Here is a 72089-nt window from a genome sequence, read left to right on the forward strand (position 1 = left end):
GAGCCTCTCGGTGTCAGAGAGGAAGAAAGGAGGCCTGTCTCATTTCTGCCAGGCTGCCCTGAGTGTCAGCGTAATATCTTAAAACAACAGATGCAGAAAGCAGTACTGCAGCCAATTACCCTGCTGTTGGCATTTGTGCTACACACACTCAAATGCGCGCGCACACACTCACATGCCAGAAAACATCTTTTGAGAAGAATGAAAGAGCGGGATTGTTATGCGTGCTGTCAGTGTGTGTTGTCAGACTGTTAAATTTAATGAGTACACAGCATTTGAATGGCCTATCAGGAGCTGTTTGGAAGGACTATGACAGCGTTGTCCAGGGCCTCAGATCTTTCAAGGAGGAATCTTGGATTTTCAGCAAACAACAGTGATTTGCAAACACAACATGACTGCAAATCAAAGTAGACCTTACTGTTAAACAACGGCAGAGTAAAGAACGACCTACCGGGCTACACAGATGGCAGAGATCAGTTACACGCCATAAAAACAAGCACGATTAATGGCCAGCAGGTCAAAAGGTAAATTAACTGAAGGGGCGCATCTTTAAAAAAATGACGACAAAACGGAAAACTCACAGCCTTAACTAATACGACTTCTGTCTTTTGAATAAACAAAGAGGTTGAGTCTAGCTTTAGCTCATTTAAAGAACAATTCTACCGTACATCTCTGAGGACAAAATCTGCCTTATCTAAACCACAAAACATGCAGGCAGCTTCTCTATTAAAAAATATCACTAATTAAAAACCTTTTTCACATCACCAGTGACTTTATCGCTGCATGTCACCAGATGCTGTGGTGCTTAACCACAACAAGACGTTGCTAGTTTTTGTTGCCCTACTAATTGTTCTGAATGTCATTACCAGCACGTCATTCCATGTCAACATTAAAGGGCTAGTTCACCCAAAAAGGAAACTTCTGTCATTTACTCTCCCACAGAGTGCTTCAAATCAATTTTAATGTCTTTGTTCTGCTAAACACAAAGGAAGATATTTGGCAGAATGTCAGTTACCAAACAGATCTCATTCCCCATTTACTACCATGGTAGGGATATTAATACTCCGATACAAAAATATAATAGAATAGTCGCTTTGGATAAAAGCGTCTGCCAATACATAAATGTAAATAAATAAATGGGAGTCAGTGGGGGATGGGATCTTTTGGTTAATGACATTCTTCCAAATATCTTCTTTTGTGTAGCAGAACAAAGAGATGTATATAGGTTTGGAATGGAGTAAATGATGACAGAATTTTCATTTTTGGGTGAACTATCCCTTTAAATATTAAAGCTAATAAAAGGACTAGCCTACGTGTTTTTCTTTCCTCCATCTCGAAGAAAAATCATTCATATTCAAAACATTCGTTTCTCTGAAACTGTCAGGAAAAATGCTAACAAACATTCAAGCCTGTGTTGAGCTTCACGCCGGGTCAGTCAACTATCTGACACGAATCAAGTCTGGGATCAAGAGGAACAGAATGTGTCAGTGTGATGGAGCATTATGTAAATGCAGCCTCTCCCTGCCTAAATATTGACAAATCAGCTCAGAGAGAAGAGAACAGCAGCATCCACATGGGATCTCCCCTCCAGTCGCCTGACTGACACTTCATAGGAAATGTCTTCCATTTACAACCCATTATTTACTGCTCTCCCCATGATTGCTTCACACTGGCCCTGGCAGCAGCTGCCCCAAATTGCCCTCTTGGGTGGATTCGGAGCACACTCTTGCTCGAAAGATGGATTCACCCGATGCCAAAGAGACTAACTGGATTACTTCTGTTGTCAGCGTTTTTCCGATTGCCGCCTCTATTCCAAGAAAATCTAAGATTGCACGAGACAGTTTGACTGATGTGGATATTTCAGCAAGGTGCAACTGTACACAGCGGGCAACATTTCACTCGACAATGAGCAGTAATCTTCCGCATTAAACCGCACTAATGAAGGAGATGTAGTGATGTGACTGTTGAGCTATTCGTCCATGAGAACCCTCTCAGCTGTTGAAAGCCAATGGCTGAGGCACTGCACTGCAGTAAATCTTCATCACTATTATGGTGAAATATGAAAATGACAGGCAATCTGACTGCAAGGTGTTCGACAAACAAGATTCAAAAGGCGGGACTGAGCGGAATTGAGTGCCGCTTTGCGACGAGAAGGATGTGCTGCGCTTTAACCTGTATTCAAAAGCTGAGCCAGGCCTGTACGGATGGCGAATACAATAGCCCCGTCGCCTTTAGGGTTGAAAAATGAGCACAGCTGTGAGTCAGTGTGACACTGATTTTGTTCAACAGTTTACATAGCTGCTCTGTGATACCCTTGAGAGTACTCTCATGCCCTTTAGCCAGCAGAGAATGATTACTAATAGCTTTCTCCTACACTGTTAAGACTCCCACACTCTTTCTTTTTGTTGCGTTAGGCTCAAAGTGAAATAACAAGATCAGCAGAGAATAGCGAAATGAGTGATTTTATTCTCCTCTGAATCTTTGACTAAGAAGGCTCAATGTTATTCACGCAATTCAGCTTTCACATTTTGCCCAAACTTCTTTAACTACATTTACATTTATGCATTTGTCAGACTCAATAAACAAAAAACACGTATTATTTTATGTTGTGAATGTGTTACGCTAACTACGTTATTATATCAGTACACGTTTGTGAACTGGACTGGTCACGCTGTAGGCACTATTTGTTCTTGCGTGCACCCAGCAAACACAATGTAATAGAAATGTTGTTATTGTTTTATTTCACGGTACCAAGGCCTTTTAACTCATCACATTCAATTCAGACCACAAGCACAGATAAATTGTGATTTATATAGCAGGGTAGCGTCGCCTGTGAATACCTGTGCAGAAAACACTAATATGCCACTTTTAGAAGCTATAAACAGGAACCTGCGGTCGTGTGGTCAATACATTTGTCATTAAAAGGCAGCGTGCAGGTTTTGTTAAATGATATCACACAAGCCTTGGGCGTCAGTTATTCCTGGAAGAGCAAAACGACCAAGTGTGATAATCCTAGCCTGGTTGCTTCACTTTCAACTCGCTTTCTTTCAGCCTGCTAGATAAGCACATAACCCAGTTCCCAGTTAAGGACCAACCATAAAACTAAATGAATGAATTACAAACAAGGCCTCAATTTCATATACACCATGAAAACGAAAAGTGACACTACAAACAACGATAGAGAAAAAAAGCCATGCATACTAACAAGTCCCAGAAAAATGAAAAACGGCCGTACACATTAAATCGCAGTAGCAAAATAAAGCAATTTGCTTAAGTACTGTACTGTAGTGGTGTATTATCCAACCTTGTACATACTCGATGAATGAAATTACTCATTGTTTCATGACAGGAAGGAGAAAAATTACTACAAAAATACTTTTAAATACTTCTTCCTCCTCCAATCACAAGCTGTTAGGGTCGCCATTTGGTCTTAGTGCTACACAGTGGCAGGTGGCTGTACAATTCAGCCTGTGTTTACTGCATGTTGAATAGACAAGAAAACAATGACATGATTATGACCTTTTTCAGTACCACTTCCAATTAAGTGAGCAGTGCTTTAAGTATCACAACTGACTCTAGTGAAAACATCTTATGATGTTTATTTAAAACAGCTGAGACAAATATTTATAACCGTTCCACACTTAACCTACTAAGCAATCGAAAATGGTTTCATCGGTCCAAAGTTAACTTCTGTTCTGTGTTTCTTAATCGGTCTAGCTACTGGCTATAATATAAGTATTATTTTTTTATTAATTTATACTAATATTACTTTAAATTAATATTTTATTTTTTTAAAATATATAAAATAAAGAATTTGTTGAATTTGATTGTCGTTTATTTTATTAGGTAAACAAACAATTTGTGGAATGGATCGTGTAACTTTGTGGAATTTAAGTTTAGCAAAGTAACGGCTCGTCTGGTATCCTAAAAATATTACTGGCTAGACATCATTTTAACTTACTAGCAAATGTATTAACTTTTTTTGCCTGTTTTCAGAAATAAACAGGGACTCTATTCTTTGTGAATGTGTACCGGAAGTTAAGAATGGGCCACAAAAGCGTGCATGCGCAGCATCTTTTGTTTATGTTGTTGCTTTGAAACAGTCTATAGCCTTTGCAAAGAATGATTTTAGATCTCAAACATCATGTCCATGGGGACAATGGGCATGATGACATAACAACTTGGCCTTGCATTTGAATAATTAGCTGGTTTATTGATTCCAGAATGTAAGCAGAAGATTAATTCATCCAACATACTGAGGCTACATTGACAACGCAAACGTGTGCTATCGTATCCCTAGAAAATCTTACTACGGATTTGTTATTACTACATATTACTCATTAACAACACCATTAAAGCAGAAACTGTGTTTGTATGCAACCAATCAAAATAAAAACCCCAACATAAGGGAAGCGTGTTGTAATTGTCAACCACCTGTTATTATTATATAGAAAAAGTGTAATTAACATCCAGTTTGTTCTACACTTACAAAAACTCATCCGAACCTTTTTAAAACCCTGCCGTGAAAACTGTGGACTGATCTTTCACATCACACCCTTTGACAAGCCAGACACAGAGCAAACACAGTGAGTAAACACAGGCACCTGACCTCACGGGGCATATTTGATAATAAAACTATGTGGTCTAGCAACCACTCCTGATTAAAACACACGACAGGCAAGACTGATTCTTTTGGTCAACCTCGGGTTTTTCAATGAAAGCTTTCGACCATTTTCAGCAGACCACTTTAATGATGCTCGGTGCAATTAAAACCTGCACACGAGATGAGGTGCGCGCGCACACGCTGCCAACAAAGCTTGTGACTCGGATGCAAGACATCACATAACACGAGACAAACTATCAAGTTCAATTCTCTCCAATAACACTTCGCGTCTGGACCTGATCCACTGTCATCGCCTGACTGACTGGCGCGCTGTTATAACAACAATACGTGAATGGTTTAAATAGGCATGTATCTATCGGGCGCTGTGGTCGTTGGCACACACGGATTATGAGAATGATGGTGATGATGATGATGATGGTGTTAGCCTGCTAGCTAATATCTCCCCGTGTTAATAAACCACAACACTCCCTCAACAGCAGCAGTGATTAACACACTCGGCTAATTACACGAGCCACAAACAAATACGATCATCTCCCGTGAACAGAGACGGTCAAAGGCGGAACTTACCTGGAGTCCTTCTCTACAACATCAGAGATTTTGTGTTTTGAGAGCTTGTAACTGAGCAGCAGCGGCGATTAGCGAATGACAGTCAAGTGCCGCTTCAAGTGTTTTGGAGTCGTTTTACAAACCTAATGCACCGATATTAATGATATGCCTGTCAGTCATCAATATTTATGGTGGTGAGGAGTGTTGGTAACGGGTCAGTGTTGGGACACAGTGTTGTCTCTCTCTCTCTCTCTCTCTCTCACACACACACACTCTCTCTCTCTCTCTCTCTCTCTCTCTCTCTCTCTTTCTCTCTTCAGTAAGAACCCCCCCTCGCGCAAAAGTCGCTCTTCCTGAGAGGAGAATAGCGTGCGCGTGAAGACGCTCGGCCCACTTTCTAGTGTCGCGAGTCGCGATTGGCTGCACGCGAGCAAAGAGAGCCATGCCAGCCAATCCAGAGCGCTCATTTTGTGATTTAAAACGCAAGCGTATATGCAAATTATGTGTGTGTGTGTTGGCGTGAGAAACACGCGTTGTTCTCGCACAATCAAACATGATTTTGTTTTTATGAACGGGAAATGTTTATCTTCCACCATATAATTTTCACAATATTTAAAGTTAGGTTTTTCATAAACAAAGAAATCTTTAAGTGCCCTTCTTATGATCGACGCGACCTTTAATCCAATGATATAAAGATGTAAAGATTGAAGAATCTGCCGTCGAAAAACCTTTATTCGTCGACCACTCATCTTAAATCTCAAGGGGGTATGTGGATGTATTCCACGCGGTCTTAAAGGGACCGCATTATGTTCGAAACGCTCAAGCAGAATATTTCTCTCCAGTGTGCATATAAGCACACCGAGTGTGTGGCACCCTGCTGTGGAAATGATTGGTTTATATCGTTGTCTACCGAACTTTGTGTTTCACCCTTCCCTGAAAGGATGCTTCAGTCAGTCCCAAAGGATTTATTCAACAGTGAGTCATTGAACACGACCGCTGAGCCTTGAATGCTCTACTTAACCTTATGCTGTTCTGTCATGGATGTAATCAAAACACAAAAACATCATCATATCGTTTTACGTCCAACATTTTTTTTTTCACAGTCAGTAACAGTGTATATTTTTTGACAGTACAGTGCTTCATTACATTTAATAACATTGTAATTGACATTATTAAAGGGTTAGTGGAATACTGTAAATGGCAACTGTTTAGCATTTTAATAGACTGTAAGTGAGAATGTGTAGCATGTTTTGCATTAGATATGTAAAGGGTAAATTACCTGGATCCTTAATTTTGCACATAAATAACTACCTTGGAATGATGTAGTCCTTGAGCTAAATAACATAAATATTAAGTTTATGTGTTGAAAAATGTATAGTTTTAATAAAACAAATGCTTGCACGAGCATTCATTTTTTTATTAGAATATTTCAGAGGATGCAGATTTTCGGATGTTTTGCATATGCTGCATTGTCCAACAAAGCAAGAAAGACAGCAGATTAATGATAAATGGACGCGCTGTGGCATCACAGTGCTGAAGGAAAAAAACACAGGCTGAAGTCTAACTCTTTTGTGTTACGGTGTAATGATAACAGCTGGCTGTTTTCTACTCTCATGATAAAGGTATCAAGAGGCTCACTCCAAGATATTGTGTGGGAAACGGATGGCTTGTTATTCTATTGTGACATTGTTGCAGATGACAGACTGAATGAACAATAAAATGGGGGAAGGAAGAGAATTTTTGACCCCTGGTGTTTTGATTGGAGGAGAAGAAGAACGTGGTGATTGATTTCAGCACGAGAGGGTGGAAAAAGAAAAGTGGATTCAGGAGATGTCTGTAATCAGAAAGACAAAGCCAAACGTGCAAGTGCAGTTAAGAGACAGGTTCCTGTGTAGGAAAAGAAACGGCACACCTCCTTTTCTTTTGTAAGTTAAAATTATGAATGCTCGATGGCTTCTCTTGATACTGAATACCAGACCTCCCTCATTCCTGCCAGTACAAGGCAGATGGCTTGAATCTCATTTCCACTGCTGGACTACCTTGTCTTGGCGGCTCATCTAAGGCTTTGCTATTAGTAATCCCTTACATACTGTCAAGATATAACATACATTACAGGTTGATTTTATTCTGGCAAATGTCCTCATGCTTTTAAAATAAAAGAACCGAGGGAACTGAATGAAGGCATTTGTGCGATGTGTGGAATAATGAGGAGCTGGATTACAGGAGACAATAAAGCAGAGTGATTTGATTGTTATCATATTGTGGGCGGATTCATGCTCCCAGTGGGACATAGATGGCACATGAACACAAGGAGGAATAACCACACGTGCTATGCAGATGAGAATTATTCAATTAATATGCAGTAATCAGATAAGCAGTAACAATCATAATGCATTCAAATACTAAGACAGAATGTTCTTTCATCACGCCAGAGCTTGAAGTCTTTTTGTGTAGTCAAAATAGAACAGTAACAAACCTTTCAGTCGCAAATGTTTTTAATTTGCATTGTGATTTTTTTTTTACATATGCACTTAATGCTAAATCAGAATATTTTTTTATTTTCTTGGTTTTACAACATTATTTGTTTGTCAAGCAACATGCTTTTTATAAATAAAGGTTGCTTTAAGTACTCTTGCAAAATACTTCTTGTGATCAGTTATCTGTTGGTAACAAATGAGTTCACTTTTTTGCAACAGTATTCATCTTAATATCTCAAATTGTTGTGATAAATAGATACATGCTGATTCAACAGTATTTCATTTGTGACACAAAAGACTCCTTGGCATCCGAGTAATGATGTGCAGGATTATGCAGTACTGTAAAAGAACAGCAGAGGGCGCTGTGCCACAACACATCTCGCTAAACTATTTCAATCATACATTAAAAGACAGGAACTTTCCATAAATATAATTATAACATGTACATATACTTATAGAAAAAAACTCAGAACAAAACTCATCACCCGTGGAAAAAGGACAGGGCCAGTCTCAGAGGACAGCTGCTCAAATCTATAAAATCTATTTAGGCGTACAGACACGTTGTCAATACGACCACTGGGTGGCACAAAAGATAAGCGTATTCTTAATTTGCCTCATAATCTATTCACAATAACATTGTTAATTCAACAACCCACATCATACTAATAAAAATATATAGGCCTATTCAACAACCCACAACATACTAATATAAATATAAATGTTATATTAGCAATATATATTATATATATATATATATATATATATATATATATATATTAGCAATATATATATATATATATATATATATATATATATATATATATATATATATTAGCAAAAGTATATTATATATATTAACAACGTTAGCAATATATATTAGCAATAATTAACATTTAATTAACTATATTTAGTAAGATTTCACAAAATACAACATTTATTTAAAAAAAAAGATTTACTTATTAAATCTTATTTAATATTTACTTTCATGCTAAATCTTTAGCTGCTTAGAGAGGTAGGCCTATTAGATGTGCACTCTTAAGTAAATCACATTACTAGGAAGCGCTTCAGCATGGATAGAGTCTTCACTGAATATTTGAATATACTGACTGCTAGAATACAAAATTCAATATTTACAATCTTAGAAACTTTATTACTGTAATTTTTCACCAGTAAATATTGATTCACTATTAAATGTCCGGAATGATGTATAAAGTTAAATACAAAGTAATTTAGAGTGTGCTTTCAATCATAAACATTAAAAGAACACACTTAAAGAGTCGTTTGTTTAAAAGTTAATGTTTGGGTTATATTTCCAGGACACAAAAAATAAAACATAATAATATACGATTTAATGTTAAGCTAATGGCAGATATTCTTCTGTGCTCATTGCTCCTAGTTTTTATACACAATTCATGCTTATTCTGAGGTCTTGTTTTATTGGGTGAATCACTGTTTACTTCATGGCATGACATTTAGAAAAAAAATTCAATACAAAATGACATGAGTAAATACCTTTATAACTCTACAGTAAGTGCCTAGGGTTTTTAACCTCAACTTTAGACTTCAGACTAAATAAAACTTCAATTTATCATAAATATGTATATACACACATATGTATTTGCGAATAATGATCAAAACATTGCAAATCTCACGTGCATCCCCATCCTTGTATGAAGAAACAACAGCTTATAAAACTTTTATTTTATGTAGTTGTATGTTTTATGTAAAAAAAAATCAATATAATATAAAAAAGTTCAGTGACACTTTCATTTAAATAGGGATCATTTATTTGTTGTTATGCCACGCATACAGAACTAATACTTCTCAAAAGCAATACAATGCACATAGTGCTGCACACAGCACCACAGTGAACAACGTACAGTAGCTCTGCGCTAAAATACTCAGTGGAGCACCAGAATCACTACAACTCACAAGCAGCTAAACAAAGATCTCAGAGACAGAGCACATAGACACAATTAAAGAACTGATGTTATTTGGATTACAAAGCATAGATGGGATTGCGGGAAGGATTATCACAGAGAGCAGTGTTCAGTGTCATATACTACAGAGCTGGACCTTTGAATTCACTGAGTTTTCAACTGGTCTCCATTCTACAGGAGTTGACTTTACGTGGCGTTATATGTGGGAGACCAAGCATGATTAGCACACTAAGACCAATGAAAGGTGCTGCTTCAGATGGGCCTCCTGAAGTTCTTGCCAGCGAAGCGAGCCTTATCACCGAGCTCCTCTTCAATCCTGCGAGGAAAAGCAATAACCAGTTCAATCCAGGAATTTGATTTTGCTCAAAAAGACGACAATATGTATTGACTGGCACTATTAATGACATATTGACCATTCAGAAAGAAGTATTTTAGAAAAACATAGTAATGACTAAGAAAATTTAACTAGAGTGGTATATGCTCGTTTATATAAATGTACTGAAGGTAAGCTTACCTCAGCAGCTGATTGTACTTAGCCAGACGCTCGGATCGGCAGGGAGCACCAGTCTTGATCTAAAGAGAAAAGAAAAAACAACATACTGTGTTATTCCTTAAATTATAAAATAAAAAAGGTAAGACAGCGCTTGATGTATCTTTTACCTGGCCGGTGCAGAGTCCAACTACCAGGTCAGCAATGAAAGTGTCCTCTGTTTCTCCAGAACGATGACTGACCATCACACCCCAGCCATTGGACTGAGCCATCTTACATCTAAACAAAATCAAGCACATAACTCAAGATAAGCAAACATTTCTCTTTTATTTAGATGTATAAAGTACTTACAAACATGCATGCTTAGCTCTAGACATCAGAAATACTCACGCCTCCAGGGACTCGCTGACAGTTCCGATTTGGTTGACCTTGAGCAGCAGGCAGTTGCAGGCCTTATCAGACACGGCTTTAGCAATGCGCTTGGGGTTGGTAACTGTGAGGTCATCACCCACCACCTGGATGTTGGTGTCCGCAGTGAAGTTGCTCCAGGCCTCCCAGTCATCCTGGTCAAATGGATCCTCGATGGAGACCACTTAAAAAAACATAGAAGCATTATTGACTATGCATTAGACATAGATTTAGGATATTACATTTCTAATCATAAAGCAATAAAGTGATTGTTTATTAAATTGTATTTTTTTTTATTTATATACACTGTATCCATTAAGTATAAATGGAACAGCTGCCTAGCCTCAAGAGGGTCAAATTATTACTGCCATTGCTTTGCCAGCTTCCCCTACAGCGTCATTCACTGCTTTTTAAAGAAATCTTAGTCTTTTTGAAGACATCCAAAATAAACCACTAAGAAATATTCTGGATTTGTCTTCATTCTAATGTATTGTCCGCATAGCTGCTCTCACAGGACAGTCAGGTATCAGATACGTACACGCAGCAGCACTAAAGATCAATGAGGGCAACTGACCGGGATAATCCTTGCAGAAGCTCTTGTAGAGATCAGCCAGCTGATCGGGGCTGATATAACGGCTGGGGTCATCAGGTGACTTGAAGTCCAGGTCGTACTTGCCGGCCTTGTAGAACTCTGAGGCAGCCACATCCATGCCAATCACGATCTTATCAGTGTAGCCAGCTTTGCTAATGGCGTTCTTCAGGAGCTCAAGAGCTGCAAAACATATATTAATTTAGCCTACAATATCGTCAAAAAAACATTTTCTTTAACCAACACCATTATTGTGTTAATGCAGGAAAAACTGTATGTCTTACTTGATTGATATTTAAAATAGTTTTAAGGGATCATAGTGCAAGACAGCAACTTTGCAAATCTTTTATTGTTTTAACTTTGGCAAAGTATTCACGTTAACTGGCCATATACTGTACACCGGTAAGCATTTAAAACAAACCATGAATATTTCTAGGCAAAATTACAGTTTAAGGAAATAATTCACATTTATTTAGACAATCTTTGGTACATTTGTCATGGTTTTACGCATTAGCTTATACATATGCTTTTAACCTAAAGCAGTGATGGGCTGGTTGTATGAATCCTTTTAAGATCCTCGTGTGGATTACTGCAGAATATTTTATAGACCAATAAATTAAAACTAAAACGGCAAATACAAGGGTAAAGAAGAGGACAAATATTTAGATGTCCACAGAGGGATAATCCAACATGTAAGGAACTGTAAACCGTGCTTTTGACTAAAACAGATGTTTGGACAGCGTCTCATGCTCAGAGCCCATGAGCATTCCCAGAATTCCACACAGGCTGGGCCACAGCTGCATTTCTTCACTGGGTCCCAATCAATTTCATTTTAAACAAAGGCCCAAGATCAGTTGTTTGGAAAAAAAATTATTTAATATACTGGATAATAGCCAAGATACCAGTTCTCTGCCAGAAAACTCTGATGCCTTCAGTTATCTAATCTGTTTTAAGGCATATGAAAATTTTGAATTTGTTGTAAATGTCATTTATCTGATCTAACTGTAATTCTCCAGGCATGGTTTCATAACCTTTTATGACGGTGTTGAAGATCTATATGGATGTATGGATATTCCTGTGTCATTCTCCACTTGATTCTGGATAGTTTTTTCCTGTTGTTTCTAAAACTCACGACTGTCTCACCTTCTTTGTTCTCAAGGATGTTAGGGGCGAAGCCACCTTCATCGCCCACATTGGTGGCATCCTGCCCATACTTCTGCTTGATAACATTCTTCAAGCTGTGATACACTTCAGCACCAATGCGCATGGCCTCTTTGAAGTTGCTGGCGCCAATGGGAAGGATCATGAACTCCTGCATGGCCAACTTGTTACCAGCATGAGAGCCACCGTTGATAACATTGAAGGCCTTTGAAAACAGACAATCTATTTATAGTGTGCCAGAGTTTGAATTCAATAATGCTTTTTCTGCTGTGCTTCATCTAAAACAAACAATTAGACACAACATACCCTACTAGAATTATTTAGCATTTCTTGTACTTATTTAGGAAAAAAAAATTTAGGTGTGCAGTCTACACTCCTGCTTGTCACAATAGAAAAAGAGTGTTGTTCAATAATATTATTCAAATGACTTTAAAAAGATCGTACAGGTACTGGGAGAATGACTTCAGGGTTGCCAGCGAGGTCTGCAATGTGGCGGTAGAGGGGGACGCCCTTCTCTGCAGCACCAGCCTTGCACACAGCCAGGGAAACGCCCAAGATGGCATTGGCACCAAACTTTGCTGTGGATTCAAGCAGGCTCATTCATTAAAACAATGTCTGTACAAACCAGTTTGTCTGCAATGAATTGAAGTATATAATATGCTTACATTTGTTTTCTGTGCCATCCATATCAAGCATAAGCTTGTCGATCTTCTCCTGCTCCACGACTGACACGCTCTGTTAAGCACAACAGATTTATTACTGAAAATCAATCATTTGTCAGACTGGATGAAACTCATTCACATATATTAAGCACAAAACAAATGCAACATTACAGCATACACAGGATTGTGAGATTAGAAGGGGCTTTATCTCCTGCCTTTAGAAATAAGTAAAAACTAATATGCTTTTTTCCTCAAACATTAGTGAATAGAATTAATCAAATCACAGCGACACACTACAATCTGACTTACCACTTCTGATCTGACGCTCATAAACTAAAAATCCTCATTATATTACAAATATTACCATTGCGTAGAAACAATACACATTCTCACGTTAGTCAAAAAACAGATATTCCTACCTGGCTAACCAGAGCAGGTGCAATTGTTTTATTGATATGCTCAACAGCTTTTGAGACACCTGCAGGGAACAAGCAAACCATCACTGACCCAGGCCGAGGAGGAGAAGAGCATGCAGAGCAGACATAACTAGATGATCACAGAAGCAGGCAAAATATAGTTTTATCAATGAGAACTCCAGGAAAACATCTGTGATCATCTACAGATACCTGCCATGGTTAGTCGCCAAAACAAACCCAAGGGCTCATGCTTCTGTGCTGTATCGAAATGGTTAAGCTCCTCATCTCAGTTAATAAACACACTAAATTACCTGATTACACAAAGCAGGGGCCAAGAACTCATTTACATATTTAACAGCTCTTTTCACCCCTGACAGAGGAGAAAAGAATCAGATAGAAACAGGAAAAAAAGAAAAGATGAGAAAAACACTAAATAAATAAGTGAATTAGAAAATTATTTTAAAAGAAGGACGAAATTAATCGTTTTTGAAAAACATAGCATATTTGGAGTTTTTGTTTTTTATTAAAAGATAATGAGGATAACTGAAATATACATGACATTATGTATGTGTATATTATTAAACAAACATAATTACACTTTGCACGTATACAATTAAATGATGCCTGAATTTCATACTTTTAAAAAGCACTTAAAAAGGGCAAAGAAATAGTAACACGCATATACATTCTTAAATAAGCAGGTATTTGAATACTACAAATAACTGGAATGTTTGAAATACAAACCTTTTCCCAGATAACGTGTTTTGTCATTGTCGCGGAGTTCAAGGGCTTCATAGATGCCAGTAGAAGCACCACTGGGCACTGCAGCTCTGAAGAGACCTGTTGAGCAATTATCATGATTAACCATTCAAACCACATCTTACAAAAAATCCTGCATGTTTCGCTTCAAACGAATAAGTAGCCACAATTCCCTACTCGAATCACTGATGTAAAAGATGCACAATTTCCTGTGGTGATGCACCAGACTAAGCAAAAGCCAAAAAAAGGACACTACCTGTGTGCTACACGTTCCAACTGTATCAAATCTGCACTGAGCAAATTCGATGCCAGAGCCTGCAGATACAATTGGATTCAAAGCTTAAGCAGAGTCTCTTCAACTGTTGCTTTACAAGTCTTGAATTCAAAAGCGTATATTCTGAATGCACAAAAAGGGACACATTTGTGTTAATATACTCACATCCATCTACTCTTATTCGACTGGCAAATATTTTGATATGACATCGAACTCAAATTTATGAGCTATTAATGTTACTTAAGGTTATGCTTAGGGAATGAATCCCCAGCTCCCATTTCACTGTTTAACCAAAAAGCTCAATTGAGCTGTACTCAAATAAACACAGACACATCTGGGTGACTTGTCACCATTTGTTTTCCAGTCAGAGGCCAAAGGGAATAGTACAGGAATGCTAGCAGAGGGTTAATGTACACTACAAGCACTGATTTCTATAAAATGTTTGTGTGCCAGCTCCCTCCCTCGGTTTAATTCTTTCTGGCAAGAAATGATTTTCACATTTTTGTTCTCTTGCCAGAAGCAATCTTTTAAAACGGTCATTCATTTCAACTTCATTCAAATTCTGGCCTTGTGTTAGAGGCCAAACTATCAGCTTGTTTGCAGACTAGAGCGCAGGGAATTACAAAAGCAAAATCATGGTTTTCACGTTCCTTTAATTTGCTGGACATTATGCATTTAAAAAAAATTATAGAAACATTGGCAAGAGGTCCATGTATAAACTTCCCTGTTTCTGTGCATACTCTAGCAATGCTATCCATGTGGTATACATTACGCTGCCTATTTATAAGCCCCTTCCACCTGATACGTCAACTCCAGGCTACTGGACACCAACATGAGGGCCTGAACAGGCAGAGCTTAGACGCTCACCCATGCGAAACTGGTACGCCCCAGTAACACAGCATGCAATGTCATTACTGTCGCTTTGTATTGATGTTAAGCCTGTAATGTGTAGTTCTGCCATCCTGAACAATGCTTTATATGAATGACATTTAGCATCTGTTGGCAGATTGTCTTATTTTACAAAAAGATTGAGCGGATTCAACTGGATCATACATGCAAATTTATTTTGTTTGTTGTTTTCTCTAAATCTCGAGTATGATGAAAAACAGACATTTTTGAACATTTCAACATTGTTTTTCTTTCTTTACAAACCTTTCTTGGTGTACAGATCAACCTCCACCGTGGGGTTTCCACGGGAGTCAAATATCTCACGAGCGTGGATCTTAAGGATGGACATTTTGCAGTTTCTAAGAAAAACAAAGTATAAAACAAGAGCTTTGAAAGCCACAGAATGACATAAACCTAGAAAACGGTTTTGAGAATAAGAACAAGGACACATGGTTTATGAGGAAAAAAAACGAACTTCACATTTGAATTCGCATTGCACCTCTGGACTCGTTTTTATAGTAGGAAATACAGAACAAGGTTAGAGGGCTTTGCCATCTCGAACTCAAGTAAATCTCAATGCAGGCCACAAGAAAATGACTATTCTAAACCGAGTCAAATACGCGGAAGTATTTCTCCATGTTACATCAGCATTATTTCCGTCCCTGACTTATAGTTTCGGTTAAAGGAGTCAAAAAGAAGACCAAACAGTGTAATCGACTCCATTCTAACAGTTAAGATGAACAATGGGGCTGTGGGAGCGGAGTAAACAAAGTAGCATTTGGAGAAGAAACTGAGCTAAGAAAAGCCGAACCCTTCAGCTGTCAGCACCTGTTCACCTAAAAATGCAACTATATTGGACATATTGAACTACGCACTGAGACTTAAATACTTTTTACAGTCACCCTAGTCCTTTTTCATCTGCCAAATGATGACTCGCAACATTACAAGACAATACAGAGGATTTCTCTCACACTTATGTGTTGCATTCAGACAAAACATCCATGTGAAAAGTCCAATATTATTTGTGCAAGACCATTTCCTGCCCTGTCAAGATACTGGACATCCACTTCATTTAGACCAATGGAAAATCCTGTAGCCTTAAATGTCTGTGGAAACTTCCACAGGCGGGGTTAACTGAGATTGACAGTCACAAATGACAACCCCCTATGTGGCAGAAATTATGTTGCTCTCGGTTTTAACCGAATAATAATGAGCCTTTACCTAAAATATGCCTGAATATCTAATGACCGTTCAAACTGTGTCGTCATCGTAGTAATGCAAGATTATTTTTACCGACTCTTTTACGACACTTTTAACTCATTTAGTCTAATACGAATCAGATTCTAAAGACGCAAACGGGCTAATTTACGTGCAGACTAAATGAATCAAATAGATATGCTAACTTTAGTAAAACATGCGCAGCCTTTACTAACAGGCCTCTCACATATCCGTTGTCAAAGCAGATCTCGGTTTTTACTTTTGAAAATAAAACCTCAGTTATAGAAGACGAATGGAAAGGTACATACACTGCAATCTCTACACCAAACGTGTCTTGGGGCTTTTAAACGGACGTAAAAATCACGTAACTTAACACGACGCCCCACTTCCAAAGACAGCTCTCTCTCTCTCTGCCTTATTAAAAATAACTCATTTGACCACGACATAAAGCAACATGATGTTGCAATGTAAAAAATAAGTTAACCGTACAAAAATACCTCGAAATTCTAAAGTGTATCACCGAACCAAAGCATCACCTTGAGTATTACATAACACGGTCAACCATCACTACGACTGATTTAATACTGACATGCAACAGAGCTCATTTTCCGGATAACGTCGGGACAACCATCATTTAAAGAGCTAAAGAATAAACATTTATCTTGTTCTCGCCATACCTTAACCAGTGTAAGGACAGACGAATCTTGACCGTGGTGCAGACGAGAAGAGCAGAGAAGTCAGAAACTGCGCACTCGAACGCAGTGAAGTGTAGGACACCAGGAAGCGGTTTCTCGGACTCTGATTGGTCCGACGCGTATTACGCGGGCACGCTATTGAATTCGCATGGCGAACTGCACGTTTTCATCCACCACGACCCCGCCTTCTACGAGGATGCGGAAAACGTAATTGATGTATTTAAAGCTTTTAGTTTAATAGGCATCAGTTTATTGAATATATACATTTGCAACTATTAGGGGTTGTAGTGGTGTATGTTTAAAAGCAGTGGTTTTAATAGAGTAATGGGCGAAGTTTCATGTTTTATGGTAGAGACTGCTGCAATATGGAGTACGTGCGGAGCATCACCTACTGCCAGTGATGCGTCATGGAGAGCTTCCCATCAGTGACGAAAACTGGGCATTTTTTCCGCTTTGAAGTATTCTTTAACATTTATTCACGTGGCTTCTTCCATTACACATCAGTTTATAATGATATACAATAACATACATGGTCGAATTTTATATGTCAAATACAATTTCATGTTTCTTGGTTTTTCATTTAACCAACAACATGGTAATATTATATATATTTTAAAAACACTATGTTTTCTGTTAAATCTAGGTTATTGCTTTGCACATCGAGTCACATCATTTATCACCAATACCGAGAACAATTTTCTCAGAGCAAATGTTATCCCCTGGTTTCTGCCAATCCTACACTACACACGATGTACCAAGTGATGCTGTGCAGCTTCTAGAATCGACTATGGCGGTTTCACGTCATAAATGACCTTGAGAAAGATGACTTTTGCGCCATCTGCCGTTGGTTCATGGACACAAATTCAAACTTTTTCACTTCAAATCCTAAGAAGTTAAGTGTAACTACGGAAAATCTGCAAAAAACATGTTTGCTATCCACAGGGTATATTATGCTACGATAGCATAGATAAAGTGCAAGTATTTAGCACTTTAGAAGTCTAGCACGTATACTGAGAAATGTTCATTCTCTGTTCAGTTATAGACACATGGTTCTTCATATTTATTAACAAATTAATTAAAAACATAGCTTATGAGATGACACTTTGCAAATGCATCAAACTATTTTTATGGTGTTTTGAATTTTCTTCATTACATTGCTTTCTTTCTCAATTTTATCTTAAGTAGTTACCTTCATGTTCACTGGGTACCCTTATTTATCTCCACAGTGTACAGATTTATAGATACTGAAGTTCTCAACATTTGTGATTTACATTTATGAACTGTCAGCTTTGATGTTTTGTGCATAACATCTTTAATGAATGGTCCATGTTTCCTTTCTGGAAAATCGCTCTGCAAACAGTCGAAAAAGAATCACAGACCACCAGTGAGATCAACAACAATGTCAATAAAATTTTTAAAAAAGTAATGTTTTTTACAATGTTGATGTATTTTGGGTCGTTCTGGATGTTGATCTTGATGTCAAGCATCCCTGAAGCATGACGTACCACCATCATAGATCACTGTAGATATTGTGCGGATAGTAGTTCTTTGTACTACTCATATCATCTGGAATCTAGGTTATAAGGTCTTGTCTTTTGTATTTCGCCTCACAACATTTTTTAAGAAGTCGCATCCGGGTTACTTTTATGTTTTTGCAAACTCCAGACATGTTTCAAGTAGTTCTTTATGAGTGTTTAATGTGGTTTCTTCATGCGTTAAGCAAACAAATGATTCTGGGTTTTGTATTTCCAGTAGGATATTTGTTTGATGTTATTCAACATATTTTAGTTAAACTATAAATGTAGCCTAAACCAATTGAATGCATGTACACAGACACATTATGTTGAGCGTGTTTTAAGTTTCGTTGTAAACAGAAGGCAGGGACGTGCACAGGAATTTTGAGGGGCAGTTGCTCTGACCTGAAAAAAAAGGGCAACCCCCCCCCCCCAAAAAAACCCTCACAGTCTATATGAAGGACTGAGAATAACAGGATCTTTATTCATATATATATATATATAAAGAAGTAAAACACTGAAATACAGCACTCAATCACCTTAACTAGTACTAATAATAACACAGAAAAACATAACTCCCTGAAATATCTCTCCTGAATCCGCCTCTTTTCAGTGGGCATCTTGGCTTCAAACAATACCCAAAATAGTGAAAGGATTTAGGCATTTAACCATTTAGAATAAAATAATTAATGTGATGCATAGCTTCCATCATTAATTCTTCTTGCTCAAACGAAATGTGAGAAACTAACTATCAGCAGAGACGTAGCTTAGTTTGCCCAATGCATACCTACCAAAAAAATAGTAGCCTAGGCTGCTTGTCTGCAAGCTATCTGTCTTATCATTTAGGCTAAACGTGGCAAACTCAGCCTGGATTTTTGAAGATTTTAATTCATTTCATAAAACTTGATGATGATGATCGTTCGTTTGTCATACATCGCAAACTCACCTTTTCTGACAACGTTGTGCATATATGTATGCAAGCAAAGTATTATATTTATAGTCATGTCACATTCTGTCAGCTGATTTATTGTTTGTCAAATTAACCTCTCTTCCTTTCTAAGTTATATATTTTTGTTATGGGAGCAACATGTAAAAGCATGTCCTGTCAGCTATGTTATGGTGTCTAATGCAGTTCAACGTCTTTACTCAGGGGCAAAGCCTATTTCTCCATCAATTATAAACAAATGGCTCAAACTAAACCAACTTGTTTTGTACTCTTTAAAGTAATAATTCACCCACAAATGAATATTCTATCATCATTCATTCACCCTCTTGTCATTTTATGAATTTCTTTCTTCCACCGAACACAAAATATATTTTAAAGGAAGTTGGAAACCGAACGGCGCCAAACACCCATTCACTGTTTCTATGGAAGTAAACAGTTGCAGGTAAACAACATTCTTCAAAATATCTTCTTTTGTGTTTAGTGGAAGGAATAAAGTCATACAGGTTTGAAGTGACAAGAGCGTGAGTAAAAACATTTTTGGTGAACAATCAAACTTGACATAACAAGTTGGCTTAGTTTGTTCCCATGTTCTTTTTTTCAATTATTGTGTATATCTGGGATATTTGATGTCCTTATTCATGCCAATACCAAATGATTCATGTAATTATCATTATTTCCTGAAACAGGTTGTTATTACCAGGAAATATTGCAATAATACAAGATTTCACAGCATGGATTGGCAAGTGTTCAAAAGTATTTTTTTCAATCTTACTGATACATAACAAATCTTCATAAATAAAGAAAAAACATTATGAGCATGAGCACTTCGTCTGGATTTGTTTGACAATGCAGTGGGGTAAAAGCTTTCACAAAGTGACTCATTGATCAACACATGAACAAAAAGGAATAACTATTTACAAAGAAGGGTCTGGATTATCTCTCGAAAACAAAACAAGGAAAAGGGAGTTTGAGAGGTACTGAACAAACAGTCCTGTTGGTATTGAGACCCAGCCATTGCAACTCCAACAAACGCCAATACGTCAAACCTTCTGTAAATGACCATGTTACTACACGCCTTTGGCATTCTGGGTGTAAACCGTTGAATTGATGTGACACTCAGCACCTCTTTACAACCCTGCGAATACATTCAGACTCACAGTGTGGGCTTGTTGTCAGCATGGAGCTCTTTCAAGTGCTCTTATATGCTACTTTTGTGAATTTTGCATCGGCTGGAATAGATGGAGCGAAGTGGACATACTTAGGCAAGTGTTTTTTTTATATTTATAGAAATCAAACTAAAAACTAAAATAACATTGACATATAGTCTTCCTTTGCGAGTTCTGTTACGCACAATAAGTTTGTAAGGATGAGCCCGTTTGTCAGGTAAAAAAGTAAAAAGTAAAACCGTTTTTTTATTATTAATACAAATACATAAACATTTATTTTTACACCAAGGTAACAAAACAAAAAACTAAAACGTAAAGAATTACATTTTGCAGTTTTCATTCATTTAACAGTTGCAGCAAAATATGTAAAACACATGTAAAGCAGCAATTGCGGGTCGGGTTTCTCTTCTTCTTTTCACGAAGCCGTTTGCATGTGGCTCATATAAGTGTGTTATACTGTTGTACAGAAGGAGAACTGGATCAGAAACACTGGGCAGAAAGTTTTCCCGAATGCGGCAAAAGTCAACAGTCTCCAATTGACATACAGCGGCGAAAAGTTCGTTATAATCCGCGAATGCTGCAGCTCGAGCTGTCTGGTTATGATGCGATGCACGGTCAGTTCGCCATGACAAACAACGGACATTCAGGTAAGTAGGCCTATATTTAGATTTAACCTTTCAGGATGAGATTTACACCTTTAAATGTTTAAAAAACGATGTGCGTTTAGAGCCTTGCTTCCGTTTTGTCCCGCTTTGTCGTCCTCTAGTGACAAAAAGTTGCTGAAACATTTCAATAAACGTGCAAAAATACACAGAGTATATCAAATGTCCAGCATCTATCTGCGTATGCGTACTTTCCTCCAGCTGATTTAATGTGATCTTTACAGGCTAGGTTCGTTTTCTCTCCGTGAATATTTCTTGTTTGTGTTTTGCAGTGGAAATTCAGCTGCCAGACACAATGATGATCACCAAGGGACTTCCAGGGCGCTACACTGCTGTCCAAATGCATCTGCACTGGGGAGGCTGGGACATGGAAGCAAGTGGATCAGAGCATACAGTGGATGGCATCCGCTATATGGCAGAAGTAAGAATAAGGAGTAAGAAAAAAGAGAAAATAAAGCTAACTAACACAACAAAAACATGCTAAAATTAAAAACATATGTGTACATGTAAAAAAAATGGAGTTTACTTTTTGCATAAACTATTCAATTATATACTATTATTATTATTGATATACCCTGTTATATGTAGAATTTTTGTATTTGAGAATCTCTCAAAACAGAAATCCTCCCTGTAGCAATACAGAAGACATGTAAGATCTGTGGTAGGCTGTTTCAGACCACACATTACACAACTAACATTGCATAACTCATATGTTCCTGTATGACTTCTCTGTCACAGCTGCATATCGTCCACTACAACTCTGATAAATACAGCAGCTTCAATGAAGCCAAAGATAAACCAGATGGTCTAGCAGTTTTAGCATTTTTCTATGAGGTAAGATGACTGTCAAGGGGAAGTGTACTCCAAAATATACAAATGTTTTCGTGAGATTAAAAACGACCCACCAATAACCACAAAGCTATATTTTCGAAGAAAGAAAAATGATATGCAAATCTAAAAGAGTCTCTGTGAGTGTTATTTGTGTTATCACTATGAGGTCTTTTAGGAGCTGGGCCAGGACCAATGACCCCATGTTGCCTGAAGCATGTAGCATGAGTGAACTACATCCGCATTTCTCTGAACTAAATGGGTTAATTGATCAGACCATTGTGTTTTTTTTTTCACTGGGAAAAATTCTGATGCCACAAAATTGCAAAGGCCATAAGCTTTCATTGGCATTGTGCTCTTATTGCCCATGTGCTTTAGTAACACACCCACAGGCATTCTGCTATGCTGTCATATATAGTTTAATTTAAATATGCCACTTTGCAATTGCTTGGGATAGAGCAGGGCTTCATCAATAGTGTATTCATAAAACCTGTGTATGAGGTTTTATCTGAAAATGGCGCAATCAGTTGCACATGCATATAGTTCAATAGCTACCTATAACAGCACAGTAGTTTAATAACAAAACAAATTTCAACTCTGTGGCATTGTGTGTTTTTTAAAGCATTGTTAAGTACTCTTTATATACGTTCTTGTGTATAAGCATTGCCTATAGTAATACATTTCACATACATGCTTTGTTTTCAGGATGGGCATTTTGAGAATACATACTACAGTGATTTTATTGCAAACCTAGCAAAAGTCAAGTATGCAGGTAATGTAAAACATCTGTGTTAAACGTCTCTACAGCACTTAATTTAATAAAATGTATTTTTATGTAACATCTTTGCACTTGTTTTCCCATTCACTGTTAAAATTAAAGTAACTGAACTTATTTAATCATTTAGAGTTCCTCTTTACTCAGTTTCTTGAGAAATTGTAAATTTTCATCTCCACTTTAAATTCCTTAATTCTGAAAATCTGCATATTGACAACATTTCCGAAACCTCGCAATGCTTAAAACATTTAAAGGAATCGGTTTTATTAAGGTAAAGGTATAGTTCCCTTTAAAATGAAAATTCAGTCTTGTCATTTCAAACCTGTATACATTTCTTTCTTCTGCAGAACACAAAAGTAGATCTTTTGTCAAATGTTGGTAACCGAACAACAGCGCTACCCATTCACTTGTATATTGTATGGGCACAAAACTAATGCAAGGCAATGGGCACAGCTATTTCTCTTTTTAATATCCCCTTTTGTGTTCTGTGGAAGAAAGAAAGTCATACAGGTTTGAAATGACAAGAGGGTGAATAAACAATGACATCATGGACATTTTTGGGTGAACAACACCGTCAACAAAATGACTGATTATTGTTCCTATATTTACTCTTTGCCATTTGTAAGGTGTTTTTTCTTTTGCTTTTACAGACCAGTCCATGAACATCTCTGACCTTAAAGTGCGCTCCATGCTCCCAGAAAACCTCAACCACTTTTTCAGATATCAGGGTTCTCTCACTACACCTCCATGCCATGAAAGCATTCTGTGGACTGTGTTTGATACCCCCATCACCCTCTCCCACAATCAGGTGCGTCCTCCCTTTCCCCCTTATAAAAGTCCACAAGCATTTGTGTTCTATCTCACTTCCCTTAACTTTGAATGCGATGAACTTTAGATCAGGAAATTAGAGAGCACGTTAATGGACCATGAAAACAAAACCCTGTGGAACGACTACCGTATGGCTCAGCCTCTGAATGAAAGAGTGGTGGAGTCCTCGTTCCTCCCACGTCTGGGCAAAGGAGGTGAGGGCAGATCTCCAGCTGTTCTGATAAATATTAAGTGTCAGGTGTGAGGTGCCTGAGCATGTTCTCCGTCTCTTTTGATTTGTGCAGGACTTTGCCGTCAGGAGGAGATTGAGACTAAGCTTAAAAAGATAGAGAATCTCATTGTGTCGCTGGACAAAAAAATGCTTCCAGGTATAAACATGTCAAGACTTTTCTTGCGACATAGCAGGCTAATAAAGAGGAAGTGTGTAATATATTTGATTTAAAAAAAGTTTTATCTCATATTATAATGTATTATAATGTAAACATTAACTAATACATCCTCAAATAAAATTTTTGTCAAATAACATAAGCTGTCTTTGTATGCAAACTAAATTTGACATGCATTGATGTTTACTTTTAAGGGCCACTGTCTCCAGCCATGGGTGAGTGTGTTTTTTATTATTTTAAAATTTGTCAAACATTTTTATTTTAAATGTAATATATTCTGTTATAAATTTGTTACCTTTTCCAAGACTCGCAAACTCTATCCCCGCTGGTCCTTTACTTCCAAGAAAAGAATTTGGAGAGTTACGCCCTGGTGAACTTGACCCAACCCATGACCCTTCAGTCCTTCACAGTCTGCATGAACGTCCGTACGCCCCCCGCAAACGACCTGACCGTGCTGTCCTACTCCACCTCACGCAACGACAACGAACTCATGATCAGCTTGGGATTTGAAGTGGGTCTTTGGATCGGCGATGAGTTTGTTAATTTACCCTTGGACCGCCAATCCCGTGACTGGACAAACTATTGCTTCACCTGGGCCTCACATACCGGAGGGGCTGAGCTGTGGGTGAACGGACTATTGGGTGAAGAGCGATATATCAAGACAAGTTATACCATTCCACCTGGAGGAACCCTTATTTTGGGAAAGGACCAGGATGGCTTTTTAGGGATCTCGGCTACAGATTCTTTCGTAGGTTACATGACGGATGTAAACGTGTGGGATTATGTGCTCACTGCGGAAGAGATCGGAGAGCAAATGTCGTGCAGAAATGCAAAGGTGAAAGGGAATGTTTTGAGTTGGGGTATTACACCGCTCAGTCTGTATGGAGGAGTTCATCTGTATGCCGAGCAGGTTTGCCACTGAGAGAGAACGCCACTGCTCAACACATTCTGAACGGTTTGAAACGACTGTCAATATCAGCGTGACTTGCTTTGCTAACTTGTACTGTATTCTGTCGCAGGGAAAGATCAAATATTATATTTTATTTGCTCTGCATTTTCAACGTATTTCATTTCAATGTATTGTAACAAACAATGTGAACCATATCTAAAACATTTAAATAAACAATTTAGATTGTTAATTGCGTTTGATGTTTTATACCCCGTAAAAATACAAAATGTAATCAAATATTATGAAATATATTACATCAAATAATACACACACACAGCCACAGAAAAATATTAAGATCAAAGATCAAAATTATTTTCAGTTTTTAAGAATTCACTATTTACAGTATAAGAACACAATTTGATAATACCAATTTAGGGCAACCAATTACCAAGCACTGCTTCATTTTTGTTCAGTCTGTGGTGTAAAAAGGTCACATTAGCAATTAAAGAAAAATAACACTAAATCAAAACATGCCAAACACCGTGTCTACACTGGAAACGATCGGCGCAACGTGATACGACAACCTGCCTGTCATGGTGGATTCACACTGGCACCCACATCTGCTTAAAGGCGGCTGCCGTGCAATTCCACCGCTCGTGTGAATCCGGCATGGGTTTGTCAAAACCGTGCCGCCCGCATCCAGAGTGGAGAATTATTTTTATGATAATGGGTTCTAATGTGTTTATAATGTATTTTGTTGTGTCGCATCGCGACGGTCGCGTCCAGTGTAGACATGGTGAAAGTGTCTGAACAATTTGGTCCCAAAGTTTATCAATTTTACTGGTTGCCCACTATATAAAGATTTTTTGGGTATAATATGACAGTTTACATTATTTTTCTATCCTCACTTACATAAATCAACTACAGTGTCCTGCACCATAAAATTAAAAAAAATGTCTGAATCATTTTTGGTTTGATTGTATATTATATTTAAATAAACGTTTAATCTGAATTTTAATTACTTCAATCAGCCTTCAGAGGAATGTGCTCTTAATTTCCTGTTCATCGCTTTTTGCTCCCATTTCATTAATCTCTGAATCTTCAGCCTCCGCTACAATCTCCACCTTGTTTCTCTGAGCAAAAAGCTTGCTGATCTCCAGGAAGGTCTTGTTTTTGGTCTCTGGGAGGACCAACCAAATGTAGATAAGTGTGGCAAGACAGATGCAGGCAAAAATGATGAAGCTGTATTCACCCAGACCCCTCTGTAGATACACAGAAACTATAAGGAACACATTTTTGCCTTCAAGCACTTTCATGTGCTTTGAAGATTCTGCAGGTTTTATAAAGAAGATGACCTTCCGAACACCAAATATGTACACTGATTCCAATACACTGCAGTACTATAAATATTTATCAGTGCTTTGTTTGAACTCTGACCTCTAGAAAGGGAAAGACCAGGCCAACTGTGAAGTTTGAAAGCCAGTGAACGGAGCCAGCCACCATGAAAGCCGGCGGTCTAGATGACTGCCGGAACATTTCAGTGGTGATTACACAAGGAATAGGACCTGTAAAGAGAAAACAACCCGTCAAAACCAGAAATTCTATCATCATACACCTTCACGGTTTTTTATAGGAGAGAAAAGATTGCTTGAACTACAGTGCTGCTTTTACAATCCGTTTTACAGCCACTTTAAAGCAAAACTTGTGCTCACTCTAGCATTTCAATGTAAAATCTCTGAACTGCAGGAAAAATCTATTGTCATTCCCCACAAAGGAATAAAACAGGCGGAGGAGGAGAGAGTGAATCCATTGAGATGTAGCGAGCAAACTGACTGATGTAGTGAACTCACTTGGGCCAATAGCATGTCCGATGACGTAAACAATGACACAAGTGATGCTGACATATGACATCCAATCTAGTTTTGTCTGGGGGTGAAACATTGAAAATAGTTATTGTAAGGTACACCTGCCATGCTAATAGAATTACATTTCACATTGACCTCACAGTCAAAATTTGTGAATCGAGATAGATTGTAAACACTCACTGTATTTAAAGTGAACAAGAATTAAAAGGGCATGCCAAAACGACTCTTTTAGTTATTATTCATAATGTTATGCTCTGGGCTTAATCTTTTATACCTGGGTTTGAATATGTGTACACTTATACCTGAAAGTGAAGAGCAATGGTCAGAAGTATACAGGCTGCACAGCATATGCCAAAACCAATCAGTAGCAACAGCTTTCTGCCCGATTTCTCAACAATAAACACCTACAGACACGTTTATATACATCAGTATCAAGTTTTTCAGTGTCATAACAATTAATATGATACATTAAGATTCTTACAGCTGCTACTGTCATGAAAACATTCACAGCTCCTGTTCCGACCGTCACATACTGAACGTGATCTTCCCTCACTCCAGCTGATCTAAAGATGCTGTCAGCATAGTAATATATCTGAATATGGGATATGGGATTCAGTCAAACCAAACGTATTTGAAACCTATTGTGACATGTACACTTAAATGTCCAGTGTGTACTTTTTTTTTATGGAGGATCTATTGACAGAAATGCAAGTTAAATGAGTGCAAACGGCAACTTATGTTAAATTCTTTTGAAGGTTTCAGAAAACTGATTTGAAATGAACTAGCGTAAATTTCTGGTTTCAAAGCTGTGCTCACGGCATTGACGCCTGACAACTGTTGACCCATGTTCATGACGACGATAGACAGCAGCTGCCAACGCAGTGAGCGGAAGGTGAGGAGGTTGAGCACAGACTGCCGGCCTTCTGCTCGCTCCGACTGATCCTCAACGTGCATCTCACACAGTTCCTCATCCACATCCTCCCAACCTCGCAGCTGCTGCAGCGCTACAAACAACCAGAACACATCAAAGTGTTTGTGCTTATGAAGCATGTAGATCAAAACACATCACATAAAACTAATAACATATGTATCTGTATCTTATGTTGATGTGTAACGCACTAGTTAGAGTTAGCTACACTATCTCTTGTTAATGTGTAAAGTAACCAGTTAAATTTAGCTACAATATAATTAAAGAGACGTGTTTTTGTGTTCATCATAATGTTTACATGACCTCTTTACACCTATATGTATGCTAAATATTCTCATTTACAAATCTGCTGCAGTCTTAATGCTCATTGTTGGTTCACCTCTGCAGTGAGAATGGGTTTTCTTTTTGTGTTTTTACAGTCAACCGAAATATCTCCTTCTGTACCTTTCCTGGCAGTTTTTTCATCCCCCTTCTGTATGAGCATGTAGCGTGGACTCTCTGGGAAGAAGGGCAGAAGCAGCAGTTCAATGACAGCTGGAATCCCCGTGAGACCCAACATGATGGTCCAGCCTGAAGAGAGAACATTACACATCAGCACCATCGACAAAAGAGTGCATCTAAAATCTATACATTAGTAAACTGTATTACAGCTGAATATTAGTATCTAATCTTAGTTAAATACAGATAATTCAGCAGCTCACAAATGATTCAAACTCAAACAATGTTACCTTCTTTGTGGCCCAGGATACTGCGAATGCCAAACACCTGGGCAGTCAGGATGCCAATAGTGATGAAGAGCTGAGGCACGATCCCAATAGCACCCCTGAAATTTTTGGGTGAGAGCTCGCCCAAATACATGGGGACTACATTAGAGGATAGGCCTACAGTGGAGAAAAGCACACTGGAGCACAAAAACATGATAACACATGATCCATACTGTCTGATGGGTGAAAAGTTCTACTGACCTGCACAGATGCCTACTAGAAAGCGTGCCACAATGATGATTTCAAAAGACCTCACCACTTCACTCACACCCATCATTACAGCAGGAACGATAGAGAAGATGTTGTTGAACAGAAGGGTTCCTTTTCTATAATGGAAAATGTCAACAAATGTGTAAACATAATGGCCCTATACAGCTTATAAACAAATCTACTTTCTGTAAAATTACCGTCCTAATTTGTTCACCAGTGGCGCCACCATGAGAGACCCAAAAAACCCCCCGAGTGGGTACATGGAGACTGTTACGGACCACAGGAGCGTCAGAAGGTTGTCTGTCATTGGACCGTACCGATCCTCGTATATTTGGGTGTAGAACATCTGCATGTCCTATTTTTCAGAGAATAACATTTCAGACTATTTAAATCAGTTATTGTACAAAAAATTAATAGATTAGAAAAATGTATAAAGTCAGTACCTGGGCAGGTGAGTTTATTACAGCAACATTGTAGCCATATTGAAAAGAGGAACCAAATGCAGAGATCAAAGAAGCTAAAGCCAAGACCAGTGTCAACTTCTGTAAAATAATAGCAAGACATTTAAAAATAAAAAAATTCTACTAACATTTCTGATTTAAAACAGAGCAACATACAAAAAGCTCTACAGTATATTGCAAGTGACCAAAGGTGAAGGTTGCTGTTTACAAAACGAAAATAGAAAGAACGGAATTTATAAGTACTTTATTTTGCGATAGAAAAATGTATAAGTAGGCTACTCACCCCCTTCCTCTCAACAATCTGTACTTTTATCTCTTTCTCCATGCTTTAAACCCACATAAATAGTTAGAAAACTTTTGTGAAAAAAGACTGACTGTCAAAATGTGTTAATATTTATTTATATTGTACCCTGGACTTTGGATCCAACCCTGATAACCAAGGTGTTAGTTGTTCGATTCTAAGCAATATATAGTCATATAACTAGGCAAAAATAAACAAAGTAACCATGTCTGCTGCTGGCACTGGTGAGGTAGTTATGAATTAACCCAAAAATATTTACATTTGTAAGTTTTATTTGTTGGAGTAACAGTGCAGCCTTCAATTTGCAGGTTATAATCTGAAATATTCTGCGCACGTGTCTTTGATCCGATAAGTAATATTTCTGTTTTATTAGAAGGTAACGGAAGGAAATTACAAGTCATCCAATATTTTATATCTTCGACGCACTCTGCCAATTTGGGTAGCTGGAAGGAATAATCTGGTCTTGATCAAATATATAGATGAGTATCATCTGCATAACAGTGGAAGCTAATTCCATGTTTTTTAATAATGTTTCCAAGGGGCAGCATGAATATGGAGAATAGAAAGGGTCCTAAAACCGATCCCTGAGGTAATCCATAATTTACTTTCGTTAGATTTGAGGATTCCCCATTTAAATGGAGAAATTTATGCCTGACCCTGACTACCGGTATAAGATGTAAACGATCTAGAAGCATGTTATGGTCTACAGAATTGAACGCAGCACTAAGGTCAAGCACGACTAGGAGTGAGATGTTACCTTTATCTGGTGCAATTAGTAGGTTGTTTGTAATTTTAATGAGAGCAGTTTCAGTACTATGATAACTATGATTCATCATAACTGAGTGGACACTACTTTTTCTAGTATCTTAGACAGGAAAGGGAGATTTGAAATCGGTCTATAGTTTCCTAGTTTATGGGGTCTTAATTTGGTTTTGTGATAAGAGGCTTAATGACGGTCAGGTTAAAGGGTCCTGGGACATGGCCTAGATTTATTGAGGAGTTGATAATGTAATAAATGTGCTCAATTGCAACGGGTAGTAACTCTTTTAATAATTTAGTTGGTATGTGGTCTAATAAGCAAGTTGTAGGTTTAGATGTTGCAGTTAGTTTAATTAAATCTTCCTGTTTCATTGGTGAAAAACACTGTAAAATTTATTTTGGGGCGATGGTTGGTGCTAATTCATAGGACAGACTTGAAGGTGGAGTTTTTACTATTTTGTCTCTTATGTTTTCGATTTTATCTGCACAAAATTTCATGAATTCATTGCTACCAAACTGCGGCGGAATAACCAGGTCAGGTGATGTCTGTTTATTTGTGAATTTAGCAAATGTGCTAAATAAAAACCTTGGATTTTTTGTTAGCTTCTATGAGGTAACGGAGGTGCTGCTTTTAGTGCCTTTTTATAACAGTTTGCACTCTCTTTCCACGCAATTGTAAAGATTACAACTCGGATGATTTTGTGGTTTTATAGTTGTGAATACAAAGATCATTTGCGCCCTCTATAGGTGGGAAGTGTTTTAAGCTTTTGTCTACTAAAAATAAACCACTCACACTTCGGTAAATTGTGAATCAATATGAAATACAGAAGAGTTCGTTGAAAAGCGTTTGTAGATTTAATTAATATATTATTTAATGGGATGTTTTCAGGTTATCACTGTCCTCCAGGAGACCTTCATACACCATTGGGTATGCATCACCCATCATATTAGCATATTTTTTAATTAAGATCCCATTGATCACCGGTTCACACCCGAGTTATGAAAATAATAGTGGATACTGTTAGTAGCACTGTGCTAAAGTAACCTATCAACTCCTATACAGAACAAAAAAATGCTTGATTTGTAATTGAATAATGATTCAATGTCATGTTCAGAAAAGAAATATTGTAGTCAAGTATCAATTATTTCAGTAACACTCATCCATACATAGAGTTAGTAAAATTAGTGAATACAATCTGCACAATTTTGTGCACTAAATGAATAAGATATTTCTCCACGTTTGAGACCAGTATTCTTGTACATTTTTATGTCAAGTGGTGCATATATACTGATGGTAAATTTTCACATAGGTTGTATTTATAATTTAATTTTTAAATACAGCTAATGTATTTATAATATTGATAAGTAAAAATAAATTAAAATTCATAACTTTCCTCTTCATCTTTTCTACAAGCTGGGACTCTATACAACCATGATCACACTAATATATCTAAACAAGCCTATATCAACCATCATTAATGAAATCTTCAATCAAATTCCAAAAAGGGAAACATTAACGTAAGTATCTATATTCTTACATATATTCTTTAAAAATAACCAAAAAGGCCACATTTCAGAATAAAGCTGTGTTAAAAATGCACCTGATCACCATGACATGGACAGTAGGGGTCTCTGTCCGACTATCATCCAGTCCTCCCTGCAGTGCAGCACTGCAGTTTTTCCCAATCTTATTCCTCCTTCAGCAACTCATTAATCAAATTGATTGTACCTCATCAAGCTAAACAGAGATCCTCAGCTGTTTATTTCAGCAGGTCGAGGGCTGAACACCCCGCTGGGGTTTGTGTCCACGCTGTCAGATCTGTGCAGGTTTCAAAGCTCTAATTTAGGTGGTTGTGCTCTGCAGTCATTGCATACACCGATGTACTCTGTGGTCTAACATAACCTAATATAGATACTGATGTACATTGGAATTAAAGGCTTTAAGTAGTAAAAGAAGTACATATGCATATGTATATTTATATAACATATGTCAGAAAATGTACTTGAGATGCAGATTCCATTCACTTGCAAAAAGCCCTTGAGGAAATGTGGATGCAATTAATGTCCTGTAAATCAATCTTTCGTGAATTAATTGGCAAATAGTATCTTGCTAATAAAACACTTCTGTTGATAAGATGACAATCTGAGTGACAAGCCAAAAAATACACCGAAATAGATCAAGAGATTGTCTGTTCCAGCCTGTTAAACACAGTACAGAATTTGTCTTTACACCAAAGATTTACATTTACATTTAGGCATTTGGCAGACGCTTTTATCCAAAGCGACTTACATAGCATTATCCTATACATTTTACTTAGGTATCTGCAATCCCCTGGGATCAAACCCACAACCTTGCGTTGTTAACGCAATGCTCTTACCACTGAGCTACAGGAAAGATAATGACAAATGTTTCCAAGCCGACTGTCGAGCCATTTATTTACCTCCCCCTCAATAAACTGTTGTTAGAAGGGAGTCATAAGATCAGTTTGTCAACTGATGCTGCCTCAGGGTCAGTGATAGCCCACAGTATATAACCAGCGCTGTTACGTCTTCTCTTATAGGTAAACACACCAAAAAAAAGATTTACGATTGTGTTTGTCCTGCACCCTTTACTAGATTTTATCAGGATGGTTCCTCTTCTTACAAACTGAAAGCAGACCTGACATCGTGCAAAGGCAATGGAGAAGTCTCACTTTGTGAAACTGGTGTAGATCGAGTCGGTTACAATGCATGCATTATCAAATATTTACAGAGACTCAGCTCATTTTAAATGTATATAAGCCGATGCCATGACGCATCTGCATTTACATGCCATGGATTAGGCCATATACTGGACCAATACTTGAATAATTTACTAGGTGGACTAAAGGTCATGATCATTCAGACATTATCATCCGTAACGCACATCTACATGTTGGTGATGCAATATTTTGAATCGGAAATCACCCAAAAATGGATATAAATCACTTTATTGAAATAAAATATGTTGGTAAAACAACTGTGTGCATGAAGTGCCAAACATAGACATAAGTGCAATAATAAAAAACACTCCTTCCCCCCTTTTCACTTCCTGCTGGTTTTCAAAGGCATTGTGAACAAAAGTACATGTTGTGGCTTGTGTTCTGAATCTGGACATGAAACTCTGTCATTGGTATTTTACAAAGAAAATACAGATCATATATTATACAGTACACACTGTAAGCTATATGACAAAGAATGCGTCTGCTCGTATAAAGGGAAGACTCACTATAGCCTACATGCATAGATAAAAACAGTACACATACATATAAATCATGTTTTTAAATATTGATCACATAAACCTTGTAAATATAAAGAAATCTGTTTTAAAAGGCATCTTTATAATGTATTTATCATGTGTTTTTGTTGGGAGATAAAAATCTCTGATAAAAACACTTCACAGTACATTTGTCATTTTGGTCACTAGCTAATAAATTGTTGTATCCTCGCTTCCCCTGAGCTACAGATCACATTTCTATTTAAATGAACACAAAGCATCTGCGGCAGCAATATGAAAACAGATTTGAGTGGCTGTCGGAGACAGAAAGCCTCCCGTCTAAAGTGCTGAGCTAAACCAGTAACATAAAGTGCGTTTGTCGCTCTGCAGGTTTTGTGCATGTGTCGCAGTCCCCAGTAATCCCTTTAGGCACTTGGTCAAACAAGAAGGTTCAGTTTTGGCTCGGTTACAGATGACCAATCAGAATACATTTTCACCCTCAGTTTCATCAAGCTTTCAAGTGTTTCCTGAGCATCTTCAAATAGATGCAGTAACAGCAACTCTTACTCCCCGTCGTCCTCCAAGGTTCAGGGGCTGATGTTCTCCTCAGCTTGTGAAGGCGTATTTGCGGTATATGCGCTTGTTCTGTTCTGGGACACCGAGTTGGAGTTCCAGCCTCTGTTATGACCTCTGCAGCACAGCAGAGCCAGCAGCCGTGATCGAATCGAGGGAGTGAGCAGAACAAACATTATGCAGTTCGCTGCACCTTGAAAGGTGTTCCCTATTCCCTACAGAGAAAACAGAACACTTGATTAGAGCCACTGGACTGCAGAATCCAATTGAGTATTGATAAATTACACAAATAAACTACATTACACTACATTACACTTATGGCGGAGGAGGCAAACAGAAGTAAATTAAGTTCATTTTGGGGTAAATAAGTGGAACCGAGCACAATCGACTGAGAGTCCTGCACTCACGTGCAAGGTCACCAGCACTGGGTTTTGCCTGGCGGGGGAGTCGGTTAGCAGGAGCAGGAAGCGGACGGTGCTCCACACGCGGAGCAGGATGAAGATGATGGGGATGATGGTGAGCTTCCTGTCTGCCATTGAAGACAACGAGTAAGAGACGGGGGTGCTGGTCAGGATGGGGCGGTACTCAGACAGAGCCTCATGCTTAAAGATATCACAGAGACATAAAAAAGATATCACATTGACACGGCAGCATTTTTATATCGTAGCAAGAAAATTCGGGAAAAATGTAATGTGTTCCTTTGGCAAAATGTCTTCGTATTAATTTGACATTTGCATAACACATAAACTTGATTTAACGGTAAAGCAGTTGTACAGTATAGAAACCAGGCTGTTCAATTCTCTCCCAATTTGGTTACAAATTACTGGCCATCATTAACTTGTAGTATCTATGCAGCTGCAGAAAAAATTAAGAGATCACTCCAATTTTGCCTTTAATCTGCATTGCTGCATGTATTATGCCAATTTCAGTGCAGTATCTGTTGAATTTAAACTGGAACAAACCTCAGGACTGACAAAGTCATCCAACTGCAATTGGAAAGACTGAAAGAAGGCACATTAGGCTAATTCCATCATATATACCTATATAAGTAATGCCAAAACTTTAATGTGTGGTTTTATTTATTTGGACATATACTGTATATGTAATATAAATGTTTATTTCAAGTTTATGAAACTCTGCTAAACCCTAAGATAAAGCATGTGAAGAGCAACAGTGGACTTACTGCTTTGCGAATGTGTATCTTTATAAGGATGTACAGGATTGGCAAAGTGACATAGGCAATGAACTCCCAGATTTTTCCTGTGAGCAGCATCCACAGCACATGGTCTTCAGCCTGAATGTTTACCCAACACCAGCCAACAGACACCTCGGAGGCATCATAACCAATCTTCTGCAGAGAGATGGCTGCCACAGTGATGGCGAAGGGAACACCCCAACTGACACAAACAGACAGAAAATCAAAAGATTACTAAGCCGATGAGATCTTTATGAAGAGTTTGGTTCCAAAATAAAATGACTACATTTTTATTTGTTTTCAAAAATCATGTTTTTTATTGTGTTAGTTTGCTGTATTTTTTTTAGTTATGGCTCAATTAACAACAAACCAACTGCAGTTTGATTGATATTAATTGAACTGCACAATAAAAAAAACAATATTATTGTAAATTTGAGTTCTCATTCATATATATATATTCAAAATAGATACATTATGGGTAAATATTGCATATATCAGGCATGAACACGGGTCAGGGGTGAAAAAGGTGAGAAGGATATTCCCCCTCGAGGGGGATCCGGGGGCATGTCCCCCCCGGAAGAAAATTAAAAAGATTCCACATTTTAAAGCATCAATCTGATGCATTTTGAGATGCATTTTTTGCCCAAAAATTTAGAAATCTACAGTCATTTTATAAAATCTAAACATGTTAATAAAAACAAATTACTATAAATACTATTATATAATTAATTCAGGCAATCATAGATTTAACAATTTTATATTTATATTGCAATATTTTTCTTCTTTTATTCTTATATATACTCTTGTACACGTAAGTATAGCACATAAATACAAAAATAATAGCACTGTAAATAAAAAAACCCAGCTAGGCAAGATAAAGGTAAATCATAAACAATTAGCCTACTAGTTTTTTTAACGCAAAATTGAAATTGACACTGTAAGGACTTTGTTCAGTTACCTGATAAGATGAAAATACAGCACCAAGTTATCGGCCTGTCTCTGGCTGGACCTCACTATAAAGATGTATAAGTAGATGGCAATGGCCACAGTCCAGAAGAATGAGCTCGTGTTGGCGAACGTGGAAATTGCTCCTTGCGTAATGCAGTCTACTGAATCCGTCTCAAAATCCCTCCAAACTCCGTAAGAGTACGAGAGCGCGGACAACAGGTCAGCGACGGACAAATACACGAGCAGTTTACGCGGTTTAGTTCTTAGATCGAGCCATATCGCATACGTCCATATGATTAAAAGTGATCCAAAAAACGAAAGCGCACATGACACCAAGATAAGCACCTTTTCGTAAACATACACCTCCGTCTGGTTCACCGCGGCCATACTTTCGGTGTGTTGCAATACGGTCCTGTTTAATTCATCTATACGCGTTTCGTCCGACGGAAAGCCTGTCAAAATGTAGCCCTTTAAACGCATTAAATCCACTTAAGTATTAAATCCACTTGTAGCCCACCGAGACACAAGCGAAAGCAGGCGGACTTTATGATCCAGCGGCGTAACAAGCTTTACAAACCGGTCCAACAGCTACATCACAACTGCTGAGACAGTGTAACAGCCAACGATGACAAGTCAAAAACATGTTGAACTCCTCTTTTATTGCCTTGTGTAATCGTAACGCATTCCTCCTATAAAACAATGACATTTAACAAGTACATATAGTTTATCGAACACTAATATAAGTTACTAAGAATTCAACCTGATGTTTTAAGGCGAGGACTACCTGTCACGCGCCACCTGTTGACGAAGATAAGTTTGTTCTTTTTTCCAGCTGTTTTTATGACTTCACGTATAGAAATCATGCTTTTTTATTTTATTTTTATTCTATTTTTACCATTAGTTTATTGCAAACACCTTGGTTCAACTGATTGTTGTGGTGAGACCATACATTTGTTTCTAATACTACAAAAAACGTAACAAACAAACTATGCTGGAAGTTTTCATTCAGGCGGTTTGAGGTTTTCAGTTAACTGGTATTATATATATAGATATTATCCTTACATTTATAAGCTCTATGAAAGATTGCTGTGTCTTACGACTGATAATTAAATACATCTGCAATCACTATAATACACCATCAGATGGTGATATGTACGCTTTCAAGTCAGTGCATCAGTAATGAAAGGAAACTAAACCCTGCACTGATACCTTAAACTGAACATTATACATGATTTGGGAAAAGGCTTTCTTGGCTATAACAATAATGCACCTCTACAGTACATATCTATAGATTAAGGGGAGCAATATGCAAAGTTTGGGGAATAAAAGTGTTAGAGTAAGGGACATTTATTTATGAGGGGAGTGCATGCCATATAAACATCTAAATCAAACCGCTCTTGAAATACTGGAAAACAATCAACAGAAATGTTGCCCAGTTTACACACTAAAATTCATCAAAATAACTTATAATAACTCATAATTAAAAGAAATCATTTGTGACCAACAATCCTAAAATCAATCAAATAAAAAAACTCAAAAGTAAAATTTACAGTTGGCAGTCAGTCTGCATGCGCCATTTGTGCTGTTTTGCTTGCACAAAAACTGAACACATAATTTCCCCCCATCTCATGTTTGCTATATAAAATAAGAACCCCGAACTTAATTAATATCCACAGTAGCTTATTTATGGGGACATTGTGATCACAAAAATGTAGCGTATGTTCACGCAAAGATTGTTGTATAGCATACTGCAGGTTATGCATACCAAAGTAACCCCTTTATATTTAAATACTTACAGTAATATATATACCTTATTCTCCAAATTTATGGGTATATCGTTCACCTTTATATACAGATATGTACTGTACATATATATAATATGTACATTATTGTTACAATTAGTTATGTTGTAAATCCTGTTTAATTATGCGGTACATTGTGGGTGTAATCTCAACGGTTACTTAGACCTAGAGTTACAAATGCATGTGTGCTTATATTTTTATGTAAGTTCTCATAACTGCTTCTAAATTAAGGCCTCTGGCCAATAGCATCATTGTTATTTAAATGTTTCGAGTAGCTAATATATGTTGTGATATTAGGTGTGGAGTAGAAGGAACGAAATACACAAGTAAAACATCTGTTTTGTATTCTGACATGTGTGTGCCTGCAGGGATGAGGAGGTTGGTTTAACAAGGCCAGTTCGAGTTTTAGCTTCTTATCACAGATACATGGAAATGAAAACCCAGAACTATTTACATAAAACACGGGCATATGTAGACCTCAAGATAAACTAATTCAAAACTAATTCAAAATACTGTTGAGTTAAATTCTAATTCAGTAAATGACAATTTTAGGTTACTCGTACTGTTGTTTGAATTGACCGGCCATATGTGTATATATATTTATTGTATAGAGTTTAATGTATATTACTTTTACAGTGAGATTAAATTAAATGGCAAATATATTACATAGTTTTTAAAAGGCTGGAATATTTGACAATGCATAATAATCAGACCCTCAGGTTTAATCTAAAGGTAGAGTTCTGGAATCAACATAGACTTACTGACACACTTGTTTATTTAAAACCTTAACCGTGTTAAAGACAAATATTTCCTATGAACCAAATGTTTTATGATCAACAATTAAAACACAATTCTAATGAATTCATTAAAATAAGTCCTTACTTTCACACAAAATGTAAGGTCACACAAACAGTATATTACAGAATATAAAAAAATATATATAAAAACTCATATATTATTATTTGACAATTACTTATTTGACAAAAGACCGCACATAAAATGCTATTACACAGTTCATATTAAATAAATAAATATAAAAAATAATCTTAATAAGTAAATATTCCACAAACACATTTTCAAACTAGAAGGAAAAGTATTTTGCTGCATTGTCAGCTGCTATTTTTGCCATTACGATGATAATATATGTTTTGGTCCATTAGCAGACTTAATGATGAACTCATCACTGCACAAGCTGCTATGTCATCTTTTAGACGGTAGTCTAAATATAGGCCAAAGATAAACAGGACACAACACGCACATAGAAATACTGAAATGGCAAAATCTGGTCAGCTGATACACATCATAACATATGACTAAATCACCCTGATCAACACGTCTATCTCATAAGGAAGTAAACAAGTAGTACATTTGGTTAAAGTTAATCTTAAACTGTGTTAACAAAACGCTAACCATCAATCTTTCGCTCTAAAAATGTTCTGTGTGATGATCAGTCAGCTGTTAAATGTTTTAGAAGCATTGACAAAACCAAAACTGGCTCTCACAAGACCGATGTTTCAGTCTGTATCTCCTCAGCCTGAGCTGGTGGGTGGGCGGCTGAGTGCGTGAGCGGGGTCGGATGGATGGGCCTCCCAAGGTGACGAGTTTCTGCGGCAGTATACTTGCTGATTGCTTCGTTCTCACTCCACACAACAACCAGCTAAGACACTGCCAAAGAACCACTCACAGCAGTGCCCCCCCATCTCTCACGGTCTCTCCTTCCATCATTACAGCATCTTTCAGCCTCAATCCAAATGATCTGTAGGGGCTCTTTATAAATATGACTCTCCCATCTCCCGCAGCGCAGCTCGAGGCACATTAACACTCCGTTTGTGGAATGTCCACAGTCATTTTATAACAGCTGGGGACGGTGGCAGATTTCCCTTTAATGATAAATCTTAGTTCTGCTTTCTGTTTCCAAGAGATGACGGTTGTAGGTGAAAGTCCTGAAATCAGAGAAAACATCCCATGGTTCCAGTTTATTCCAGTATACCTGAGCACGGAGTTCACAAACATAGTGTGTGAGGTAACTGAAGTGTTCGACAGACAAGTAAAATTTTCGAGCCAACTGTAATAAAACACACAGGCCCGTGTGGAATGTGAGAATCAGAACGATGATCATTTACACGTCGCCTCTTGTGTGTCGAAATAGAGTGTTTTCTGCCGAGTCTTGAAAGGAATGATTCCTTTGTGTATGACTCAGGGTAGAAAGAACCAAATGTCACATGTTCAGTCTCTGAGTTGAAATCTATTATGTAATATTCATACAGACAGACACTTTAAAGATTAAAGGGATAGTTCCCCCCAAAATTATTTCCTTATTTACTCACCCTGCAAACAATGGCAGTAGCCATTCACTTCTATTGTATAGACACAAAACCAATGGAAGTCAATGGGTATCGTCGTTGTTCGGTTACAAACATTCTTCAGAATCTGCAGAATAAAGAAAGTCATACAGGTTGGAAATGTCAAAAGGGTGAGTAAATGACAGAAGTCTCCTTTTTGGGTGAACTATCCCTTTAATAAACCCACTTACCTTTAAAATCACAACACAACTTTCAAGATCTGATCTCTCTTAAGCTATTCAGCCAGCCTAGGGTATAGCTGTTCTTAACTGGGTCTTTCAGCCTGTCCACGCTGTTTTTTTGCTGGTCTAAGCTGGTGTTCACTGGTCTGGCTGTTGGTAACTGGTTTGGAGACCAAATCGGGCTGTTTATTTTTCAACTTGCTAAACCAACCATATAAACAGTTTCTTAACCTCACATCCAAAAGTGAAAGACACAACCCGTAAAAACAAAGACCCATTTAGAAAAATTCTGACTGCCACACCTCAGGGAAGGGAGAGCACACCTTTTTTATTACTTAATATGAACTATGCTCCCCCCTGCACCGCAAATAGAGCCGTGACTCACTTATTCTCATACAGTATACCCTCTGAATCCAGGTTCAAAGGGTTCAGCCTATATTTGCCCGTAAGAAACTATTAGAACGAATGGTAGTGAAAGAGGGTGGGAGTTGGCCCAGGCCGTGATTTGTTGTTCACCTATGGAAGTTCTGCGAAGGCCCTGTCTGTTGGTATTCCCCACAGTGAAGCTATTCTGGGCAGACGGCCTCTCTCCTAAGGGCTATGCCACAGATGAAGGGCCTCCGCTGTGATAGGACGAAGGCTGTTCTGCTCATACAGAACAGAGTGGGAGAGAGTCAGCATATGCGTGGGCGAGCGGAAGCGATGAACAGCAAGGAAGAGAAAGTGGAGGCACAATTAAAGACAATGAATATGTGAAGGGAAGAAAGAGTTTAATGAAAGAATGGTTGTGTGGCTGACTGCTTGCGAAAGTAAAATTATATCAGCTCATCTTGGAACGAAGTAGGTTCACGGTTACTGCGAGCGAAGGTCCTTTGTGTAATGTAGTGACTGCTTGTCAACTGCATGTACCTCTGTATGTTAACCCTTGAAATATACATTTGCCTAAAACAGGTAAACACCAAGAGATAAGGGCTTTTCACACTTGAAATCGTTAACCCTGGGTTATACTTAACAGTAGGTAAACAGATTCACGTTTCACACTTTTTATAATCTACCAGGGGTAAAAGATCACCCTGGGTATTCATAATCTGATGTTTCACACTGTACCCTGGGTTAACATTTGCATATTTTTTTATAAAATTATTTAATTGATTTAATCAACAGTCACGATTGGATAAATACTGCAGCGTCATAGTGCGTGATCCCTTTAAATAACCTAATACTTAAACGCCTTTCGTTCGTTTACCCGGGGTTAAAAGCGGGGTTCAGCATGAAGATAACCCGGGGTTAAGCGCAGTGTGAAAAGGCCTAAGGTGTTTATCTCCGTTTCTGTTCTGCAGTTGGAATGAGGAGCACCGGCGAAGCCTTTTTACAGCAACTGCTGATATAATATACTGTTGCGTCCGCAGTGTTATCTGAGTCTAAGCAAACACACCTGTAATTATGAGACTATTTCAGTAACAGCCCTGCGCTGACTGCTGTCCCTCGCATGCATGCTGATGTCACTGCGGGCGGGGGGAGGGGCAGAAAGTCAATTTAGAAAAGTTTGAAAAGCTAAAAGTATTATGTAAGAGGATTGTTTTTTTTGTGCTAACACAGAAAAGCAAGCAGTAAATCAAAAGTTTTCCACTTGCCTAGTGGGTTTTAAAAAAGCTGTTATTTTTCTAAAGACTTTTAGAGTTCACCCAAACAGAATTATTACAATATTCATTTTCCAGTATTTACATTTTGAAATCCTAAACCTCCATAGTTTTCTTTACTTATTCTTTGTACTGAAACATCACATGTTTTACTATTATGCAAAGGCGTCCTCTTATATTTAAATGTTATTTAAATTCTAGACAAACGACTTGACAAACAAATGAATGTTTTATTTTACTCAATCATTTAAGTTTCTAAATGGTTGACAACCTGTCAGTCCTGCTTGGCTGGCTCATGTACTTGATCTGTAAAAAAACTAAAGTGTTTTGTGCAATTCAACACTTGACAGGATGCACGCCAAATGACATCATCATTGTCATTTTTCAGTCTGCTGCGTGTTATCAGATTAAAGTCTTTGAATCCTGTCAGCCAAAAATTGTCATTAGACCACATCTGATGCCTTCCTTTGAGGAAATCCGATAGACCACTTGGGCAGACAAATGTAAACATGTACAGCACACCCTAACAGCTGTCTACCAATCTTTAGAAGTAGCGGAACGCTACACATGTGCAGTTAAAATCAGTGTGGCGCTATTGCATGGCTTAAACCATCATATCACATGCAGTGCTCTGTAAAAGCATTCAGACCCCCGTTTATCCACGGTCACACACACAAACTCACGCCCCGTGATCTGGTTTCTGCTGCAGTTGCTAAATTGCAGTGTTGTGTCCCTGTGTCTATATTGCTGAGGCCACATGATGGCAGGAATTCCTGGCTGCTTTGGGCCTGATGTAATCTCTAATACAGGCTTTCAGGAAGCATGGGGAAAACATACACCAACACGCACACACCTGCCGGCCGGCAGCCACTTGTGCCTGTACACCTCTGACACACTTTAGTATAAAAAGACACACTAAAAAGGCACTGCCTTTACAGATTAAAGAGTTTCAATATGCTTAGTGGTCACAAAGTGTGTCTTTTTCGTACAGCAATTGTTCAACTTGACTGTAAGTATATAAAACTGAATTTGGAATTTGGAAGGACACTACACTGACTGCCTGGAACACTGAAACAGATCTGGAAGGACGGTATGCAGAATTAATAGTAAAATAAGTTTAATCAGACAGTCACCTTACTGCTCCTTACTGTCTTTACCCGTCCTCAGGCCATCTGGATAAGTTTCTGTAAAAGAAATACTTTGTTTTGAGTGCTGTTCTCTTCATGTTCTGGAATGCTTGTTTCTCTTTCTTTCTCTTACGTCACGGGACTGTCACTCTGTCAGCAGTCATTTAATTCCTCAGACTTAATCATCTTAAAGGGAAAGTACTGCTGAATGTCACCGAGCAAATCTTTTCATGTTTGCTCCTTTGTTTGGAAACTTATACTATTAACCTACCAAAAGAAACCCACTGCGTTATTTTCTTAGAAAGTACCTAGAACTTTAATATTGGCTGTAGCATTAGTGTTAACATCAAAGTAAAATTCAGTTATTAAAACCTCAGAGTGAGTATCTTTGATAGAGAAATTAGTCAAAAATGTATTTTTCTATCAAAGGGAAATATAAGATATTCCCTTCATATAGTATATGTAGTTGACAAATAAATGTGTTAATGTGTCCTATGGTGTAACGAGTTTGTTTTAAAATTTTATGCTGTATGTCCCACCATAGGACACAATGGTATACAGCCATCCAAATACGTCGTGTCATCCTTTTATGTCAAATATTTAAAAGGCTTAGTCTGACTTAATGAGTACTTTCAACCAGAAAATTTTATTTTAACATTAATATTTTAACATATTATCATATTATAACTATATGACAAGACCTAGAGACGAATATGAAATAATAATATTTTTAAATAATTTACATTTCAGGAGAACATTTTTTCAAATGTCAGTTTTGCCATTTTTTAGGTTTATATCTAAAGACGGATGAGGAACAGTGTTAGTGTATAACTAATTAAAACTAATGGTACTAATGCTACTAACTGCATTTTCTGAGCAACAGTAATGCATTTTCTTCTAACTAGTGCAGCTTTTCCAGTAACAAGCTACTTATTTATCACGTTTTATTTGTCAGTTTTATATCCGAGGAAACTGAGGCAATAACCAAAGACTCCGCTAAATGCTCTCATATGTTGGAAAGTCCCATTCGAGTGAATTGATACGTTTGGATGGTGCATGTAAAGTCCCTGTACGGCATTTCAAGTCGTCTTTTTTATAAGGATATATTTATAAGTTGCTGATGTTATTGTCTACGTTTATATTTTGTACATTTGGGTGTATTGTATTGTATTGTTTTTTAGCTGTATATGTTCCACTTTAATGCTGTTACACTGACCCCATATAAATAAACATGAGATTAAATGATACTTTTATATAGATATGTATATAGATTACATTTTTTTAAATAAATCACTGCCCATTATTTATAAATGATAAAGATTTTGCCCCTGTAAGAACAGTAGTTTCAAAGTAATTTTAGATACTGTGTTGTTAGTTACTTTTAGTGTAGTTAACTACATAATGTTAACTTATTAAACTAAACACCTTATAGGTTGGAAAGCTGTTGTAATTTCAGCAGTCCTCCCAACACCGATCGGACCAAGATGAGATCTTGTACGAAAAGATCATCTCGAAGTATTGACAGGTGAAAAACCAAAAAAGCCCGAACCTAAAGTCTTTGCAAACCTATATGGGGAGACAAAGTGCAAACATTGCATTCCTAAACAATATCAGTTTACTCAAGAGACTGTTGATCAATGCAAGCGCTATTTGTGGCGCTGGAATGCATTAATAATTCAAACAAGCCCACCTTTCAGCCATAGAAATACATTGCTATCAGCACCCAGATGCTGGCAAAAGGAGCGGTACTTGTGTGAGTTAACCACTAGTTCACGGAAGTGACCACTTTGGTAGCCACCAAATAAACGTATAGACAAATCCATAAAACAAATCTGACAAACCGTCTCACCTTTTGTCTCAGGGGTCACTCCATCAGAGAGCAGGGCGAGGACGGGGATCGTCCAGACATCCAAAGCGGAGGGAACTGTTTAATCAGAAACACAAACCACATGCCTTTGGTCAACAGTGTCCATATATGCGCTTGAACAACACAAAAGACTGAGTCACAAAGGCCTGTGATCACTCCATTGCTTCAGATCGATCTTCTCTATTTTTAAGGTCAGCAGTATTTGTTCACGAATAGAGGCCAGAGCACCGAAGGTGATGAGTGCAGAGTCATTGAACCGTACATCGATAAAAAAAATTGTATATCCACCATAGAAGCTCACATTTAGATGCAGAACAGGCTCTTAGAAATGAATTCATGTCAAAGTTTGTTAAGACGGAGACCAATGCAGATAATGACATTAAGTGCATTTCATATATCAAAATAAATCTATTGTAGTCCATTAATAGTGCAGTTTACAGTTTACTGTCATTGTGAAATACAATAAGACATAAAAGCACTTCTATTCTTACACCAGCTACACCTGGAGAGTGACACACTTACCTTTTCAAAGTGTTTCAGTCATTTTCAGATATTCTCCAGCCGGTATTGTCAGTTCGGTACTGTTTTCTTTCACAGGTCAGATGGACGTGAAAACACACACAGCTGATGCTGACCACAAGCACCAACTTCCTACTGACAAGCCAGTACAAGTCAAGGCATGTCCCTGCTCTGCGAAGCGCCCTCTGGTCTGCTTCAGTACTGAGAATTTTAAAGAGGAGGAGCATAAAGAACAGAAGAGAAAAAAGCTTGAGAGGACACTTTACATCTCACCTTCTCCTGACTGTTCTGAGCATGTTTAGACAGTCACTTGTCCAATAGAAAACTACAGTGACAGACGTGTGTTAAGTTACCTCCAAAATAAAAATTCTGTCATCATTTACTCATCCGCAAGTCCGTTTGACTTTCTTTCTTGGGTCGAACGCAAAAGAAGATACTTAGAAGAACGTTGTTAAACGGCACACATTCACTTGCTTTAGGTAAACGTACAAAAATGCCTTATGGCCCGGGGTATTATGGTATTTTTCAAAGTGTTAAAACTATGATAATGTACAAATATTTGTCATGTATTTATGTTAATGTAAGATTAATTTATAATTGAGTTTCAGTTATTAATTATTACTAAATATAGTCCTACAACTCAGTGATAGAATACATGTACATCATTTTTTTATTTAGATTTAAAAAGAATTATTGTGGTTTATTTATTTATTTCCAATCTTCCAAAATGTCAATATTCCGTCATTAAACCCAAAATTTTTAATCTAAAAATTAAAATTAGTTATATATTTTAGCCATAGTATTTTAAATGAACATAGTTTTGGTACAGTCTAGGGATATCCAGCATAGCATTTCAATGGTGTGTACTGTAAAACTGTAAGTGTCAAATAAAATCTTAAATGAATCTATATTATTTAAACTATCTATATAAAATATAATTTAATGTTCATAATTTTTAGTAAGCATCAGTGGTGAGTATTAACATTTTCTAACTAAAGATACAAGTGAACATTGAGTATGTCAAGTTTTAAGTAAAGAAATACAGCAGCGCTACTTTAGTCAATGTCAAACTTCATTTCAACTCGAGGGAGTTCATTGCAGGACCTTATACGGCTCCCCCTGGTGGTGAAGTTCTTACTGCACCAAAGTTCTACATCAAACCGCACATCCTGCTTTTCACACTTCAGGCTAATGTTCCAACAGGACAATCTTTCTATTGCAAAAACTTGCTATATCTGCAATGTTTGATCTGATTTACATGAAACGACCTATAAAGCATTGATTATCAAATAGTAATCGTACACTTACCTGAATCCAGAGTTGAACTTTAAACACACATTCACACTTTAATTTGTGCAGTAATGCAACCCAATCCCTTAAATAACAATATAAAGCTCCATGAGCAAAAGGCAGATAAAGTTTCTCAGCAGCCTGAGTTGCAGTGTATCATCACAGCTCAGCACTACAGTATATGTAACACCCTGGCACCTCTCTCTCTCTTTCTCTGCAGTCGGGACCACTGTATGTTACAGTACTTTTACTGCACTTCACTGGATTGCAGCAGTCCAAGACTGATGACCTTACCAATAAAAAGAGCAGAGTCACAAACACCAGCGTTTCCATTTCCATCAGTGTCCTGTGACTCACCTTCATTCTTTCATTGAGAGCTCTCACTTATCCCTCCTCTGATTCATTTACCCCACGCTGCGATGTCTGTTCTAACCCGTTTCATTCATTTTGAATGATTGACTATAGAGTGCCACGCAGCATCTACGTAGCCTCCACGGGCTTAGGCCAGAGCATGTGAAGCGGGTGATGGCTGAGTGATGGCGCTTTGGAGACATATGCTGCAGTGGCTGTTAAGAGGACACTTTCACTGGCCTACTCTCTGCTGCATTGGTGTCTTGTTTTAATCGTGTCATCATAAAACCACCCACTACTATTCTACATTGCTTCTTTGGTTGGTGAATGAAAATCATAACAAAAAAGATTTTTGCAAGAGCAAATATTTTGCATGCAATGCTCACATAGACTAAGAGGTTAAAAGTCAATGGAGGACAAGCGTGCAATTCTTACTCCAGCGAGATCAAAGCTTGCTGCATTGATTACATCATCGGAACTAGAGCACTAGTATGGGACAATGCACCATTGGGCTGGGGGGAGGGATGGGGGATAGCAGGCTAATATATCTCTTCTCCTATTTTCTCTCTCCCTTTCTCTCAAGAGTTGTGTGGACAGAGGACATATCCCCACTTTGCTCTGCCAAACTCAGTTACATGGCCAGTCGAGGGTAACAGACTCTCATAATGTTCCCTCTTTCTCTCTCTCTCTCTCTCTCTCTCTCTCTCTCTCTCTCTCTCTCTCTCTCTCTCTCTCTCTCACGTGACTCTCGCACTGCCTGCGTTTCTTGCGGCTGCAGCTGCTGCCATGTTTCAGCAGTACTGCAGAAACTCTGCTGCAGGACACTGCAGGGGACCGTTTCTGCCCCTCTGTCGTTTTACCTCACTAACTTCTCACGATGGCAAAAACGTGCTGCATGTGTAGCTTTTTCGTTGATTTTGAAGATGTTCACATTGCAGCTGATCTCTGGAGAGAACGATGCAAAGAAATGAGGAGTGGGGGAGGTGGGAGAGCAGGAGGAATAGGGAGAAGATATGGGAGGATGGGTGTTAAGAACATCAGGTGAGTGCGGCAATATGCTTTTTGGCTGAGCAGCAGAGACCCCCCCCCTCCTCCCCCCGGCTTTGGTGAGAGCGGAGAGAAACTGCAGTTTCTGCTAATGATGTCAGGCAGTGGATCTGACAGTGATATATATCGGTGCTCGCGTTCCTGCTGTATACAGATATTATCCTGCTCTATACGCAACCGACGCTGTTCCTCAACACTCACCGGGGGTGTCCGGAATGAGTCGTGCGTGTTACCTGAGTTGAACTCATCATTACCAGGTTCACAGTGCCGGTAATGACGACTGTAGCGTGTGGAGTCGTGGCACGTACCAAACGGTTGTTGGGAATGAAAAGTGCTACACAAAAGATCATGGCGTATTTCTTTAAAAAGCTTAAGCCCAGAGTTGAATAGAGAGAGAGAGAGAGCTGAAGCAGAGAAAGACCTGCAGTGAAAGAGTTATGAGTCTATGGATTACCCCCGCTGCTTTATTTTAGTCTCTCTCTACCTCACTCTCTCTCTTTCCTGCATGGGACAGTTAGCAAAAGTGCTGCAACGTCCCACAGAGAGTGTGAAACAATTTCTGCACTGACTTCCTTAATCACTGCAGAGTGAAAATAGTAGCACCTCACACAAGCAAACACACAAGCGTACTTTCACTACCACACGGGTTCTTGAGACCCTCATGCACCTGTCTGTTAAACTTCCTGTCAAAATCGTCTGTCCAAGATTGGCAGTGACAGTCTTAGCTGACGCACTCATGCAGCGCCCGGTCCTCCCCGGGCCATCCTAAAATGTGACTTCCACTTTTCCATCTGCTGCAAGAGCTTTAACTCTTTCGGGATAGCAATCTTTACACTTTTGAGGCACAGACAACGCATGAAAGTGCAGGAAAGTAGTCTGTGAGTAACACCTGTCCCCGCAGCCAAATCCGTCTGGCCTACATCTTTTATTTATGCCTGTATAGGCGTCTGTATTTGGAGAGATACTAATTCATCTTTTGGTCCTCCGCTAAGTGCTCTCGCTGGATGGAATCCCACATGCATATGCTGTGCAGAAACCCTTCGTGTTACAGTACTAAGTTACACACGGGAAGACCGGCCAGCATCGGCCCCGGCAGAAGACTACAGAAGAATATGCATTGTGTAGGTCAAAGAAGCCGAGGTCCTTTAAGACTAAACCCTGTGTTGATAGCAGGTGAGCAAATAAATCTTCTACCCACATATAAAACAACACAAACACCCCCACGTTCTGAACCCGTGCATGAATGAGCGAAAAGTTCCACATCCATGCTCTAGCCCTGTAGAGAAAGACAAAGTTCCACATACTCACTCAGCTTCCTCTTCTCGGGATGCACAACCCGCTGTGTCTTCTCCTCCCGTGGTGTAAAGTTGACTGCAGCATTGCTGCCGAATGGAATGACATTGTTCGCTCTCTCACCGCGTCTCATTCTACTGCTCGCTCGCCCTTTCTCTCTCTCTCTTTCTATCTCTCTCCCCCTCCTCCTCTCTGCGCGCTCACTGGCAGCACAAACTGCACCGCTCAGCAGTGTTCTCCACTGCCGCAGCAGCTCCTGCATGAGCCCTGCGTATCCGAGTGTGCTGTGACTTTTAAAGGGGAACGCAACCTCCAGGGTCAGTGTATACCTCGTCGCCACCCCCACTGCCACGGTGACGACCCCCCCCATCCTCCCCCGCAGCAGCTGGTCAAGACATTCCTCTAAGATGGGGGGGTTCAAATCTATCTACCTTAATTCCTTCGTATTAAAGGGGTGACCCTTTTTGAAACTAAAGTGTGTTACTCGTTGTGCGGAGACCATCCATCTTCACGGGTGACACTGGCTTATAATTAAATGAGGCTACGTGTGTGTGACCGTGGGTGATTTTGTGAGGTAGATATTAAAATGATCACAGCTGAATGAAGGGATGTTTTTTATTGTTTAGAGGTTGTGCTATATGTTCATAGTTATTTGAAATTAATATTAAGCTTCTACGTTTTCCTAAGATTCCCAAATTTTACTACAAAAATTATGAGAATTTTGGATAAAGTGATAGTTCGCCCAAATATAGAAATTCTGTCATCACTCACTCACTTCCGTGTCATTTGAAACCTGTATGACTTTCTTTCCTCTGCGGCCTAAAAAAGATGATATTTTGAAGAATGTTGGCAATCAAACGGCGGAACTCTGGTTACCAACATTCTTTAAAATATCTTCTTATTAGACAGAATTCAAATTTTTGGGTGAACAATCCCTTTAAGCATATGTCAACTTTGCATCTTCATTGCTGTCTATGAGAAACAACTGAGATATTGAGGGATCTCTTTTGTTTTTTTCCCCCTATAAATATTTATCAGTCTGACATAAAATCTAAAAGGCTGATCAGACAGTGAAGTAAGGAAATGTTCATACCAACGTCCAGGGGAAAAAAGAAATAAAGAAATACACAGACATCTGAAACCTTTGTCAACCAGGATCTTAAGAAACAAGATCTGGCGCTGTTTGAGGTGTATCATTGCTTCCATTGCAATCAGCAGGTCAACTGTCTGGGAGTGAGAGAGATACATTACCAGGGGTGTGCAACATTATATTGGACAGAGGAAGACCACAAAGCATTTTGACAATCAAGATGATTGAAACTTGCATCATGTTCTGTTCAAAAGGGTCCTCCACCATACATTCTAAATCCTTACACATCACAAGATTTGACATTACCGTAACTTGTAAGAGAGGTTGTATTGAGAGGTCCGGCCCTCTCCGTGCGTGTACAATAAATCAATCTCAACTCTTTGCATCAGCAAAGCTGGTGCTGCAACCCAGCAGTGGATTTTTTTCTTGGATCTTCTTCTATAAAGCACAACGATTTGAGCCTTACACTTTTTACTATGGTTATGACTAGCGCCTCCCATGCGGTACCAAAAGCCCACCAGGTTACATGTGATTTTCTCATGCTTTTATGTAACATTGGGAAATACACAATTTCAGACTGCGTAGTCAGTGCCATGACCTCTGGATCATAAACAAATGGAGACCGCATGCAGTGAGGGGTCTTTGTAGAAATGGTAGATGTCATAATAACCATATCAATTGGTGCCCTGCGAGATAGCCCAGTGGAACAGAGAACGATACAAGAGCTCTGTGCTGATCTTGCACATCAGTGTCTTTTCATCCTGTTCTGCAAATCATTGAAGCATTACAAACGCAACATCATACTAAGGGGAGTAAGGGATGGTATTAAAATGAAACATGTTTGATTTTGGATGCTTTTTTGGCCTTAATTGTGTTTTCACACTCTTATTGCACCATTCAAATGATTTAGGGTGTTTATTTTGGTCCAGCTGTTCAGTTACATCAAATAAAGAGGGGCATCATGAAGAAAAAGCTTGGATGTTTATTCCTGGGGATGCCACAGTGGACAATTTATTTTGAGATTATTGGCAGAGACTGACGATTGCGCATTATTGGTCAGTTAGCAAATGTGGTACCTTTGTGTCAGTTCATAAAGCGGGTCACATCACGTCTAGGGCAATAGCTTTCAGAGTTGTGAAGGAGCGACGCCAGACGAAAAGTGTCATAGATATATGTACCCTCATATGAAACAATGTGTTCGATATTTAAAAACGTGGTAAAGTGATGTACCATTGTGCCTCTGGTCTGGTGTGCGAAAGGCTTGTTAATAGCAATTAAAATATATTATTTATTGAATTTGAGGTCAATTAAATTACAGACACCATAAAAAAATAAACACTAACAGTAGTACACTAACAGAGGATCATATTAATACTCTAGTTAGCATATAACAATTGATGTAGTTTTTTTCTATTTTAAAAATCTTTAAGAAAAATCTTTGTATAGATGTTTATATGTACATGTTATATTATATGTATATATATTTCATGTTTATCGAATATATGTGTAGGTATAACATGCAGTCCAGAAACAGAAGAGAGACAATGGATCTTAATGAAACTAACAAATGTTTAATAAATTCCAAACATGTAACAGAAACATGAACTTGGCAAGACGTGGGAAAAACAAACAAGACAAGAATAAACTACACGATAAATGCATACAATAACCAACCAGGACTTTGGAAAACACAGGGGTATAAATACTCAAACTAATAAGGGCCCATAAGACACACCTGGGAGACAATCAACTGGGTGCCAATGAACAAAAAGAACTACAACATAACACAGGAAACAGGAACTAAGGAAAACAAACTAAAAGTCCACAACAACCAGGGGAAACAAGAAACAAATACATGACAGAGCCCCCCTCTCTGGGGAGAAGATTCCAGAAGCTCCTTAACAATAATCCTACTGGATCTATCTGCCGCCTTTGAGATCGTTAACCACCACATCCTCCTGTCAAACCATTAAGGCTATGGTTGTCTTTGGAATGGTGCTACAATGGTTCAGGTCTTACCTCTCAGGTAGGTTATTTAGAGTATCCTGGAGAGGTGAGGTCTCTGAGTCCCAACATCTCAATTCAGGGGTGCCTCAGGGCTCAGTGCTTGGACCGTTGCTCTTTTCTGTATACATGACAACCCTAGGCTCTGTCATTTTCAACACATGGCTTTTCTTTTCACTGCTATGCTGATGATGCACAACTCCATCTGTCACTTTAGCCTGACAATCCAGCTGTTGCTACACGCATTTCTGCATGCCTGGGCGACATCTTGCTCTGGATGAAGGACCATCGCCTGCAGCTGAACCTTGCAAAAACAGAATTGCTTTTAATCCCGGCCAACACACAGATTCATCACAACTTTTCCATTGCACTGGGCTCATCAACCATCACATCTTCCAGAACAGCCAGAAACCTGGGAGTGGTGATCGATGATCAGCTAAACTTCACAGTCAGATTTATCCTCTACAATATTAGGAAAATTAGACCTTTCCAATTCAAACATGCTACTCAAGTCCTAGTCCAGGGTCTTGTTTAGTCCAGTCTGGACTATTGCAATGCGCTACTAGCTGGTCTTCCTGCTTGCAAAATAAAACCTCTAGAGATGATCCAAAATGCCAGCGTGGTTTTCAATGCACCCGAAGAGAGCACACGTCACTCCTCTCTTCATTAAAATGTATTGGTTTCCTGTAATCCCTCACATCAAATTTAAGACTCTGCCCCTGGCCTACAAGACCACCACTGGTTCGGCACCCCCTTATCTTCATTCACTAATGCAGACTTATGTACCCACCAGATGCTCTGCAAATGAACGACGTCTTGTGGTGCCATCCCCAAAAGGTAAAAAAAAGAATTGCTCTCACGAACCTTCTCTGGTTCGGTTCCACATTTGTGGTATGATCTGCCCGCTGCTACAAGATCAGCAGATTCTGTAGCCATCTTTAAGAATCGGCTGAAAACACACCTCTTCCTTCAGCACCTGACCAATCAGTTATTACTTCTATCTCTTTTCTACTCTTTCTAAAATGAAAATGGTGTACTGAGGTAGGCTATATGAGACCAGTTTAATTGCACTTATGCTTTTTGTTGTCCTTATGTTTTTCCAGTTGCTTCCATTGTTTACCTAATTTGTAAGTTGGCATGCAGTGTTGGAAGCCTGGGTGTGCCAGGCAGGACTAGGAACTCTGGAGGTGCAGGCAGGGCTGGGCGACATGGAGTTACAGGCAGGGCTGGGCAACATGGAGGAGCAGGCAGGGCTGGACAACATGGAGGCGCAGGAAGGGCTGGGCAACATGGAGGCGCAGGAAGGGCTGGGTGACATGGAGGCACGGCCATCCTGAGTGAGGCACGTGGCACGAAAGAGAGTCCCTAACGTCCATCATGTCAGCGACCTCCGGAGCGGAAGAGCAGTGCACAGCCCAGAAACACCACAAAGCTGCAGCCACAACAGACAAAGCTGACTCCATTAGCGGAACCTCATAAACAGATGCCTCCTCTTCCATCTGGCCTACAGTGAAGGGGATACGCTCAGCCACAAGCCAAAGTCTATGTATTGCTCCAGAGACCAGTGTGGGAAATGAGGTGGCATTAACTGAGAGATTTCCTTACAAAGTCCAAAACATAAAATTTCCTTCAACGCTACCTCATTAAAATCAACTTGGTTGCTCAGTTCCACAAAGTCGCTCACATAGTCCTCAATTGTTCCATGGCCTTGGCATAGACATAACAAACGTGCTGCTATAGAGTCAAAGTTGAGGTTGGTTTCTCTGTAACATGCAGTCCAGAAACAGAATTGAGAAGATGGATCTAAATGCAGCTAACGAATGTTTAATAAATCCAAAACATGTAACAGAAACATGAACTTGGCAGACGAGGCAAAAACATTAAATAAGACAAAAGTAAACTACATGATAAATGCATACAATTACCAACCAGGACTATGGCAAACACAGGAGTATAAATACACAAACAAGACACACCTGGGAGAAAATAAACTCGGAGCCAATGAACAAAAAGAACTACAAAGAACTACAACATGACACAGGAAACAGCAACTATAAAATACAAACTAAAAGTCCACAACAACCAGGTGAAACAAGAGACAGATACGTGACAGTAGGCCTATGTACGTATGTCTATAAATATACTGTAAAATTGTTCATAAATGGCCAGTCTGGTTGGTATCAGCATCAGCCACTACAATACCAAATTGGTTGTGCTGACTTTGACACAGAGAAAGATTTTTCACCAGGATCTCCTTCATGAGCAGTACATTTGGGTAATGGCATCCCATTGATAAAAAAAACATGAGTGAAGGGCCGTTTTACATGGCTGATCACATTACCCCACACCTCACCTGTCGCTCTGAGTCCGCTGTCATAGTGTCCCCTTCCGCCCCGGCACGTCTCTGGGATGATACCCACAAGCGCATCTCATCACCACGGTTTCAGTCAGGTATGCACTGACCGCAGTAAAACCATGGGATTGGTAAATTAGTTTACAATATTTAAAACTGGTACAGCATGATTCTAGCAACACCAGGGTCAATGGTTCGATTGCCAAGAAAAATGTGGATTAAGATGATTACATTCCAAATGCACATTATGACTTCCATTGCGTCCTAAGTACTGTTTTCATTTCTATATATCTCTACAGCATGACATCATATCTTGTTTCCAATATTCACTGGAGACTGTTTTCACATGCTCAAATAGTGGCGTGAGCCCACCTTCAGGCTCCTCTGTGTTTCACAAAATTGGTGAAATTAGTGTTGTTTAAAACCCAATCTTTGCAGTACATTGCTTCTGTGTGGTCAGGGGGTCTGTATTACTCCAACAAATGCACATTTGGTTCGGATTACTTTACTATTCGATCACAGGGGTTAATATTCATCTCCCACAAACTCTCAGGAGTTCTCCAGCCAGATTGAAAGTTGAACCGAAAACCCCATCTGGTTACTGTAGTGGCTCGACTAACCAGGCTGTGACAGAACCAGCTGTCCTCCAGCAGAGCTTCAACCAAAATCTTATTCAACATATGTTTACCTCTCACAACCAGCTGAATAGATTAACTATTCCTCATGGTTAGTAAATGCACCTCGTCCATAAATTTATCAAGCCTGTGCCTCTTGACCGACCTCATTTTTTAAAACAGGGCAGATATCTCCATAGGCTTCAAACTGCAGAAGATATTACGTAGGCTATAACTGCTAAGCACCTTGACACATGAAATGAGAAAACAGCTTAGATGCATGTATGGGAAATAGGTTATTTTATTTCAAATCTTTGTCAAAGAAAAAGTATGACTAAAACAATCTACTAAAGACAGAAAAGGTTTATTATGTACTTCTGCAAACAAGCCCACACTGTTAAATATATTATTTTACAGTATATTTGTTTTCCAATAAGACTGAATAGAACATTTACACTTCCTTTTTAATGCTTAAAAAAGTTAAATCAACCTGTTAGTACAGACAAAAAAAAATCAATTCCAGAGACTGTTATTATTTTGCTTCTTACTTTTCATACAATAAAAGTCATATGGATTTGAAATAATATTAGTTGACTTATTAAACTTAAATTTAACAATATTAAACTTACTCACAGATTTTGTGGGATTACATGAAATATAGAAATTGATCATACATTTTATGCAATCAAACATCGGAAAAATCAACCACCCCACCATAAGTATTGATGTTCCAGCATTGTATAAAACAATCTGTTTTTGGTTTAATTAAAATGATACATTTAAGATTATACGTTTTCCTATCGGGGGCGCAAAGCAATGCTCTCTACACAAACGACAACGTTTGAGAACACTGACTGAAGTGTATTATAGATTGTTGTGTAAATTATTTGCAATATTATAATGTGTGTGTTATTTGCAAAGTTACATTTACATTGAGTACAAAAAAAACTAATTTGACCTTTATAGCCTACATTTATATTAAGTAAATGTAGTTTAAAAATAGGTTTTGGTTACTATAAATATTGATATTGTTATTTGTCAACTGTAGTTTTGCTTCTCTAGTAGCCTAAATTGATTTTGTTCGTAGCATTAGCGGAGCCGGAAACTATGACTTTCTGCAGGGTTAGGCCGATTTGTGACTGCTTGAGAGTCTGCGGCAAAGATGTCTGAAACACGTGGCCTGTCTCAATGTCCAGAGAGACGCTGACTTTGAGAAAATGTGATGACAACATGTTAATTTGCCATGTTCCAAGAGGTGGACAGCTGGAGTGGATTGTTTAGGTGTCAGAGTCATGTGTGCAGTGAAGAACGGCGGCCTGCAGTCCTCGGCATGATTAACCGCTTAATGATGGATTGGCCTCCCCCGCAATGGCTGGACTTAAGTATATGACTGCTTCATGCCACAAAATTAAGTCTGACCTTTTGAGCCATCAAAGCTTCAATCATATACATGCCTAATTCTAGCCAATGAGGATCTCGGAATGTTTGGAGCAAAGTCCAAATAACTGACCAGGGGTTGAGCTGCGGGGAGTTTTAATTTCGAGAGCAAAATATTTGGCATTCCACCCTTTTACTGTGTTTTTGGGGTGTTAAAGTGAGTCAGTCATTTAAGACCTCTCCTTAGATCTACTACGCAGTACAATTGATTTTTAAAGTTGATATTACATGCTCAAATTCGCCTGACATGAGGTGCATTAAAGCGCAGGGTAAACCAAGTGAAGATAAACACGTTGCTATTTTTCATATAGTCACCGCGAGTAGAGAGTCATTACTCAATGCACTAGCATTTCTCACTGCGGCTTTTCTCCGTTATAATTGCGTTTCAGCTCTTTCCGCACAGTCAGTGTTTAATGTATACATATGGAGATGGAGTATAAAGCATCTCTACAAAGTAGCTTATTTGATGCACAGATGCAATAGAAATGCATGCATGTCAATTCAACAATATGCATGAATGTCAATGATAATTGCGTATTTGCTGACCTAAAGAAAACAGCATCACGCACTATATCCTGTAAAGCTGCTCACATGATCAGTCACACAACATTCTGACTCCCTCTTCAGGACAGCGGGGGAATAGCAGGAAGACCTCGGCCAGATCAAATTCTACAGCAGTCAATGAATGAGAACACGAAGCGAAGAAAAAGTGCTGACGCTGCTGTTAGTGACGGTGTAGAAATTACGTAGAAACTGTAGAATGAATAAAAAAATACATTAATAAATTAATAACCTTAATTGATAAATGAGAATATCCTTTCTTTCTCTGAGAGGTATTGGTTTGACTTGGTTTGGTTAAATTTTATATAGGCCTATAAATGACATTCTAGTCTTTAAACTAAGGTAGAAAATATTTAACAGAGCAACATTATTAATTTTGAAGAAAAATTCATCCCGACCGATCGCGTGAGATGGTATAAAGCAAAGGGGTCCTTTGACCTTTATTAAAGCAGGCAGTCCTCCTGGGGTCGGATGCAGCTTTGTGCAGATGAACTCTGTCTCAATCCCAAAGCAGGTCATATGCAAAGCATGGCATTACAGTAGAAGATATTATGGTTCATTTGTATTTAAACTAGCCTAGGATAATATTTAGTATTTGATGAGAATGAATAAGATTTAAGAAGATTACATGGGCATACATTCTGGTTTAGTACTGCAAAGAAGCTTAGGACAGATCTGCTGCTTTGCGGAACATATCAAGGGAGAACACTTTGCAGTACAATACTTAAAGGGACAGTACGGTATGGCCCGAAATGACCTGCAATAAATGTGCCGTAGTAAGTATACTACATTTGAATTTCAAAGGAAAATATGTCAGACAAAATCCATAAACCGTTTTAGGATTTTTTCCTAACATTCTGATACTGACGTATTTAACATTAAAATAAATGCACTCCTTTAGGTGCATTAAGAAAAATATATTTTTTATTAAAATCATACCTTCTTGTTTTTCTATAAATTTTTATTTTAGTATTGTTTATTATTATTATAGTTCTATTCGGAGGTATTTTAAAATAATAAGGGAAGGGTTCAGGTTGCTACAAGGACTTACACTCTATTTACATGATGATGCAAAACAAATTTGACTTATTTACAACTTACCCATACATTCATAAAGACAGATCTGAATTAAAGGGATACTTCGGCCCAAAAATGAAAATTCTGTCATTATTTACTCACCTTCGAGTTGATCTGTATACATTTCTTTAATCTGATGAACACAGAGAAAGATATTTGGAAGAATGCTTATACCCAGACAGATCCCCCCCATTGATAGAAGAAAAAATACAATGGTAGTCAAATGTGCCCCATAACTGTTTGCTGTACATTTTTCAAAATGTCTTCTTTTGTGTTCAACATAAGAAAAAAATAAAAAATATATAATATACATTTATGGGAGTCAATGGGGGGCAAGATTTGTTTGGTCATAAGCATTCTTCCAAATATCTTTCTCAGAACAAAGAAATTCATACAGATTTGGAACAACTCGAAGGTGAGGAAATGATGACCGAATGTTAATTTTTGGCTGAAGTATCCCTTTAAAATGAATAAGAAATCAACGATCTGATCTCTCTTAGTAATTACGATTACTATATGTAAACTGCATTGTCATGGACCTGTTGCACAAGGTGTTTTGCATGTCTGTTTAAGTGAGTGTACAACCAATACAGCAGTTAAATGCAATCGAGGCACAAGTAATGAGAATTGCAAGCAGCTCATTAAATATCTACAGGGAACTTTAGATGTCAATCAAAGCAACTTAAATATGATTAATACATCACATTATATATTGTATCACACAAATATTGTTTTTGTCCAATTGGGTCATACAGTAGCAATACAATTAAATGGTAAATGATGAAAAGGTCTCGTGTGGTATGCTTCTAATGAAAGAATGTCAAAAAGAGCTTTGGGAGAGCCATTACCTATTACGCCAGTACTTTAAAATGCAATACTCACTTCACCTATTGCTGTATCATTTTGTATGTTTAAAACAAATCATAATAAGTTAACAATAACAATTTTATACAAAAAAGCATTTGTTTTCTGTTACTATACATTACAGAGATCTTTATAACAGGACGTTGGGCTGCAGATTGCACCACACACTTGGCACCTGCTCCAGCTGCTGCATAGAGAAAACACCAAAGCTGAACTGATCAGCACACTTGCACCTGGGACTGTATCCACAGAGCTGCTCTTATACTAATCCTTATTGAACATGCATTAAACAGGTCTTCAATCTGCTGATATGGCGATAAGGAGATGAGCCAAATGAAGGGATAAGAAAAATTGGGGATGAAAAATAAGAGATAAGAAAGAAATTGGCAAATCTTTATCATGAGAATAAAGAAATACAAATCTATTGCTTTATCTAGTGCACAGAATATTTGCTGTACTTTTTTATAGTGACCTTCACACGATTCCCACAAATTCTGTGTCCAATGCCTACTGTACAAGGAGACTGCTCAACGCCTGCCGGGGCCTTCCTGTTATCCTCCACCCACATCCACGGTGAAAAGCTGATTACCTTTCCCTCTCAGCAGCAATGCAGCATTCAGGTCCTGCAGGCACTTTGACAAATGAGCAACGATCTGAACTGAGGGGGATGCCTCCACTGCAGCACGTCCCAAAGACCACGTGCCTGCAACCAATACTCCTGCGCATTATACATAACATTCAACTGTCCCATTAAATGCACATGGAGGCAGGCAGGGGCGCACACACACACACACACACACACACACACACACAAACACACACACACTTACACAGACACACACAGAAACACACTCATACTGAGCTGCAGTGCTGTACTGGCTTTAGCCTAAAGCTCAGGTATCTGCTCTGGGCAGGCAGTCCCATCATAATTACCTCCACAATGCAGCACTGAGCACCATCTCTACGCATTACTGGAGAACGTTGTCCTCCATCTCAAGGATAAGATTTTAACCTCTAATTCCATCACAGAAGACAACAATACAATGCAAAACATTTCTTAATCATAAATTATTGTAGTAACTCTTACAATAAGGTTGTATTTGTTAACATTAGTTAATGCATACGTTAACCTTAGTTAATGCATACGTTAACATGCACTAACAATGAACATACTTCTACATATTTTATTACTGTAACATTAGTTTTTGTTAATTTTAGCATTTACTGCACAAGTGCACTTTTTAAATCAAATGTTGTTACTGTTAACTAGTTAATGCACAATGAACTAACATGCATAATTGTATTGACATTAACAAACATTAAAGATGGATAAATGCTGAAAACCATATTGCTCATTGTCTAGTTCTAGTTCTAGTTAGTTCAAATGCATTTACTACTATGAACAAATACAAACCTTATTGGAAATGGTAACCATTTCTTACTCATTATTTTCTTTTTCTAGTAAAAAATAATCATTAAAACAGCATCCAAATTTAAGAAGTGAAATTAATTTAAGAAACAAAATAGTGTACTATAAGAAAGAAACAGAATACATTTTTCATGGAATATAATATTTTTATTTTATTTAAGTAAGTCTAACAACAATGTATGAATCTTTAAAGAAAACAAGGAAATACATTTGAGGTCATTCATTTTTTATAAACCAACCTTCCCCAGATTTTGCTAATCCAGGAAATTGATCTTGTTTTAAGGATGTTTAGATATTTTACAATATATATATATATATATATATGTATATATATATATATATATATATATATATACCAATTAAGAAAATGTTTTGCATATTTTATTTTTATTGTATTTATATCTTATTTATTTGCTTATGTATTTAGCTTATATTAAATTTTTGGCATTTAGTAAACAAAGCAGATTCATTGAATTAAACGTAGTTAATTGGGTTAATAACATGCGGTTATGGCGTACTGAGCTCCTAAAGTGCTTTCTGCAGAGATAAAGCCTCTTCCTGCACAAAACAAATGACACTATGGTGCAATCGCACTTTTTGGTCCTGGGTTGATGGTTTACTGTAGGTTGTCAAAGGGCCTGTCAGACACACATGCTCTGCTTTAGAGAGCGAGTGATTTGTGGGTTGCCTGCTGGGACTTAGTATTGATTACTCTGAAATTACAGGATTTAAAAGGTTGGCGAAAAAGAGGAGGTGTAAGCGGTCAGTGCGCAGCAGCGTCTGCACGCTCTCTGGCAGTAATCAGCATCTTCAGCATATTGTGTTATAGCACTGCACAGGAAAATGTGAATTTCACTGAGAGACAGCTGAGTGCTGGGTAATTTAATTCAGGACACACACACTCTCTCGTTGTTGGCCAGCGGTGTAAAGTGAGCCATTTAACCTTCAAAACTACAGCACCTTTCATCCCACTATAAGGAACAACTGACAAATAAGGCCAGTTAAGCCTTTGAAGATATTATGTACGTAGAAATATAAAAACTATTCTCCAAAAATTGTCTTTTGGAGGCAAGCGGAAATTTGATCAGAATATGATAGCTTGTACCTTGATGCATTTGACAGAACTTTCTTTCTGAATGTATAATTTTACACAAAGTAATGATATGCAGCAATAGTCTAACTGTTTAGATTATATTAAATGACTTTATTGCATTTACATTATTTTAGCAGATGCGTATATCCATTTATTCTGTTTGCTTTAGGTTTACCTTAATTTTTCCAAAGGACATAAGAATTTGGGAAAGAATACTGTATTTCTGCTGCTGTACCATGCAATATTAAACACAAGGTGGCAGAAAAGCGCGTTTCTAACCTTGATCTGAAAGTATCCTAGAAAATCCATGTTCTGTTGCTTATCCTGATCACATCCAAAATAGAAAATATAAGCTTTACATCACCTTACAATACAATGCCTCATTGACTAACACTTTATTGACTTATGGTGCCATAAGTCTAATAATTATGGAAACTAATATATTGGCTAATAACTAGAGAAATTAAAAGTCTCCAAACCACTGTACCCTTTTGAGATACAGCGTAAACAATCATGCCCATATGTAAAAAATCCTTAATGTATGTTGTCTGCAAAATCTTACAGTTTTAACCTAACTACTCTACCATTCAAAAGTTAAGGATCACTTGACTGAAATATATCTCTTGTTATCATGTAAAGGCATTAGCTTATTTATTTGAAATTATCTGTAGACATAAATATAACTTTGAACATTTCATTACTATTTAAAATATTAATTCATAAAAATGCTTTTGAAATGGATAATTTGAACAAAAAAGAAAAGAAAAAAGAAAGGGCAGCCAATAAAAAAAGAAAAGAAAAATGAAAGGGCAGCCAATAAGAGTTCAGCATAGATGGAAACTACTTAAATAGCCTACTGTTTAAAAAGCATCTGGGTGACACCTGGCTGATAACAAATACCTTTGTCCAACACATCACAGCAACTTGTTTTACAATTTTCTGTATCTCTGCTGTAACAACACACCAGATTCAACAGCATGTCAGTTCTTCAATTCACAGCATGGCCTCACTTATGCCTTGCACATAAAATAAACAGAATCAGTGCAGGAGAAAATGTTTCTGTCCTGCAGAAGGAATGACTCAGAGAGAGCGCTTGTGTCAGTGCGTTGTCTGTAGGATTAGCTCACAGTAAATTTCATTTTCCTTAAGACACGTTGTTCACGCATGCATTCCTTCAGCCCACTTCCAGTTCCTAAAAAGAATGAGTTTCTTGTGCATGATGTTTGGTGCTCTGCTGAGGAAGCACAGCAGGTAAGGAACGCAGAGCCAAGACACAATTTTTTTGTGCTGGTGAAATAGGAAGCAGACCATGGTAAACAAATACAATAGATTTGGTGTTAAACATCTAAAGTGGCTTTCAAGGACGCAGGAGAATTTGTTAGATAAGTAGATATATTTATATGGATTAAGTATTGAATCACTCACATGTAACATTTCATTTTGGATTTATATTTTCCTATGCACAAATCATTTTTAACTTACTGGAACTCAAATTATTTTCATCTTGTTTTGCTCCTCTAGGCAACAATCTTCTAAATATCATAAAGGAAACACCCTTTAACAGCTGGCAGGATTATTCTAAGGTCACAGCAACTTCTTCCACTAAGATTGTGTATTCTTTTTAATAGTTTATGAGCAGGAAAGAAGGAACCAAGGTAAATATGTTTTTATATTTTTAATGTTATATATTTGTATGTTATTAATGAATATTTTTATGTTTTACAGCTTTGGTTGGCATTATCCAACCTCAAATAAACCCCATAGTTAAAATTCTGTAATCATTGACTCACGAAAATGTTTGGGCTGTGTTACACAAAAAGACGTTCTGAAATGTAGTCCAGTCTAGTGAAAAAAATGGAAAAGATTTTTGGCATTTCTTAGCAATGTCAGTAGCTAGATTGAACTAAAGGGGACAGTACAACACTTTCACATTTCACAACTCCACGAAGGCAGCAAACCATAGCAGTGTTGAGCAAATAAAAGAACAGTTCAACCTAAAACTTTAATTTGGGCACAATTTATATGACATTATGTTTCCAAACATGGAAAATAAAAGATGTTAGGTAGAATGTGGGTGACAGCCTCTGTTCATATTCACTTTCATTGTATAAGAGCATCAACATTCCTAAAACGTTCTCGTCTTGTATTCAACAGATGAAGATGAAGCAAGTTTTGAAGGGTTTTTATTTTAGGATGAGCCATCATTTAAGGTCAATATTAAATCCACCTCACCTACCAATCAAAAAATGAAGGATAGACACTTGCATCCAAAGAGTTCCATGAAGAAGTGGTATATTGTGTAAGGTCTAGGAGTACACACTCACCAGACAGTAAAAGTTGCCAAGGTGCCTTGCTGTCTGTTGAGTCATAAAGAGAGCAGCCGCATGAATCAGTGTCTTCAAGCATGGAAGTCACCCTTGAAAAGTGTGCAACAGTTTGGGTCATAGTGCAATCCAACAGAAACTAAAAACGAAAGCAAGCATTACTGTAACTTAAAGAAAGATGGTAACAATATGCTAAATGTGAATGTGTGTGTGGGGGGGAGATCTGACATTTAAAAACCCATATAATCAACCATTGTTCTGACTTAAATAGCCCCTCAATGTCGATTTTGGTCAAAGACACGATTGGAAATAGCTTGAAGCACCACAAAATATCACACAGACTTTTTGTATCTTGCAAGATACAACAACCCTTACGCAAATAAAATGTATTTCTCTATGTATTAACTGTCAATATATTAAATAACGAAACATCTATTAAAACATATAGAATAGTACATTGTTAATATATTACAATATCTCAATATATAACACAGACAATAATACAGTATAGAATAATACAGAAGTAATTGCTGCATTTCATATATTGAAAAATATAAGCACTTGGTTGGTTCCAGTATATGATAAGGTATTATTTAATAAACTGCATGATATTTTCCAGTGTATACCTAAACATATACACAAAAAACTCACAGGCCTGCTCAAATTATGATTCTGGCTATAACGACTACCAAATTAAAATGAAACGGAGCACTGGCAAGCACACTCCCAAGCATGCACATGTTCGACATGCACATACAGATTGCTTATCATCATTACGTAGTCCACAATTAGCAGGCTTTATCAGGGGAAACGAGCTAAACAACAACAGCTCGGCTCATTTGGGAGGGACGTTCGGCAGCAGCTGGGAGCTATTTGACCACGTGACACGAGCGATGTTTCTGTCGCTGTAGCAGCCATCATTTCACTCAATACAAGCCTGCGCTAACAAGACACGAAGAGAATATAGACATGGATTTGCACGGGAATATCGACTGAAAGAGACTCGCTCCGCTCATTCGCCAATGGTTTATTTTTCGGCGTGTTTCAGTTGCAGGTACGCTTGAAAATTCTTACAGTTTAATCAAATGTGTGTGTGTCTTTTGTCCAGTCGGTGTTTGTTCACATGCACACACAACGCTTTCCCCCCTTCAAGGTTTCTCAAAAGCAAACACTTCTCCCGCCGAGGTGTCCGACCAGCTGAAGTAGGAACTAAAATGTACACGCGCTTCTTTATGCGTCTCGATGTAAATAATGAATCGGCGTGCACTAAACGAGAACTAACGCTACTTCCTGTGCTTGTAGATGAGCTGTATATTCGCAATTTAATTCTATTTTTAAAACTAACAAAGATGTTTTGTGGTCCTCCATTTCTCATCCAGTTTAACGGAAGCAGTTTTAAGAGATTAGTGCGTTTACCTCCTTTCGTTATAGGCTAGTTAGCCGCATTAAGCTCGACCCACGCGTTAGTTTTAAGTATCTAACTTTACGCGAGACTATAAAGTATGATTAAATTTGAGGTTTGTGCTTTACGGTAGTTACACGTTTGCTTCAGACAAATGCTTTACTTTCGGTTTAACACCTGGAGCAATAGGCGTGGAGGTATTTTTTTTTGTCCATACACAAACAAAACAAGTTCACAGTTCCTGTTGTAATAATAATAGTCCTGCAACTAGTTAGCATCGAATGGAGTGGCAGTGGATTTGCTATCTCTGCTGTGGTGAATATGCTGCGTGATGTTTCCAGGAAGACTGTGCATCGCGTAACAAGCTAAACTTGAGTAACATTGGATTTTATTGACTGACTGGATATTTTTTCATGGCCCACAGAGGCAACACAGTGTTTTTTTTAGATCAGTCTGTGGTTGATGTATTGGAGTAAGATCAACATGTTTGTGTTTGTTAATCGTTTGAAAGACTAACGTTCCGCTGTGTCATGCAGGTGGCTGTCCAACACTTTAAAGGTGCTGTGAAGGCATATCGGATAAAAGCGTCTGCCAAATGAATAAATGCAAATGCAAAATATCGCTTATCGCTCCCCGATCTCTTTTTAAGTCGCTTTGGATAAAAGCGTCTACTAAATGTAAATGTGAAGTCGGGCGTACACGGTACGAATTGGACGATCGGTAAATCGCGAGCCCTTGTACACGTCACGAATTAAGTTATTCGACAATCGTACGGACGCAGTCACAAGATTTTAATGATTTGACGAATTCTGAGGGAACCATAAATTAGGTAAATTGTGTTAAAAATATAGTTACATTTCCTTTTTTTGTGTAATCTCTCACATTAATACCGTTTTACTGTATTAAATACAAAATGCGGAATTGGTAAACATAAGAGACATTAAAATATCTTCCACTATTAATAGGCTATTATTAATGCAACCGCATTTTTATTAAATCTGTAGCAAGCACAAATGTATCACCCGTGCTCCTGCTTTGGCAATGCGTTCCCAACCCTGATGTAGATTTACAATGTCATATATTCCATAGGGAAGATTTTAGAAATATATATTGTGTAAATAATTTTTTTAATTTAATATATCAACTAAATTAATTTTATATTAATAAATATAAGGCCTTGGTTGAGGAGCAGATGCGACCAACAGCGAAAACACCTCCCGCATCGCATTAAAGGGATGGTTCATTCAAAGAAAAATCTGTCGTTTACTTGCACTTGGGTTGTTTCAAACCTGTATACATTTATTGCTAACAATGAACACAGAAAAAAAATTGATAGTCCTGGAACTGAAAATTGCTAACATTCTTCAAAGTATCTTTGTGTTTATCAGAACAGAGCAATTTATTTAGGTATGAAATTATATGAGCTTGAGTAAATGACAAATTAAATTTTTTATGAACTATCCCTGGCAAATTAGTTGTTAGTGAGTTTACGCCATGGAGTATGGAACATTGAAGTGTTATTTAAGGGATTTCCATATTCTATTATACAGACTTTAGGATAGTTTAAAATGGCTTTATGTCTGCTATATCAGCTATTTAATTAGAATTTGTAATGTTAATGATTATATGCCAGCCGGTTTTTATTCCTCAATGCAATAATTTGTCATTAAACCTTCAACGCTGTCATTGGCTGGATTAGTTCCACAGTTTCACACACGACGAGATCACTTGGAGATATCAAGCAGGTTTGAAAGTATCGTAGCCTCTAGGATAGCTCGAGACCGGTCCAAATCACGTGCTGACCTCCTTATACTTAATAAGCTTTGGTCACCGATTTGGTCGCGATCCAAGGGTTTTGTCGTAAATCTGTCCGTGACAGCAAAATCCAACCAAAAATCAAGTGGCGTGAGATTGCCATAAACTATGATGCGAACAAACGTCTGACATTTTGCTTTTGGTTTCAAAACGTGCAAGGATAAAAAGAACTGAGTCCATGACTTAATGTCAAAATAATTAAGAGTGATAAAGCGTGGGGCCTGACTGATGTTAAATTGTGAAAATAACTCCATTTGAAACTTGTTGCGAGCAGTTTGTAGCTAGACAATCCACTGCTTTCTGCACACTATAGAGGTAGGTAGTTTTGGACACTGACATAGCCTCTCACAATTTCAAGTGAAGTAGTATCTAGAGATCTGCTTTCTAGGCTTGATAATGTGAATCTTGACCTCACCTTTTTACCTGTAATGTAGGTACGGATGGGTTATCCCAGATAAAATATCACAGTTGACAGTTCAGGATGTAATATGTCAAATGTAAAGTACAGTTACTTGAGTGAATGTTGACACAACAGCCTCAAATGAATGCAGATGCTACAGCTTAAGTTGACTGGAATGGTACAAAGGTATATAACATCAAGCCAAGAATCGCATCACTTCACTTCTGGTCTCCACATGGGCCTGATATGGCTACGTAAGTTAAATTTGTCTGTCATTTTCACTTTCTTCAAACACACCAGTCGCATTCATGAGATTCCTGTCAGACTGTTTTGAATATATTGGTTATGGTGTGTCATATGGGTGTTGCAGCAGAGCGCTTGAGTTCTGTCGTGATGGCACCTGCTGTGGCCTGGCCTATAAGGCAGTGGAAATTTAGTGGATGAGTGATAGATGAGAGCGCTCCTGTTCTCTCATAACTGCTGTGTAGACAGCTGTCGAGTCCACAGCCCTGTTCGACAACAATGATATTATTGCTGTAATCTTGGGTTAGTCCGGTTCGTTTTGGCACTCCCTTCAGGAAGACGTGATTTGAGATTCATAGTTTATTCTATTTACTAAGCTATTCCTTTTGTTGCTTGGGGTTAGTCAGCCTGCTTTGATAACCTGTTTTTCAAAAAGTTGTTCAACATAAGACCTTGAGTCATAACTATCACTTGAGATTCTCAATAGTTTTTTGTAATAATTGCTAAATGATGCATTAGATAACATGATGATTTATATTATTATGATTATTATTTTTAAATTAACTAAGCAAATTGTACTAAATAACTAACTTGGATACATTATATTTTTCTTAGAAAAACATTCTAGTTATAGATGCGTTCTAGATATACTGTTGCAACTAAGGGAATCAATTGTCGACTGCAGCAGATTTTTTTACTTCTGTTTATAATGTGGTATGTAAATAAGTAGGCATGGTTAACTCATTCTGCATCTATGGATGTTGGACATGAAGAAACCTGAGCAGAAGTATAGGGGCTTATTAAAAGATGTGACATTTGTGGTGTGTCATGGTTTGACTTTCTATCTAAATCACAAAGTTGTGTTATGTATTGTTACTGTAGAATAAAATACTCATGCTAAGAGGTTTTTTGTCATCACCTACCCCAACTACACTACTAAATAAATCTGTATAATTAGGCTGGTTTCAGGTTCACATAACTATGAGGTGAGTACATAAGACGCCCACTTCAATCTAAAAACAAGATTAATTCGGTAATCGGACACCCTGCCTTTGAGTCGTTCTTCAGCTCATTATTGTCAATAGTGTGCTGCACAGTATGGGTATAGTTACCCTGCAGAAAGAAAACAATAACCATTAAAGGTATAAAACATTTTTGGAGCCGGACTTGAGTACTATAAATGAGCATTAAGAAACAGGCGGTGTGTGCGCATCAAGTTTAAATGGCTCGTCCGTGAGATGTGCCGCACCGGGCAGAGATGCACGAGTATGAGCTTGGTTCGACACGACACTATAACAGACTGTTCTCGGCTCGGTCCTGAATTGTGCTAATGAATGTGTGCAGAGGCGTTGTAGGAGGCGCGATGGCGGTTTGAGTTTGAAATTTCTTTAGTATTTATTTGCCTAAAATAATTTATCTGACTGCAGATGCCACATTGTCTGTCTGTCTGTCTGTCTGTCTGCGCAGTTGTCTAGGGAATTGCTGATTGGGCATAATAGAGTTGTGCTTGCTCAGTTGGTTGGTATAAATGCAATTCAAAGTGGTTTTGGAACAGATGCATTTCATATTTTTCACATTGCTTCCACATCGCAGCCTCTTGCGATTAAGCAAATCGCAATGTCTCACATCACAAATACAATTAAATTTTGACTTGACACTGTCCTGCAGAGTTTAGCTCAAACACACCGCTGTCGTGAAGTTTCTAGTAATCCTGAAGACTTTAATGAGCTGGTTCAGGTGTGTTTGAGATGGCCACTGTCCTGCAGTGTTTCTCCAGGATCAAGGTTCCCCACCCCTGGAATAGAGCTTCTGTGTGGCATTTGAGTTGACGCCATTGGCTTTCTCAGTCCTGTATTGCCCCTCACTCACAGCTGCCTGCCAGATGCCTCAGTTTCATGAATAGAACCTGTCCAAAATCATGTCCCATTTCAAAGCTGTCTGTCAATTTGCACTGTGTACGTCCATCATTTGTGCATTTTCATCGAAGTTGTGTAGCATTATAGCACACTCAATTCCTGTTCAACCAGTTTCCAAACTCTACAGCACAGCACCAGTTGTGAATAACTAAAGGCTAAATGTAAAGAGTGAAAATATTGTTGTATTGTGATCCAGGTGTCCAAATTATATTCAAAAGGGACCTGGCAATGTCACCCCTAATCCAAGTAGGGGAAAGGTTAGGACTTCAAGAGGTCACAGATTTTACAGGGTAGGAAAAGTCTAGGTTTGAAATGAGTCTTAAATGTGATCTTGATGGTGAAGACAAAAGCTGCCACTGTTCCCCTGGCCTGACAAATCCCCAGAGCCCCCTCCGCATTTCAATCAGCCCTATACAGAGCAGAGACCGCCAACCAGCTGCGAAGCTCTTGCTCATAAGCACCAAAATGATGAAAAACAAAAACATATCATGCTGTCACCACCATATGACTCGCCAGACAGCATCATGCAAAACCACCAGACAAAGCGTGGAGATGACTCTGCAGAATGACATAACCTCTCTGCTGGTATTGCGCAACAATGTGATTGCTCGTTTAAAACCATCCTAACAGCTCTGTTAAAGACTGCCTGGGTTGGTCCTCCGCCATGCAGCTGAATTGGTCCAAGCATAATTAACATGTTTCCTACTTACTAAAGGTTGGACAGCCATTGAAAACTATATTGTTTGGTATTCGCACACTTGCCACCCACTTCTTGGTGCTTCTCTGGCTCGGGTGTGCCAGTGACGAAGAGGCGTGACCCTTTGAAAAGGTTGTTTACTTGTATCTGAGAAAGGGCTGAGATGCTCCTCAATGAACTCTTGTCTACAATTTAATTACCCTTGGGCCCCTTCTGCGCCTCATTCTGGAACCCTGTTTTCAGCTAGCAATTTTGCTCATTTACATGTCTGAAAAGCATGTCAAAAGTCTAAATGGTTTTTTTAAAACGCTGGACTGGCCCAATTGTTGGATATCAGATTTAACAGTGATGTAATTTAGGAGGGCAGAAATTGCATTATAAAGCAAGAGCAATCCAGTCATTTATAAAGATCAGTGATGTCATTACACAGAAGCTACCATGCCGCAATGTTGGTATGCCCATGGAGTTAATAATATGCGATACTGTATCATTAATGATACCTGGCCCTGTTTTTATATCGAAGTCTCAAAACATTCTTACAAGAACATTCTTAATGAAAATGAACGGAACTCACTCTGTATCTTATATCAGATCAGCAGACTCACGAGACAGCTCAACTTTAGGCAAATGTGCGCATTCTGAAATCTATATATAGAACACATTGAGCTTGTATTAATCTGTAAATCATTAAGCTTTATTTCAAAACAGTTATCATTTACACATGTGCCGTTACAACAGTGTGCAATCGACATTTACCTTCTACAGATTGATTTCTAGTCGCAATTCTGCCCAGAATAAACATTAATGTTGGAAAAAACATCAGAAGTAACCGTTAATTTTAACACACTGAAAACTTATCACACACCTAATGCGCTGAAAAAAAAGGGTAATTTTAGATCGTTCATCTAACTAATTCAATGGCGCTCTCTGTCA

At 38.2% G+C, this 72089-nt stretch overlaps 5 protein-coding genes across 7 annotated transcripts in view; 2 read left to right on the top strand and 3 right to left on the bottom strand.

Moving 5' to 3' along the window:
- Positions 1 to 9065: 9065 nt before the first annotated feature.
- On the bottom strand, positions 9066 to 17336 carry eno1a (enolase 1a, (alpha)). Its single transcript, XM_079478517.1, has 12 exons — positions 17127 to 17336; positions 15496 to 15590; positions 14055 to 14150; positions 13314 to 13372; positions 12898 to 12967; positions 12677 to 12810; positions 12215 to 12437; positions 11057 to 11254; positions 10465 to 10666; positions 10245 to 10353; positions 10099 to 10157; positions 9066 to 9900 (listed from the first exon to the last, which is right to left on the bottom strand). The coding sequence occupies exons 2-12, from the start codon at positions 15578 to 15580 to the stop codon at positions 9837 to 9839; spliced, it is 1299 nt and encodes a 432-aa protein (XP_079334643.1). The 5' UTR covers positions 15581 to 15590; positions 17127 to 17336; the 3' UTR covers positions 9066 to 9836.
- Positions 17337 to 20425: 3089 nt separating this feature from the next.
- ca6 (carbonic anhydrase VI) lies at positions 20426 to 25386 on the top strand. The gene is made up of 10 exons (XM_079477893.1): positions 20426 to 20866; positions 21238 to 21417; positions 21705 to 21853; positions 22171 to 22266; positions 22966 to 23032; positions 23686 to 23843; positions 23931 to 24057; positions 24148 to 24231; positions 24444 to 24464; positions 24555 to 25386. The coding sequence occupies exons 1-10, from the start codon at positions 20782 to 20784 to the stop codon at positions 25169 to 25171; spliced, it is 1584 nt and encodes a 527-aa protein (XP_079334019.1). The 5' UTR covers positions 20426 to 20781; the 3' UTR covers positions 25172 to 25386.
- slc2a5 (solute carrier family 2 member 5) lies at positions 25271 to 29786 on the bottom strand. The gene is made up of 12 exons (XM_079477894.1): positions 29650 to 29786; positions 29349 to 29447; positions 29103 to 29260; positions 28897 to 29021; positions 28660 to 28812; positions 28376 to 28501; positions 27820 to 28007; positions 27485 to 27595; positions 27306 to 27407; positions 26989 to 27064; positions 26576 to 26703; positions 25271 to 26400 (listed from the first exon to the last, which is right to left on the bottom strand). Exons 1-12 carry the CDS (start codon positions 29689 to 29691, stop codon positions 26173 to 26175), a joined length of 1536 nt encoding a protein of 511 aa, XP_079334020.1. The 5' UTR covers positions 29692 to 29786; the 3' UTR covers positions 25271 to 26172.
- Positions 29787 to 33379: 3593 nt separating this feature from the next.
- gpr157 (G protein-coupled receptor 157) lies at positions 33380 to 37232 on the bottom strand. Of its 2 annotated transcripts, XM_079477897.1 has the most exons (5): positions 37162 to 37231; positions 36388 to 37066; positions 35418 to 35631; positions 34642 to 34836; positions 33380 to 34449 (listed from the first exon to the last, which is right to left on the bottom strand). In XM_079477897.1, the coding sequence occupies exons 2-5, from the start codon at positions 36855 to 36857 to the stop codon at positions 34249 to 34251; spliced, it is 1080 nt and encodes a 359-aa protein (XP_079334023.1). In that variant the 5' UTR covers positions 36858 to 37066; positions 37162 to 37231; the 3' UTR covers positions 33380 to 34248. The 2 variants fall into 2 exon arrangements, with proteins under 2 accessions (XP_079334023.1, XP_079334022.1); XM_079477896.1 differs by having other exon boundaries at positions 36388 to 37232.
- Positions 37233 to 65476: 28244 nt separating this feature from the next.
- spsb1 (splA/ryanodine receptor domain and SOCS box containing 1) overlaps positions 65477 to 72089 on the top strand; it is a 12506-nt gene continuing 5893 nt past the window's right edge. Inside the window, exon 1 of one of the 2 annotated variants that reach the window (XM_079477898.1) lies at positions 65477 to 65737. The gene's annotated coding sequence lies outside the window, so the exon portion shown is untranslated. Of the gene's footprint in view, positions 65738 to 68389; positions 68555 to 72089 lie in introns of those variants that run through there. The other variant, XM_079477899.1, reaches the window with a different exon arrangement.

This window comes from Barbatula barbatula (assembly GCF_947034865.1).
Source record: "Barbatula barbatula genome assembly, chromosome: 17".
Lineage (NCBI taxonomy): Eukaryota > Metazoa > Chordata > Actinopteri > Cypriniformes > Nemacheilidae > Barbatula > Barbatula barbatula.

Bases quoted from the DNA above. Each gene is read 5' to 3' on its own strand.
- slc2a5 (XM_079477894.1), bottom strand. From the start codon at position 29,691: ATGGAGAAAGAGATAAAAGTACAGATTGTTGAGAGGAAGGGG. The intron at 28,502-28,659 runs GTAACATTGTTT...TTCTCTCTTCAG, and splicing joins TATCCTGGGCCACAAAGAAG to GCTGGACCATCATGTTGGGT. The intron at 27,596-27,819 runs GTGAGCACAGCT...TCCCATATTCAG, and splicing joins AGTTGTCAGGCGTCAATGCC to ATATATTACTATGCTGACAG.
- eno1a (XM_079478517.1), bottom strand. From the start codon at position 15,580: ATGTCCATCCTTAAGATCCACGCTCGTGAGATATTTGACTCCCGTGGA. The intron at 12,968-13,313 runs GTAGGAATATCT...TGTGCTTAACAG, and splicing joins CACCTGCTCTGGTTAGCCAG to AGCGTGTCAGTCGTGGAGCA. The intron at 10,158-10,244 runs GTAAAAGATACA...TTTTCTCTTTAG, and splicing joins TTGGACTCTGCACCGGCCAG to ATCAAGACTGGTGCTCCCTG.
- ca6 (XM_079477893.1), top strand. From the start codon at position 20,782: ATGGAGCTCTTTCAAGTGCTCTTATATGCTACTTTTGTGAATTTTGCA. The intron at 20,867-21,237 runs GCAAGTGTTTTT...ACTGTTGTACAG, and splicing joins AGCGAAGTGGACATACTTAG to AAGGAGAACTGGATCAGAAA. The intron at 23,844-23,930 runs GTGCGTCCTCCC...GATGAACTTTAG, and splicing joins TCACCCTCTCCCACAATCAG to ATCAGGAAATTAGAGAGCAC.
- gpr157 (XM_079477896.1), bottom strand. From the start codon at position 36,857: ATGCGTTTAAAGGGCTACATTTTGACAGGCTTTCCGTCGGACGAAACG. The intron at 34,837-35,417 runs GTAAGTCCACTG...GATATCTTTAAG, and splicing joins AGATACACATTCGCAAAGCA to CATGAGGCTCTGTCTGAGTA. The intron at 34,450-34,641 runs GTGAGTGCAGGA...TTTTCTCTGTAG, and splicing joins CAGTGCTGGTGACCTTGCAC to GGAATAGGGAACACCTTTCA.